The sequence below is a fragment of the Schistocerca nitens genome, chromosome 12 (genome assembly GCF_023898315.1).
Source record: "Schistocerca nitens isolate TAMUIC-IGC-003100 chromosome 12, iqSchNite1.1, whole genome shotgun sequence".
NCBI lineage: Eukaryota > Metazoa > Arthropoda > Insecta > Orthoptera > Acrididae > Schistocerca > Schistocerca nitens.
The window spans coordinates 133,923,826-133,995,914 of record NC_064625.1 but is presented as its reverse complement, the minus strand read 5'-3'; the positions used below and the strand labels follow the sequence as shown (position 1 = coordinate 133,995,914).

Genomic DNA, 72,089 nt, shown 5'->3' with positions numbered 1-72,089 from the left:
TTATTATAAATATGACTGAATAATTACTTGTAATTTTAATTACTCTCCCAATAAGCATTATCTGTGTTAATTATTTCTTTCCGCTGCAAGGAGAGCAGCCATTGAGGATAGCGATTTGTATCGCATTTTTGTCTGTGTTTCTTATGAAAGTATGAAAGGTTTGCTTGATGAGAATTAGTCTAAATAGTGCACAATATAAAAGTAAAAATTAATCGGCATTAATTCAAATACTTACCCTGTTAAAAGGAAATTTGCTCTAACAATAGAAAGTCTCTGTCAATTGTCTGCCGCCATCTTAACAATTAATTGTCTCAGCGGCAAATTCAAAGTACGCAACTCTGCAGACATAAATGCCGAAGGTAATAAAAACGTGTAAAAATAAATGTGTACCGGTGGTCCAGAACTCATTTTAATGAAATAATTCGAATCAGATTGGTTCTTTAAAAACAGTGCTCATAGCATGAGCCATATAACAAACTTTTCTTGCTGATGTATGGAGCTTAAATTAATTACGCACGAGTTGCTAAGAATATTGTTTCAGGTAACATACGTCAGTGTTGTGCGCGGCTGATATTCGGTGGTTTTAATGATCATTTTGCTGAAGATAACTGTTTACATCATAATCAGTAGTTCAAAAATGGTTCAAATGGCTCTGACCACGATGGGACTTAACTTCTGACGTCATCAGTCCCCTAGAACTTAGAACTACTTAAACCTAACCAACCTAAGGAGATCACAGACATCCATGCCCGAGGCAGGATTCGAACCTGCGACCGTAGCGGTCCCGCGGTTCCAGACCGTAGCGAATAGAACAGCTCGGCCACCGCGGTCGGTCATAATCAATAGTTGTATAGAATCTGTTGTATGAACTGTAATTCAGTGACACTTACAAAACTTACAGACAACACTTTAACACAACGTTGACTTGGATTTCTTTATCAACTTGACCAAATCTTTAGCCGGGAGTAAAAATTATTTTGTAATTACTCGTCATCCTTCCTGTAATGATATCTGCGTGTACTGCACGCAGTGTGATTGTCTATTAGCACTGACAACTCTACGCAAACACCGCTGCTCTCGGACATTAAGTGAAGGCCGTCGGCCATTTCGTTCTCTGTGGTGAGAAAAACTAAAACTTTGTGTTCTGCCTTACGGCAGGTCTTGTCATGGGGGAAGCCTCGTCAGACAGGTACACCGCATGAGCGTCTAGGGAAGTGATTCCAGTGGTGGTTTCCCGTTGCCTTCCACTGATGATGATGAAATGATCATGAGGACAACACAAAACCCAGTCCCTGAGCGGAGAAAATCTCCGACCCAGCCGGGTTTCGAACCTGGGCCCCTTGGCGTGACAGACCGCCGCGCTGACCACTCAGCTATCGGGGCATCTACATCTACATCTATATCCATACTCCGCAAGCGACCTGACGGCGTGTGGCGGAGGGTACTTTGAGTACCTCTATCGGTTCTCCCTTCTATTCCAGTCTCGTATTGTTCGTGGAAAGAAAGATTGTCGGTATGCCTCTGTGATTTTATCCTCATGGTCTCTTCGCGAGATATATGTAGGAGGGAGCAATATAGTGCTTGACTCCTCAGTGAAGGTATGTTCTCGGAACTTCAACAAAAGCCCGTACTGAGCGTCTCTCCTGCAGAGTCTTCCACTGGAGTTTATCTATCATCTCCGTAACGCTTTCGCGATTACTAAATGATCCTGCAACGAAGCCCGCTGCTCTCCGTTGGATCTTCTCTATCTCTCCTATCAACCCTATCAGGTACGGATCCCACACTGGTGAGCAGTATTCAAGCAGTGGGCGAACAAGCGTACTGTACCCTACTTCCTTTGTTTTCGGATTGCATTTCCTTAGGATTCTTCCAATGAATCTCAGTCTGGCATCCGCTTTACCGAAGATCACCTTTATATGATCATTCCATTTTAAATCACTCCAAATGCCTACTCCCAGTTAATTTATGAAATTAACTGCTTCCAGTTTCTAACCTGCTATATTGTAGCTAAATGATAAGGGATCTTCCTTTTATGTATTCGCAGCACATTACACTTGTCTACATTGAGATTCAATTGCCATTCCCTGCACCATGCGTCAATTCGCTGCAGATCCTCCTGCATTTCAGTACAATTTTCCATTGTTACAACCTCTCGATATGCCACAGCATCATCCACAAGGTCATTTATGTATATTGTGAATAGCAACGGTCCTACGACACTCCCCTGCGGCACACCTGAAATCACTCTTACTTCTCTCAATCCACACAATTGGTCTGATAGGCCATATGCTCTTACTTTGTTCATTAAACGACTGTGGGGAACTGTATCGAGCGCCTTGCGGAAGTCAAGAAACACGGCATGTACCTGGAAACCCGTGTCTATGGCCCACTGAATCTCGTGGACGAATAGCGCGAGCTGGGTTTCACACGATCGTCTTTTTCGAAACCCATGCTGATTCCTACGGAGTAGATTTCTAGTCTCCAGAAAAGTCGTTATACTCGAACATAATACGTGTTCCAAAATTCTACAACTGATCGACGTTGGAGATATAGGTCTATAGTTCTGCACATCTGTTCGACGTCCCTTCTTGAAAACTGGGATGACCTGTGCCCTTTTCCAATCCTTTGGAACGCTACGCTCTTCTAGAGACCTACGGTACACCGCTGCAGTGTCACCTTCATCGGTATTCCTGTAAGTAACTGAACCTACAGCAGACACTAACTACATTTTGCATCGTACCTTCCATTTAATTCCACACATTAATTTTCTGGTTGGCGTTAGTCCATTGGAACAACGTATGCCGCATTCATGCTTGTTCTAGGGCGTGTAGTATGTAATTTATTTTCTTCCTTCTGCGTCCTGTTATTGTGAATGTGGAGGACGTTTGTGTTTCCTTTAGTACGCTATTCCGCTTCCTTACGCATATTCAGTGGTTTTCAAACCTTTCAGGCGAGAAACTTAATTAACTTTTGTGCTTACTTAACCCTCCACACCAGGTACCAGCAGCCTTTACGTTTGATGTAAATGTCTTATATTTCCTTTTAATTTCATTATGTAAAATAAACGTTCGCTCCAGCTTAAATTAAATTTCACTGTTAATGTTTCATCCCACATACCCCAGTCGCTGTCATAGCTTACATTCTACAGCGTTTTTCCCTTGTGGAATTCATGCAGGCTTATTTATTTAATTCCATGTTAAGTAAAATTTCTATGAACGGATTGAATGTGTGATTGAGAACAGAATGCACACTCCCGTTTGTTTAGAGAAACTTATCCTGTGTGTAATAAATCAAAATCGTCATTTTTTTCTGTTTTCCGTATTTTCCTTAGTTCTTCTAAATTCGTGAAGGTATGTACCGTCGACGGCAGCGGCCTTGCCGCAGTGGATACACCGGTTCCCGTGAGATCACCGAAGTTAAGCGCTCTCGGGCGTGGCCGGCAATTAGATGGGTGACCATCCAGTCGCCCTGCGCTATTGCCTTTTTTCGGGGTGCACTCAGCCTCGTTATGCCAATTGAGGAGCTACTCGACCGAATAGTAGCGGCTCCGGTCGAGAATACCATCATAACGACCGGGAGAGCGGTGTGCTGACCCCACGTCCCTCCTATCCGCATGCTCCACTGAGGATGACACGGCGGTCGGATGGTCCCCGTAGGCCACTCGTGCTTTTGTATGTACCGTCTATGCATCTAATTGAAGGCAGTTTGTTTATTGCTATACGCGTTTCACTTCTTTTATCGGGGAATATCGTCAGTGGCGATTTCCAGTGCTGTTGACTCATGTGTATGGTCCTGGAGATGTATTCGTTAGTTTCCACACTACAGCTGGCCGAAATCTGGAGTTCTTTCACCCGCACTTGTCACACCGCATATATCACTTACACTTTTTATTTTGTGATCAATATATTTTGCTAGAAATCGGCCAGCTGGAGTGTGGAAACTAACGAATACATCTCCAGGACGACACACATGAGTTAACAGCGATGGAAATTGCCACTGATGATGCTTCCCAAATAAAAGAAGCGAAACGCGTGTGGCAATAAGCAAACTACCTTTAATTAGTTGCATAACGCTACATACCTCCACGATAAACTAAAATCATTTGTTCTTGGCTTAGTGTGGTGTAGTAAGACCTTCAGTACACATACCATCAGATTATTTGACTTGTCGCTCTAACGAAGTAGGCGAGTGTCAGCAATATGTCTCGTGGTCTTATCGTGGCGTGTTTATCTTCTGCCGTTAGGTCAGACGATAGAAACGCCACTTGCACGCTTAGAGTAGCAGATTGACGGTGACCAACTTAAAACACAACTTGATTAATTTTCACACACATTTATTAAAATAATAACAAGCATAAAAATTACTTAACTTGGTTCTGGATGCTATTTACAATTGACCATCTGAAGTTCCTTTGGTCTTGGTACGTTAATCTTATTCTCACATATCTCTGATACTTGACAAAAGTGTCTATACATTTATCTTCATGGCTATCTACAGGAATATGGTAATCTTATTAGGCATAGACTGAAACCTGACTATAGACTGGTACAGACTAATGCAGACTCGTACAGACTGATGCAGACAAATGCAAACTGGTACAGACTGGTGCAGACAAATGCAGACTGACTAATTGGAGGTCTGTACACTCGTTATAATACCTCGCGCGTTCAGGTATCACTGCGCGAGTGTGATCTGCGAGGAGAAAAGGTTTACGTTAGCAGCAATCTCATTGGCTGCGTTACATATTACTACGCGGATCGGCGGAAGCAGAATTTGGTCCGTCTCTCAGACAGCGCCATCTCGTAGTGCGGAGGCGAACGAGCGCTGCACCTGCGCTGTTGTGCTTAGCGGGGCGCGCTCTAGTGGGAAAGTTGTGTACGTGCTGACTACGCGGAACAATGTACACAACAATTAGTTAACTTATTATTATTTTAAACTACTGATCAGTCGATTATGCAATTAGCCTTATACATGACGACGATCAGCTTTTAATGGAGACCCAACTGCTTGCTAAGAGAGGCGAGATCTGATTCTACATCTACATCTACATGGATACTCTGCAAATCACGTTTATTTGCCTGGCTGAGAGTTCTTCGAACCACCGTCACAATTCTCTATTATTCCAAACTCGCATAGCGGGCGGAAAGAATGAACACATATATCTTTCCGTACGAGCTCTGATTTCCCTTATTTTATCGCGGTGATCGTTCTTCCCTATGTAGGTCGGTGGCAACAAAATATTTTCGCATTCGGAGGAGAGAGTCGGAGATTGAAATTTCGTGAGAAGATTCCGACATAACGAAAAACGCCTTTCTTTTAACGATTTTCAGCCCAAATCCTGTAGCATTTCTGTGACACTCTCTCCCATATTTCGCGATAATATAAAACGTGCTGCCTTTCTTTGAACTTTTTCGATGTACTCCGTCAGTCCTATCTGGTAAGGATCCCACACCGCACAGCAGTATTCTAAAAGAGGACGGACAAGCGTAGTGTAGACAGTCTCCTTAGTAGGTCTGTTACATTTTCTAAGTGTGCTGCCAATAAAACGCAGTCTTTGGTTACCCTTCCCCACAACATTTTCTATGTGTTCCTTTCAGTTTAAGTTGCTCGTAATTGTAATACCTAGGTATTTAGTTGAATTTACCGCTTTTAGATTAGACCCATTTATCGTGTAACCGAAGTTTAACGAATTCCTTTTAGCACTCATATGGATGACCTCACACTTTTCGTTATTCATGGTCAACTGCCACGTTTCGCACCATTCAGATATTTTTTATAAATGGTTTTGCAGTTTGTTTAGATCTTCTGATGACCTTATTAGTCGATTGTACAAGTAAAAGGTAGCATTATATGTTCAGGTAACTCGAAAGTAGCTTGGGGTCACATATAATCAAAAGCGGGACACGGGACACGGGAAAAAAAGACGTCGTACTTTGTAGTTTAATCTGAAGTCATCTGGTCAGCTTAGTAGTTCGAATGTCTGATCAGTAGATGGCGATGTTAGTCTCGTAATACGCCACAGAACTAATATATGCCGCTGTCTGTAACTCAGTGACGGATGTAGTTTCGTAAATTACGTGAGTAACAGAGTTAAGCACCGAATCGTTATGCTTACGAATACAAACGAACTAACTAGGACATACAGATTTACTGATTTCACTTTGTGTAGTAAAATCTTAGCTACATTGATTTGATTCTTTCTGTAGGTTTTATTTATATTTGACTTCTTTCCTGGGTAGATTTTTTTACCTCAGTGACAGAAGTATTTTGCGAAGTACATGTCAATGGCAGAATTAAATGTCGCAATCTTATCTGTACAAATACACCTTAAGAGTGAATTTACTTGTTTAGGACGTAAGGATTCTACATCTACATCTACATTTATACTCCGCAAGCCACCCAACGGTGTGTGGTGGAGGGCACTTTACGTGCCACTGTCATTACCGCCCTTTTCTGTTCCAGTCGCGTATGGTTCGCGGGAAGAACGACTGTCTGAAAGCCTCCGTGTGCGCTCGAATCTCTCTAATTTTACATTCGTGATCTCCTCGGGAGGTATAAGCAGGGGGAAGCAATATATTCGATACCTCATTCAGAAACGTACCCTCTCGAAACCTGGCGAGCAAGCTACACCGCGATGCAGAGCGCCTCTCTTTCAGTCTGCCACTTGAGTTTGCTAAACATCTCCGTAACGCTATCACGGTTACCAAATAACGCTGTGACGAAACGCGCCGCTCTTCTTTGGATCTTCTCTATCTCCTCCGTCAACCCGATCTGGTACGGATCCCACACTGTTGAGTAATACTCAAGTATAGGTCGAACGAGTGTTTTGAAAGTCACCTCCTTTGTTGATGGACTACATTTTCTAAGGACTCTCCCAATGAATCTCAACCTGGTACCCGCCTTACCAACAATTAATTTTATATGATCATTCCACTTCAAATCATTCCGCACGCATACTCCTAGATGTTTTACAGAAGTAACTGCTACCAGTGTTTGTTCCGCTATCATATAATCGTACAATAAAGGATCCTTCTTTCTATGTATTCGCAATACATTATATTTGTCTATGTTAAGGGACAGTTGCCACTCCCTGCACCAAGTGCCTATCCGCTGCAGATCTTCCTGCATTTCACTACAATTTTCTAATGCTGCAACTTCTCTGTATACTACAGCATCATCCGCGAGAAGCCGCATGGAACTTCCGACACTATCTACTAGGTCATTTATATATATTGTGAAAAGCAATGGTCCCATAACACTCCCCTGTGGCACGCCAGAGGTTACTTTAACGTCTGTAAACCTCTCTCCATTGATAACAACATGCTGTGTTCTGTTTGCTAAAAACTCTTCAATCCAGCAACACAGCTGGTCTGATATTCCGTAGGCTCTTACTTTGTTTATCAGGCGACAGTGCGGAACTGTATCGAACGCCTTCCGGAAGTCAAGGAGGATGGCATCTACGTGGGAGCCTGTATCTAATATTTTCTGGGTCTCACGAACAAATAAAGCGAGTTGGGTCTCACACGATCGCTGTTTCCGGAATCCATGTTGATTCCTACAGAGTAGATTCTGGGTTTCCAAAAACGACATGATACTCTAGCAAAAAACATGTTCTAAAATTCTACAACAGATCGACGTCAGAGATATAGGCCTATAGTTTTGCGCATCTGCTCGACGACCCTTCTTGAAGACTGGGACTACCTGTGCTCTTTTCCAATCATTTGGAACCTTCCGTTCCTCTAGAGACTTGCGGTACACGGCTGTCAGAAGGGGGGCAAGTTCTTTCGCGTACTCTGTGTAGAAACGAATTGGTATCCCGTCAGGTCCAGTGGACGTTCCTGTGTTGAGTGATTCCAGTTGCTTTTCTATTCCTTGGACACTTATTTCGATGTCAGCCATTTTTTCGTTTTCTTTTTTTTTTGCGAGGATTTAGAGAAGGAACTGCAGTGCGGTCTTCCTCTGTGAAACAGCTTTGGAAAAAGGTGTTAGTATTTCACCTTTACGCGTGTCATCCTCTGTTTCAATGCCATCATCATCCCGGAGTGTCTGGATATGCTGTTTCGAGCCACTTACTGATTTAACGTAAGACCAAAACTTCCTAGGATTTTCTGTTAAGTCGGTACATAGAATTTTACTTTCGAATTCACTGAACGTTTCACGCATAGCCCTCCGTACGCTAACTTTGACATCGTTTAGGTTCTGTTTGTCTGAGAGCTTTTGGCTGCGTTTAAACTTGGAGTGAAGCTCTCTTTGCTTTCGCAGTAGCTTCCTAACTTTGTTGTTGAACCACGGTGGGTTTTTCCCGTCCCTCACAGTTTTACTCGGCACGTACCTGTCTAAAACGCATTTTACAATTGCCTTAAACTTTTTCCATAAACACTCAACATTGTCAGTGTCGGAACAGAAATTTTCGTTTTGATCTGTTAGGTAGTCTGAAATCTGCCTTCTATTACTCTTGCTAAACAGATAAACCTTCCTCCCTTCTTTTATATTCCTATTAACTTCCATATTCAGGGATGCTGCAACGGCCTTATGATCACTGATTCCCTGTTCTGCACTTACAGAGTCGAAAAGTTCGGGTCTGTTTGTTATCAGCAGGTCCAAGATGTTATCTCCACGAGTCGGCTCTCTGTGTAATTGCTCGAGGTAATTTTCGGATAGTGCACTCACAAGGGAACCTCCCCATCGCACCCCCCTCAGATTTAGTTATAAGTTGGCACAGTGGATATGCCTTGAGAAACTGAACACACATTAATAGAGAAAACAGGAAGAAGTTGTGTGGAACTATGAAAAAATGAGCAAAATATATAAACTGAGTAGTCCATGCGCAAGATATGCAACATCAAGGATAATACCTGCACCGCAGCGTCGTGGTCAGCTGGTTAGCGTGAGCAGCTGGGAAACGAGAGGTCCTTGGTTCAACTCTTCCATTGAGTGAAAACTTTAATTTTTTATTTTCAGTTTATGTGACAAACTATTATGTTTTCATCAGTTTTTTGGGAGTCATTATCACATCCACAAGAAAACCTAAATCGGGCAAGGTAGAAGAATCTTTTTACCCATTCGCCAAGTGTACAAGTTAGGTGGGTCGACAACAAATTCCTGTCATGTGACGCACATGCCGTCACCAGTGTCTTATATAATATATCAGACATGTTTTTCTGTGGAGGAATCGGTTGACCTATGACCTTGCGATCAAATGTTTTCGGTTCCCATTGGAGAGGCACGTCCTTTCGTCTACTAATCGCACGGTTTTGCGGTGCGGTCGCAAAACACAGACACTAAACTTATTACAGTGAACAGAGATGTCAATGAACGAACGGACAGACCATAAATTCGCGAAAATAAAGAAATTAAAATTTTCACTTGAGGGAAGACTTGAATCAAGGACCTCCCGCTCCGTAGCTGCTCACGCTAACCACGGGACCACGGCGATACTCGACTAACGCTCTCCTTGATGTTATATATGTAGCGCATGGACTACTCAGTTTCTATATTTTGCTTATTTTTTCGTAGTTCCACACTACTTCTTCCTGTTTTATCGACTGATCTTTGTTCAGTTTTTCAAGGCCTATCCACTGTGACAACTTATAACTAAATCTGAGGGGGGTGCGATGTGGAGGTTCCCTTGTCAGTATAATGTCACTCGACGCTCTGTCCCTACCATCTGGTTTAAACTTGTATACTGAAAACTTAACGACTTAACGACGCCTCCACAATGCAGGCGTCTATCAAGTGCCATGTGGCTGCGGCAAAGTGTATATAGGCGAAACGGGAAGAACTGTTAAAGAACGCATTAAGGAACACGAACGGCACATGCGGCTAAAACAAAGTGCAAAATCGGCAGCAGCGGAACATCACGAGAACTGATGCTCTGACATCGATTTTAATAACGTACGTGTACTTTCTAAAGAAACAAATATTTGTAGAAGAAAGGTCCGAGAAGCGGTTGAAATTTCTAAGAATTCATCTAATTTCAATAGAGAGGACGGCTATAGGCTGCGGCTCCCCGCCATCAAGGAAGTAAATACGCGGCCGCTGTGTGTGAGCGGCGTAAACAACGCCCTGCAAGCCACCTCGGCGGACAACAATATTTTGGGTAAACATTCCCCCTCCCTAGCTCTGTCCGTTTCGAATCTAGCCATTTATTAGGACCAGCCGGCCGAAGTGGCCGTGCGGTTAAGGGCCCTGCAGTCTGGAACCGCGAGACCGCTACGGTCGCAGGTTCGAATCCTGCCTCGGGCATGGATGTTTGTGATGTCCTTAGGTTAGTTAGGTTTAACTAGTTCTAAGTTCTAGGGGACTAATGACCTCAGCAGTTGAGTCCCATAGTGCTCAGAGCCATTTGAACTATTTTTATTAGGACCAACCAAAAGCGGTAGCAGGCATTTCGACCAATACCCCCTCTCCAGCATAAGTGTGGAATAGTGCCTGTCTATCCAATGACGATGGGCAGCCAATGGTATCCACAGGAGATGAGCTACTAACGCCCCTTCTTCTGCATCGGAGCGGGAATATTAGCCAATGACAATGGCCCACCAATGGTAGCCATATGAGTTTTAGCCAATACTATCTCTTCTCCAGCACGAAAACTCCCCGTTTATAAGAGGACGCGACACTCGCCTCTGACAGCGTTCTAGCAGTAGTGGACACCAGAAGATCCTGAGGAAGATCCCAGCAGAGGAGTCGAAACGTCGATCATTTTAGAAGAAACATGACGCGTCCTAATAAACCAGAAGATTTTAACGTCATTATTTACACTATTCGCTGGGCAAAAGGAGTACGTTAAGTTTGTTGTGTGGGTTGGCTGCGTATTTATTACAGTTTGGTTTCTTTTTATTTGTCAATAGCAATGCCTTGAAAATACAGTGTCCGCCAGAAAAATGTATACACTCTTTATCAGGCTCTATCGAGATATCGATATTGTCGTTCGATCTGAGCTACGACTGCTTTTAGTATGGTCTTTGGCTCAGCAGATGTTCGTACTTTCATCTCGGTATTGAGGAAACAAGATGGCTCGAGCACGCTTGACATTCGAGCACCGAAAATGTATTTTGAAGTGGTTTTTCAAGTTTGATATTGCCGTTGAAGTGCTACGTCAGTGGAGGCGGGGGTTTGAAACAGAACCGCCAACCCGCCTAACAATTAAACGCACCATTGACCCATTTCAATTGCACAGAACGATTTGTGATATTCACGAAGGAAGATCACAAAGATAGCGTATAGCTACAAGTCCTGATTCGTCGACTTTCTTGTTCAAATGGTTCAAATGGCTCTGAGCGCTATGGGACTTAACTTCTGAGGTCATTAGTCCACTAGAACTTAGAACTAGTTGAACCTAACTAACCTAAGGACATCACACACATCCATGCCCGAGGCAGGATTCGAACCTGCGACCGTAGCGGTCTCGCGGTTCCAAAGTGCAGCGCCTAGAACCGCACGGCCACTTCGGCCGGCGGCTTTCTTGTTGGAAACGTTTGATAATTCTCCACAGACGTCTGCTACGCTATGTCCACGTGAAGTGGGGGTTAGCAGTACAAGTGTACGAACAATTCTGAAAGCTGCAAAGTGGAAAGTTTACATTCCACGACTACTGCACGCGATTGGTGATGACGACCCTGATCTCAGAATTCAATTTTGCGAATAGTATCAGCAAATGTTAACTCATGACACTGTACCACACAAGCGGCTCGTAGTGAAATTGGGTGCTTATGGAATATCGTCTCAGTTATGTGACTGGATCTGTGATTTCCTGTCAGAGAGGTCACAGTTAGTTGTAACTGACGGAAAGTCATCGAGTAAAACAGAAGCGATTTCTGGCGTTCCCCAAGGTAGTGTTATAGGCCCTTTGCTGTTCTTTATCTATAGAAACGATTTGTGTGACAATCTGAGCAGCCGTCTTCGGTTCTTTGCAGATGACGCTGTCGTTTATCGACTAATAAAGTCATCAGAAGATCAAAACTAACTGCAAAACGATTTAGAAGAAATATCGAAGTAGTGCGAAAAGTGGCAGTTGACGTTAAATAACGAAAAGTGTGAGGTCATCCACATGAGTGCTAAAAGGAACTCGTTAAACTTCGGTTACACGATAAATCAGTGTAATCTAAAATCCGTAATATCAACTAAATACCTAGGTATTACAATTACGAACAATTTAAATTGGAAGGAACAAATGGTTCCAGTGGCTCTGAGCACTATGGGTCTTAACATCTCAGGTCATCAGTCCCCTAGAACTTAGAACTACTTAAACCTAACTAACCTAAGGATATCACACACATCCATGCCCGAGACAGGATTCGAACCTGCGACCGTAGCGGTCGCGCGGTTCCAGTCTGAAGCGCCTAGAACCGCTCGGCTACTCAGGTCGGCTGGGAAGGAACACACAGGAAATGTTGTTGGGAAGGGTAACCAAAGACTGCGTTTTATTGGCAGGACACTTAGAAAATGTAACAGTCCTACTAAGGAGGTTGCCTACACTACGCTTGTCCGTCCTGTTTTAGAATACTGCTGCGTGGTGTGGGATCCTTACCGGATGGGACTGACTGAGTACATCGAAAAAGTTCAAAGAAAGGCAGCACGTTTTGTATTATCGCGAAATATGGGAGAGAGTGTCACAAAAATGATACAGGATTTGGGATGGATATCACTAAAAGAAAGGCGTTTTTCGTTGGGACGGAATCTTCTCACGAGATTCCGCTCACCAACTTTCTCCTCCGAATGCGAAATTATTTTGTTGACACCGACTTACATAGGGAGGAACGATCACCAAGATAAGGGAAATCAGAGCTCGTACGGAAAGATATAGGTGTTCATTCTCCCCGCGCGTTAATGAGATTGGAATAATAGAGAATTGTGAAGGTGGTTCGATGAACCCTCTGCCAGGCACTTAAATGTGAATTGCAGGGTATCCACGTAGATGTAGATGACGAACAATTTGTGATGAACGTAGCGTGGAGTGACGAGGCACAAATTAAATTTAATGGAACCGTGAATCGGCCTAACAGTGTGTACAGGGAACCTGAAAACCCGCATGTTTATATGGCTAAAGCGGTCAATCTACCAGGGGTTCATGTGTGGTGTGGACTGTAATCTATGGGCTCACTAGGACCCTTTTTCTTGGACGCTACTTATTGACTTGGTCAATTTGTGTAGCTCCATCTTTAGAATAAATCATCCTGTTTTTCTGAAATTGTAATCATTCATTTGTCTATATACACTCCTGGAAATGGAAAAAAGAACACATTGACACCGGTGTGTCAGACCCACCATACTTGCTCCGGACACTGCGAGTGGGCTGTACAAGCAATGATCACACGCACGGCACAGCGGACACACCAGGACCCGCGGTGTTGGCCGTCGAATGGCGCTAGCTGCGCAGCATTTGTGCACCGCCGCCGTCAGTGTCAGCCAGTTTGCCGTGGCATACGGAGCTCCATCGCAGTCTTTAACACTGGTAGCATGCCGCGACAGCGTGGACGTGAACCGTATGTGCAGTTGACGGACTTTGAGCGAGGGCGTATAGTGGGCATGCGGGAGGCCGGGTGGACGTACCGCCGAATTGCTCAACACGTGGGGCGTGAGGTCTCCACAGTACATCGATGTTGTCGCCAGTGGTCGGCGGAAGGTGCACGTGCCCGTCGACCTGGGACCGGACCGCAGCGACGCACGGATGCACGCCAAGACCGTAGGATCCTACGCAGTGCCGTAGGGGACCGCACCGCCACTTCCCAGCAAATTAGGGACACTGTTGCTCCTGGGGTATCGGCGAGGACCATTCGCAACCGTCTCCATGAAGCTGGGCTACGGTCCCGCACACCGTTAGGCCGTCTTCCGCTCACGCCCCAACATCGTGCAGCCCGCCTCCAGTGGTGTCGCGACAGGCGTGAATGGAGGGACGAATGGAGACGTGTCGTCTTCAGCGATGAGAGTCGCTTCTGCCTTGGTGCCAATGATGGTCGTATGCGTGTTTGGCGCCGTGCAGGTGAGCGCCACAATCAGGACTGCATACGACCGAGGCACACAGGGCCAACACCCGGCATCATGGTGTGGGGAGCGATCTCCTACACTGGCCGTACACCACTGGTGATCGTCGAGGGGACACTGAATAGTGCACGGTACATCCAAACCGTCATCGAACCCATCGTTCTACCATTCCTAGACCGGCAAGGGAACTTGCTGTTCCAACAGGACAATGCACGTCCGCATGTATCCCGTGCCACCCAACGTGCTCTAGAAGGTGTAAGTCAACTACCCTGGCCAGCAAGATCTCCGGATCTGTCCCCCATTGAGCATGTTTGGGACTGGATGAAGCGTCGTCTCACGCGGTCTGCACGTCCGGCACGAACGCTGGTCCAACTGAGGCGCCAGGTGGAAATGGCATGGCAAGCCGTTCCACAGGACTACATCCAGCATCTCTACGATCGTCTCCATGGGAGAATAGCAGCCTGCATTGCTGCGAAAGGTGGATATACACTGTACTAGTGCCGACATTGTGCATGCTCTGTTGCCTGTGTCTATGTGCCTGTGGTTCTGTCAGTGTGATCATGTGATGTATCTGACCCCAGGAATGTGTCAATAAAGTTTCCCCTTCCTGGGACAATGAATTCACGGTGTTCTTATTTCAATTTCCAGGAGTGTATATACACATCTACCGATTTCGGTTCCATTTGGATAATTCCCTTGTGGTGCACATTCTTTTTGTCTTAGAGTGTATGTTCCTGGGTACATGTTCTAGCACGTTAAGTTTTTTAGCTTTAGGCATTTTTATTGTATATTTTCCGTATTTCGCAGTTTTATGATTTTTTGTTTATATGTATAATGTTTTAGTTTTTGTGGTTTTGGTACTCGAAGATCTAAAACTCGTCACTAGAAGGCTAGTGTGATAAAGATGAAGACAAGATATAATCCACAGTGGGACAGAGTTTTGAGATCTAATCTATGCTGAAACACACAATTCTCATCATGCTTACCTGGATCCAACAGTGTTTTGCGAGCTCTTGTTATCTCAGTAAGTGTTTCTCGGGAGAGATAGTGGAACGTTGTTGTGTTTAAAAATTAGTAAAAATGGCGACTGGCAAACGTTGTTATTTAAACTACCCCCATAACTTTTGCTATGTGAGTGGGAAATTCACCCGATAATCTGAAAGAAAAAATCCCTGACTGTATTAAGAAGACGTATAAATTGTATTTTCATTGTCCCGTCGGTGATCGAAATGAAAATTTTGCACCTCATATTGCCTGCATTTCCTGTCACTCGTTCCAGGAAGAGAGGCAGCGGGGTCAAATGGAACGTCGCCGATCGAGGTCATTAAGAGATGGAGTACCAGACCGGATTAGGCAGGGAGGAGGAACGAAATCGCCTTTACTAAGTCACCAAATGGCTTCCACAGAAATTCGACTTAGTGAAGCCACCAAAAACGCAAATCTCGATCTGCAATAGCACAACTGAGCATATTCAATTTTTTTCTGCATCTGCTTCGTAACGGAATGGTTGAGGCGAAATCACCGAACAGTGCCTATCACTGTTTCCAGTGCTGTGGTGTGAGCGTAAAGACCACTTGATAAGAGTGTTTCTTCTGCCTCACAAAAACTGCACGGCCATCAAGCCAAACTAGACATAAAATTCTAAAATGGAGCTTCATTTACAACCTTTGATACCAAACTCACAAATACCGAATTAGCTGGTTGATCTAACTTTTCCAGTTAACTGAGCATCCTAAAATTAGGTAAATACGCCCGTTTACGAAGCAGACGCAGAAAAAAATTGAATATGCTCAGTTGTGCTATTGCAGATCGAGATTTGCGTTTTTGGTGGCTTCACTAAGTCGAATTTCTGTGGAAGCCATTTGGTGACTTAGTAAAGGCGATTTCGTTCCTCCTCCCTGCCTAATCCGGTCTGGTGCTCCATCTCTTAATGACCTTGATCGGCGACGTTCCATTTGACCCCGCTGCCTCTCTTCCTGGAACGAGTGACGCAATCGAAAATGGGGTGGCTCGTTAAGACAGGTTTGCGCAGCGCGAGTCGCGAATCATATCTGTGACGCAGTCTCGCTGCTCCTTCTCCTCTATCTGCCTGCCCCTCTGTCTCTGCCGCCAGTCCTGAACTTTGAGCCGTCTGTGGGGGGGCCCTCGCACCGGAAACTTCTCATTTCCGTCAGGCTGTCGCCTCTTGTGCGAAACTTGCCGGGCGGGGCCGATATTCTGATTTCCGTCACCGCCGTCACCGCCCCCGCAAATTGGCTGTTCTACCTCTCTCTACCTCCCCAACCCCCTCTCTCTGTACTGTAGGCGGTAAGGAGAGGGAGACTTTGGGGGAGGGGGGAGGGGGGGGAATGTCTTTACGTGGACCTGGGGAACTCGAGAGCGGGCGCCCGCTGAAACCACCCTTCGCCAATAGCTCATTTATTACCCGGCTGGCGTGTCGTGAAGTGCATTCCGTTTAGCCGACTCTCCAGGACCAAGTTGCCAGCGGGCCAGACTTTTTAACCTCATTAAAAGTTCTCCTTACACCCCCACCCCCACCCCGTAGCCCCACCACGGTATAGCCAACCGGAGAGCGCTCGAACGGGCTGTGGCGCACCCACCCTCCGCCACCCACCACACTGTTACGGCAGAGCCGGCCTTCGCTGCAGCAGACCAGTCCAGAGGAAAACTGCTGTGTAATTAGGATGGCGCCGCAGAGAACAGCTTCACAAAAAAAAAAAAAAAAAAAAAAAAAAAAAAAAAAAAAAAAAAAAAAAAAAAGCGAGAGCGCACAGTGAACTGCCGAGCACAAGAGGGAAGAGCGAGATGGGGAAGAGCTGGGGAGGGGAGGGGAAGGCGAGAAATAATAAACGTAACAATAACAGAGAAAACAGCCGACTGGAGCGAACAGGAGTAGGGCGTGCGCTTAGTTTTTCACCGAAAGCGTGTTGGCGACTTCTCTGTTCTAGTGGCCCAGTACAGGGATGCGGCTTCAGTCGGCGGTGTGCTGGAACGAGACGGGCAGGGGGAGTCTAGCGGGAACGGACGGGGTGTAGGGGGTGGAATGTTTTGACTGCGGCGAGGAGGAAGGGCTGGAAAAATGTCGGCGCAAAAGTAAGTTTACTTCCCGCGGGCTCCTGGCTATTGTGTGAAGAGCCGCGAAGCGACTGCAGCTACCGGTCGCAGGCGGAGTAATTCGCCGCATGGCGGGCTGTGACCCCGTTTCCGAAACCGTTAGGGCACTTCCTGCCCCAGTGGACGCACGCGCGACTTCAGCACTCTTTCTCCCTCCCGTAGCGACCCCCGTAGCTTGTCACGACGGAGTAAAATACACTACTGGACATTAAAATTGCTACACCAGGAAGAAATGCAGACGATAAACGGGTATTCATTGGACAAATATATTATACTAGAACTGACATGTGATTACCTCCCTTAGCGACCCCACTAGCTTGTCACGACGGAGTAAAATACACCTGGCTATTAAAATTGCTCTCCCAAGAAGAAATGCAGACGATAAGCGGGTATTTATTGGACAAATATACTATAACTGACATGTGATTACATTGTCACGCAGTTTGGGTGCATAGATCCTGAGAAATCAGTACCCAGAACAACCACCTCTGGCCGTAATAACGGCCTTTATACGCCTGGGCATTGAGCCAAACAGAGCTTGGAGGGCGTGTACAGGTACAGCTGCCCATGCAGCTTCAACGCGATACCACAGTTCATAAACAGCAGTGACTGGCGTATTGTGACGAGCCAGTTGCTCGGCCACCATTCACCAGACGTTTTCAGTTGGTGACAGATCTGGAGAATGTGCTGGCCAGGGCAGCAGTCGAACATTTTCTGTATCCAGAAAGGCATGTACAGGACCTGCAACATGCAGTCGTGCATTATCCTGCTGAAATGTAGGGTTTCGCAGGGAACGAATGAAGGGTAGAGCCACGGGTCGTAACACATCTGTAATGCAACGCCCAATGTTCAAAGTGCCGTCAATGCGAACAAGAGGTCACCGAGACGTGTAACCAATGGCGTCCCATACCATCACGCCAGGTGATACGCCAGTATGGCGATGACGAATACACACTTCCAATGTGCGTTCACCGCGATGTCGCCAAACAAGGATGCGACATTGACGATGCTGTACTCAGACCCTGGATTCATCCGACAAAATGACGTTTTGCCATTCGTGCACCGAGGTTCGCCGTCGAGTACAACATCGCAGGAACTCCTGTCTGTGATGCAGCGTCAAGGGTAACCGCAGCCACGGTCTCCGAGCTGATAGTCCGTGCTACTGCAAACGCCGTCGAACTGTTCGTGCAGATGGTTGTTGTCTTGCAAACGTCCCGATTTGTTGACTCAGGGATCGAGACGTGGCTGCACGATCCGTTACGGCCATGTGGATAAGATGCCTGTCATCTTGACTGCTAGTGATACGAGGCCGTTGGGATGCAGCACGGCGTTCCATATTACCCTCCTGAACCCACTGATTCCATATTCTGTTAACAGTCATTGGATCTCGACCAACGTGAGCAGCAATGTCGCTATACGATAAACCGCAATCGCGATAGGCTACAATCCGACCTTTATCAAAGTCGGAAACGTGATGGTGCGCATTTCTCGTCCTTACACGAGGCATCACAACAACGTTTCACCAGGAAAGGCCGGTCACCTGCTGTTTGTGTATGAGAAACCGGTTGGAAACTTTCCTCATGTCAGCATGTTGTAGGTGTCGCCTCCGACGCCAACCTTGTGTGGATGCTCTGAAAAGCTAATCACTTGCATATCACAGCATCTTCTTCCTGTCGGTTAAATTTCGCGTCTGTAACACGTCATCTTCGTGGTGTAGCAATTTTAATGGCCAGTAGTGTAATTGCCACGTCATCATCATCTGACATAAGAGGTCTGTTCAAAAATTTCCGGGTCATTCGTAATTTCGCGCGAACTGTGTGTTAAAACGAAATGGCATCCCCGCACACGGCTTTGTTTACTGTGTAACCTCCGCAAGTTCCATTGTTGTGTGTCTGAACTATTGTTTAGTCAATAGATTGCTGTGTCGCACAGTTTGCAAATTTCGGTATGGCAGAGTTAGAGAATCAACGCATCTGCATTACATTTTGCGTGAAACTCAAGAAAACCGCTAGAGATACGTACCAGATGATACAGGAAGCCTACGGTGATGAGTGCTTTGGCGTACTCGGTGTTACGAATCGTTCACACGGTTAAAAAATGGCCGGACGGAAGTTGAAGATGACCTCCTTTAAGAACGCTTTTCGACGTCTACCGATGACTCTCATGTCAGAAACGTCAATGAAACTGTGCGTGCCAATCGAAAACTGACTGTCCGAGAGATTGCTAAAGTTTAAAAACAGAGAGTCAGTCATAAAATAATGTTTGGCGAAATAAAATTAAAAAAATTATAAAAAAACAAGGCTACGACACCGTAACACCACACACACACACACATAGCACAAGAAATATATATATCACACGAAAACACACACACACACACACACACACACACACACACACACACACACACACACACACACACATACACACACACAAACGCACACACAAATGAACACACGAACAGATCACAGATACTTCATTAATTACACTCGAAAGTTTGGCAATAACATTCGATCTTTGGCAAAAACATTTGATAGTCAGCAACAGAAACCAAAACATTGCATTGAAACAAGAGTTCAGTTCATAGTGCTGTGGAATGTGGGGATAAAACCGCAAATTGGCATTCATAAGAAGAAGAACAACACCAAAAATGCAACAGGTGCGTAATATGTAAGAAATTGTCCACGCAACCTGTAAGTACAGTTCAAAACATTACTACTTAATAGGAAGTACCAACCACCAGAACTGTTTATAACCTATAAGCGCAGTGACGAAAATGTAAATTAAATAGCTGACATGTGTACATATTCCAGGCCACTGATGATGCCTTGCAGAAAATAAAGGCGAAACGCGTATGGCACTAAAATTGTGTTTTATTCAGTTGCTGTCAGACGGTCCATAAGTAAAAATTATCAATATACCGCACAAAGTAAAGATACAATATTTCCTAAAGGTCTTAACAATTTTAAAAACGAAGGACAGACGAGTGAACATTCTAAAGCACATCGTCAAGAGGCTTAAAGAAATGTTTGTCTTTGAATTCAAGTTGCTCATTTAAAACAGGTAACGGTTTACTTTTGTGAAGTGAATAGACTTCAATTTCTTGTAAAGTATTTAGCAGTACTCCTTTTGGCACAGTATGTAATATTTTCAAATTGTTACAAATGCAACCCTCAGAAGGACTGTATCCATCTAGATGTTGACCAAATATTGATTTGATACGTGCAGTACCAGTAGTATGTTCCTGAAACGTGTTAGAAAGTTACGGCCAGTTTGCCCAATATACTGTTTCTCACAGTCATTAGATAGTATTTTGTAAACGCCTGACCTTTGGTATATATTTGATTCCCCAATTGTGTGTTTCAGTTTCATCTGTAGCATTCAAAACCAATAACCACTACAGATGCAAAAGAATGTAATATTTCAGCTGGATCATGTCATGAAATCCTGACACTGCGTCTTGGAATGCATCGCGTTGCTCCCAAGTTCCTCCCACAATTCATGAGTGACGACCAGAAAGGTCTTCGCCTCACAATCTATAAAGAGCTTTAGGATCGCGCAAATGAGAGCGAGACACGCACACACACGTCAGGGACGACTGACAACGCAGAGCACATGGCGAAACACAGAGACCAGAGAGCAAAACCAAATCGAATTCCGAGACGTAGCAACGATGAGTGGATAAAAGATCGCGTGCGGTGTTCAAAATGTTCAAATGGCTCTGAGCACAATGGGACTTAACATCTATGGTCATCAGTCCCCTAGAACTTAGAACTACTTAAACCTAACTAACCTAAGGACATCACACAACACCCAGCCATCACGAGGCAGAGAAAATCCCTGACCCCGCCGGGAATCGAACCCGGGAACCCGGGCGTGGGAAGCGAGAACGCTACCGCACGACTACGAGATGCGGGCGTGCGGTGTCCATAGAGTAAATATCTCTGGAGTGAGCGTTCACATGCGCAGTGCAGATTTTGTGTTGTCAACATACATTGCCGGCCTGGTCACGTGTTCTCGGGACGCCGTGTGTTTGTCCGTATAGCGCCCTGTATACTTAGAATGTCACTAGATACCTAGTACAGACGGATTCTTTTCGTAAGTGTCGTGGATTATTTATACATGTTGTGCAGACATTTTAACAGTATTCATTTGATACCGGGAATAAACCAGCTACGTAACTTTTAAGGGCGAGTGATATTACAACCTGCTTCTTAGCAATAGGTGTTTTCGGTATGATACGGCACTTTATAGTATTACAGAGCCTGACGTACATTTTTGCAGTGATAGTCTTGTAAAACGACTTAACAGACCGCCAGTACTTTTGTAAGTGTCCGAAAAACATCGAATTTGCCACACATTAGCGATTACATACCTGCTAATTCGTCCTTTTTTCTGCTATTTCTGCGTATTTATTTTCTCGTTTTTGTGACCTAAAGCACAATTTATCTGGTGACACTTTGAAGTATTTATTTAACGCATTTTACATACTTGCTCCCAGTTTATTAAATAAATAATAGGCTGAGTAATCTATACATAATCGACGAGTCACTGATAAATGCATGAAGGATAGTATTTGCTGAAACAACTAACCATGCCTTTCCTGTTCCATTAGCAAAGTTACGAGTGGGAGCGATTGTTTTTTAAGCTTTTGTACGAGACGTAATATCTATTATATAGTCATAAAATCGTAGAAAAATAGGTCTACAGAATCAAGCCTTAGTTATAATGCGTCTGGAAATTTTTAAACATACACAGTGTAGAGACTAGATTAGATTAGATTAGATTAATACTAGTTCCATGGATCATGAATACGATATTTCGTAATGATGTGGAACGAGTCGAATTTTCCAATACATGACATAATTAGGTTAATTTAACAACATACGTAAGTTAATATAACATCTTTATTTTATTGCGTTTTTTGTTTTTCTTTATTTTTTATTTTTATTTTTTTAATTTTTTTATATTTTTTGTTTTTTTTCTTAATTTATATCTAAAAATTCCTCTATTGAGTAGAAGGAGTTGTCATTCAGAAATTCTTTTAATTTCTTCTTAAATACTTGTTGGTTATCTGTCAGACTTTTGATACTATTTGGTAAGTGACCAAAGACTTTAGTGCCAGTATAATTCACCCCTTTCTGTGCCAAAGTTAGATTTAATCTTGAATAGTGAAGATCATCCTTTCTCCTAGTATTGTAGTTATGCACTCTGCTATTACTTTTGAATTGGGTTTGGTTGTTAATAACAAATTTCATAAGAGAGTATATATACTGAGAAGCTACTGTGAATATCCCTAGATCCTTAAATAAATGTCTGCAGGATGATCTTGGGTGGACTCCAGCTATTATTCTGATTACACGCTTTTGTGCAATAAATACTTTATTCCTCAGTGATGAATTACCCCAAAATATGATGCCATATGAAAGCAATGAGTGAAAATAGGCATAGTAAGCTAATTTACTAAGATGTTTATCACCAAAATTTGCAATGACCCTTATTGCATAAGAAGCTGAACTCAAACGTTTCAGCAGATCATCAATGTGTTTCTTCCAATTTAATCTCTCATCAATGGACACACCTAAAAATTTGCAATATTCTACCTTAGCTATATGCTTCTGATTAAGGTCTATATTTATTAATGGCGTCATACCATTCACTGTACGGAACTGTATGTACTGTGTCTTATCAAAATTCAGTGAGAGTCCGTTTACAAGGAACCACTTAGTAATTTTCTGAAAGACAGTATTGACAATTTCATCAGTTAAATCTTGTTTGTCAGGTGTGATTACTATACTTGTATCATCAGCAAAGAGAACTAACTTTGCCTCTTCATGAATATAGAATGGCAAGTCATTAATATATAATAAGAACAACAAAGGACCCAAGACTGACCCTTGTGGAACCCCATTCTTGATAGTTCCCCAGTTTGAGGAATGTGCTGATCTTTGCATGTTACGAGAACTACTTATTTCTACTTTCTGCACTCTTCCAGTTAGGTACGAATTAAACCATTTGTGCACTGTCCCACTCATGCCACAATACTTGAGCTTGTCTAGCAGAATTTCATGATTTACACAATCAAAAGCCTTTGAGAGACCACAAAAAATCCCAATGGGTGGTGTTCGGTTATTCAGATCATTCAAAATTTGACTGGTGAAAGCATATATGGCATTTTCTGTTGAAAAACCTTTCTGGAAACCAAACTGACATTTTGTGAGTACTTCATTTTTACAGATATGTGAAGCTACTCTTGAATACATTACTTTCTCAAAAGTCTCTTACTAATATGATAACTACTCGTATAATTAGAGCTACGTGGTATGTGCGCATGAAAAGTTACTATCCCTCCTTTCACACATTTTTCTTTGCATCCGTAGCAACAATAGTAATTCACCATCGCTATTACACTATCAACAAACGGTGAAACTCAACAAAAACTCTTGACATTATAAACTTCAAACTCTGCAGAAAGCACTCACGCACAGCGAAGTCCTGAGAACACGTGACAATCCTGGTTTAATGTTACCAACATGCGCAGAACTCCAGAGATATTTACTCTATGGCGGTGTCGGAGGACGACTGCAATCTGAGCCCCTGCACTGCCGTCTTTGTAGGACCATAGTGCTGTGGCACCAACAGAAGCGCTGGCAGATTGCAGGCGCCCGCATCTCGTGGTCGTGCGGTAGCGTTCTCGCTTCCAACGCCCGGGTTCCCGGGTTCGATTCCCGGCGGGGTCAGGGATTTTCTCTGCCTCGTGATGGCTGGGTGTTGTGTGCTGTCCTTAGGTTAGTTAGGTTTAAGTAGTTCTAAGTTCTAGGGGACTTATGACCACAGTAGTTGAGTCCCATAGTGCTCAGAGCCATTTGAACCATTTTTTAGATTGCAGGCTTTCCGCCTAGTGGCTGTCGTCTGCCTCCGTGCCTTCTGGAGGGCTGACAAAATTGTCGGACTGCGATACTAGATTTCCCCCCCCCTCCCCCCTGTCCGAAACGGGGGCGTAAGACCTGAAGTGCCCTGGACGATGTCTTGGGAGGAGAACGTACAGTGGGTAGAAGGACTTCGGCGCTGCACTGGGTGTGGTGTCACCGCCAACACTTGCTAGGTGGTAGCCTTTAAATCGGCCGCGGTCCAGTAGTATACGTTGGACCCGCGTGTCGCCACTGTCAGTGATTGCAGACCGAGCGCCACCACACGCCAGGTCTAGAGACTTCCTGGCACTAGCCCCAGTTGTACAGCCGACTTTGCCAGAGAAGGTTCACTGACAATTACGCTCTCATTTGCCGAGACGATAGTTAGCATAGCCTTCAGCTACGTCATTTGCTACGACCTAGCAAGGCGCCATAGCATTTGATATTGAGATTATAACATGTACCGTCAAGAGCGATGTACACCAATTGTGGATTAAAGTTAAGTATTATATCAAACACGTACTGTATTTGCTACTATTAATTCCCTTAATGTTCCAGACCTCGCGCCAGCCTGCGTCAGCTTAAGCGCGTGCCTTTCGGCTTCCTCTCATTGTGACTTGGCTGTCTTGCCAAGTCACAACACTGGGAACGACCGCAGAGCAGACGGAGGCTGTGGTGACGTCTTCTCCATACCCCTGACACGGCAGCTGCCGACTGTGTCCCTGAGCGCAAATGGTTCTCGTGAGGTTGGGGACTCCAACTGCTGGAGGTGTAGGCTGGAGGCGGGGACGTAACTACTGTATTTACTCGAATCTAAGCCGCACTCGAGTCTAAGCCGCACCTGAAAAATGAGACTCGAAATCAAGGGAAAAAAAATTTCCCGAATCTAAGCCGCACCTGAAATTTGAGACTCGAAATTCAATGGGAGAGAAAAGTTTTAGGGCGCACCTCCAAATCGAAACAAAGTTGGTCCATTGATATATGAGGCACAATTTAGGTCGAATGAATGACAATACAGCTACAGTAGTTTGGTTCGAGTCGTAAGCTTAGCAGTTAAGCTTTACCAGGTAGCCATTGCTATGCGTCAGGCGCTCTGTCCGTGTTTATACGGGTACCCTTCCTTTTTCACGTCCTTCGTCTGGTTTGAATCGATTGCTTATTTTTCTTTGATCTGATAAGTGCCGTTCTCTTTGTTATACGTGTTTACGTCACTCTAAGCTGAAAATGCATTACTGTACTGTGTCGTGCATTGTTTGTCGCATTCTGATAATGTGTGTTTACGACCTGTAGCCGCTCGCGGCATGGCTTGTTTTTGTGCACGCTACCGCCGCGAGTCGAGGGACATGAAAGGGAAGCAGTGGTTGGGAAGGGAGTAAGACAGGGTTGTAGCCTCTCCCCGATGTTGTTCAATCTGTATATTGAGCAAGTAGTAAAGGAAACAAAAGAAAAATTCGGAGTAGGTATTAAAATCCATGGAGAAGAAATAAAAACTTTGAGGTTCGCCGATGACATTGTAATTCTGTCAGAGACAGCAAAGGACTTGGAACATCAGTTGAATGGAATGGACAGTGTCTTGAAAGGAGGATATAAGATGAACATCAACAAAAGCAAAACGAGGATAATGGAATGTAGTCGAATTGAGCCGGGTGATGCTGAGGGAATTAGATTAGGAAATGAGACACTTAAAGTAGTAAAGGAGTTTTGCTATTTGTGGAGCAAAATAACTGATGATGCTCGGAGAGGATATAAAATGTAGACTGGCAATGGCAAGGAAAGCCTTTCTGAAGAAGAGAAATTTGTTAACATCGAGTATAGATTTAAGTGTGACGAAGTCACTTCTGAAATTATTTGTATGGAGTGTAGCCATGTATGGAAGTGAAACGTGGACGATAAATAGTTTGGACAAGAAGAGAATAGAAGCTTTCGAAATGTGGTGCTACAGAAGAATGCTGAAGATTAGATGGGTAGAACACATAACTAATGAGGAAGTATTGAATAGGATTGGGGAGAAGAGAAGTTTGTGGCATAACTTGACTAGAAGAAGGGATCGGTTGGTAGGACATGTTTTGAGGCATCAAGAGATCACAAATTTAGCATTGGAGGGCAGCGTGGAGGGTAAAAATCGTAGAGGGAGACCAAGAGATGAATACACTAAGCAGATTCAGAAGGATGTAGGTTGCAGTAGGTAGTGGGAGATGAAGAAGCTTGCACAGGATAGAGTAGCATGGAGAGCTGCATCAAACCAGTCTCAGGACTGAAGACCACAACAACAACAACCGCCGCTTACAATAAAATAGGAAGAAATTGTCTCACTAGCGAAACAATACAAACTGGAATACTCTCTTTCAAATTCTGAAGGTGGCAGGGGTAAAATACAGGGAGCGAAAGGCTATTTACAATTTGTACAGAAACCAGATGGCAGTTATAAGAGTCGAGGGGCATGAAAGGGAAGCAGTCGTTGGGAAAGGAGTGAGACAGGGTTGTAGCCTATCCCCGATGTTATTCAATCTGTATATTGAGCAAGCAGTAAAGGAAACAAAAGAAAAATTCGGAGTAGGTATTAAAATTCATGGAGAAGAAGTAAAAACTTTGAGGTTCGCCGATGACATTGTAATTCTGTCAGAGACAGCAAAGGACTTGGAAGAGCAGTTGAACGGAATGGACAGTGTCTTGAAAGGAGGATATAAGATGAACATCAACAAAAGCAAAACGAGGATAATGGAGTGTAGTCAAATTAAATCGGGTGATGCTGAGGGGATTAGATTAGGAAATGAGACACTTAAAGTAGTAAAGGAGTTTTGCTATTTAGGGAGTAAAATAACTGATGATGGTCGAAGTAGAGAGGATATAAAATGTAGACTGGCAATGGCAAGGAAATCGTTTCTGAAGAAGAGAAATTTGTTAACATCGAGTATAGATTTAAGTGTCAGGAAGTCGTTTCTGAAAGTATTTGTATGGAGTGTAGCCATGTATGGAAGTGAAACATGGACGATAACCAGTTTGGACAAGAAGAGAATAGAAGCTTTCGAAATGTGGTGCTACAGAAGAATGCTGAAGATAGGGTGGGTAGATCACGTAACTAATGATGTGGTATTGAATTGGATTGGGGAGAAGAGAAGTTTGTGGCATAACTTGACTAGAAGAAGGGATCGGTTGGTAGGACATGTTTTGAGGCATCAAGAGATCACAAATTTAGCATTGGAGGGCAGTGTGGAGGGTAAAAATCGTAGAGGGAGACCAAGAGATGAATACACTAAGCAGATTCAGAAGGATGTAGGTTGCAGTAGGTACTGGGAGATGAAGAAGCTTGCACAGGATAGAGTAGCATGGAGAGCTGCATCAAAGCAGTCTCAGGACTGAAGACCACAACAACAACAACAACAACAGCGAAACAATGGCAAGAGACTATTTGTTGTTACTTACACTGCTGCTTTCTTTGATAATGATCAACAAGACTGCGAATGATAGATGTTCTGAACGAGAGTTTAGCTAAAATTTTTCTCCGTTTGAAAATCTTTGCATACGCCTCTTTTGTACATTACATTCTGCACAGAAATGAGTCATCTTAGATTTAAAAACCTAGTCTATTGCCGTGCTTCATTTCTGACTGTATCACCATTAGGCATAAGAATAATACGAATATAAACATGACGTGATATGTATATTCTTCCACGTTTGCTGTTGTCTCACACAGTTTCGTAGTTTATTAGGCAGACAGGATTTAAATGAGATAGCAGCAAACACGAAAGTATAAATAGCAAAATGTTCATATTCGTATTATTCTTATGGTGAAGAGAATACAGCATGTGATTCACAATTCATAAAAGTTCCTATTAATAACCATCTCTTCTCACTGGTAGGAAAAAATTCAGAACGTAGAATTGGGCATATTGATAAACATCCCAAACAGTCTTGCCAGTCGGATTTTCGTAGTACATTGAATTGCTGCTATATTCGAAGATGAACAATACGGAATTTGTGTTTACTTCGTTGGATGATGTATGAAAATGCAGTGGTCGAAACTCGGGGCAGAGAAAAAGCTCGTCTTCAACCTTTTTTTTTATTATTTACTGATGCAGAGGTTTTGGCGCCAGTATTTATCTTTGTGCCTGCAAAGCATGCCTGTGTAGCGCTACATATGTTCGACGACAGAAGTTAGTTGTGACGGCACCTACCAACATTTTTCAGAACTTCCACTTACTTTGCACTCGATTCTAAGCCGCAGGCGGTTTTTTGGATTACAAAAACCGAAAAAAAAACTGGGGCTTAGATTCGAGTAAATACGGCAAACCTTCAAAAACTAGCAGCTCCGACCTACCAGTCAGGAATAACTTCTGAGCAAGGAGGTTAACTTCTGAGTTGGTTGTTGAGGAGGTTAACTTCTGTGTTGGCTGTTGACAAGGAAGTTTCTCAATACCTCGCGCTTGATAAGTAGCACAATGAGTGTCGAACTGGGCGTAGCACTCATTCCATTTCCCCTTGTTGTTCATCGAAAACTCATAATGGTGCGATGCATGGAGGTGTGCTGTGAATGCCACCGGCTGTTGTGGTGGATTTGATGCAGCAGTGACTTGTGCATTGACGAGCTGCTGGACTACCGTCATCAACTGCGACGTTTGATGGAAACCGCATCAGATCACAGCCAGCAGCAACCAGAGGCATTGTCGCATGTGGTACAGGAGGCAGGCTCGAGGCCACTTTAATGAGAGGAGCGCCGCAACGAAGATACGAGGGCAGTTCAATAAGTAATGCAACACATTTTTTTTCTGAAACAGGGGTTGCTTTATTCAGCATTGAAATACACCAGGTTATTCCCCAATCTTTTAGCTACACAACACTATTTTTCAACGTAATCTCCATTCAATGCTACGGCCTTACGCCACCTTGAAATGAGGGCCTGTATGCCTGCACGGTACCATTCCACTGGTCGATGTCGGAGCCAACGTCGTACTGCATCAATAACTTCTTCATCATCCGCGTAGTGCGTCCCACGGATTGCGTCCTTCATTAGGCCAAACATATGGAAATCCGACGGTGCGAGATCGGGGCTGCAGGGTGCATGAGGAAGAACAGTCCACTGAAGTTTTGTGAGCTCCTCTCGGGTGCGAAGACTTGTGTGAGGTCTTGCGTTGTCATGAAGAAGGAGAAGTTCGTTCAGATTTTTGTGCCTACGAACACGCTGAAGTCGTTTCTTCAATTTCTGAAGAGTAGCGCAATACACTTCAGAGTTGATCGTTTGACCATGCCGTGCGGTTAAAGGCGCTGCAGTCTGGAACCGCAAGACCGCTACGGTCGCAGGTTCGAATCCTGCCTCGGGCATGGATGTTTGTGATGTCCTTAGGTTAGTTAGGTTTAACTAGTTCTAAGTTCTAGGGGACTAATGACCTCAGCAGTTGAGTCCCATAGTGCTCAGAGCCATTTGAACCATTTTGTTTGACCATGGGGAAGGACATCGAACAGAATAACCCCTTCAGCGTCCCAGAAGACTGTAACCGTGACTTTACTGGCTGAGGGTATGGCTTTAAACTTTTTCTTGGTAGGGGAGTGGGTGTGGCGCCACTCCATTGATTGCCGTTTTGTTTCAGGTTCGAAGTGATGAACCCATGTTTTATCGCCTGTAACAATCTTTGACAAGAAATTGTCACCCTCAGCCACATGACGAGCAAGCAATTCCACACAGATGGTTCTCCTTTGCTCTTTATGGTGTTCGGTTAGACAATGAGGGACCCAGCGGGAACAAACCTTTGAATATCCCAACTGGTGAACAATTGTGACAGCACTACCAACCGAGATGTCAAGTTGAGCACTGAGTTGTTTGATGGTGATCCGTCGATCATCTCGAACGAGTGTGTTCGCACGCTCCGCCATTGCAGGAGTCACAGCTGTGCACGGCCGGCCCGCACGCGGGAGATCAGACAGTCTCGCTTGACCTTGCGGCGATGATGACACACGCTTTGCCCAACGACTCACCGTGCTTTTGTCCACTGCCAGATCACCGTAGACATTCTGCAAGTGCCTATGAATATCTGTGATGCCCCGGTTTTCCGCCAAAAGAAACTCGATCACTGCCCGTTGTTTGCAACGCACATCCGTTACAGACGCCATTTTAACAGCTCCGTACAGCGCTGCCACCTGTCGGAAGTCAATGAAACTATACGAGACGAAGCGGGAATGTTTGAAAATATTCCACAAGAAATTTCCGGTTTTTTCAACCAAAATTGGCCGAGAAAAGAAATGTGTTGCATTACTTATTGAACTACCCTCGTATATAAACTATTCACACTACTGGCCATTAAAACTGCTACACCAAGAAGAAATGCAGACGATAAACGGGTATTCATTCGACAAATATACTAGAACTGACATGTGATTACATTTTCGGCCGGTCGGGTTGGCCGAGCGGTTCTAGGCGCTACAGTCTGGACCCGCGCGACCGCTACGGTCGCAGGTTCGAATCCTGCCTCGGGAATGTATGTATGTGATGTCCTTAGGTTAGTTAGGTTTAAGTAGTTCTAAGTTCTAGGGGACTGATGACCTCAGAAGTTAAGTCCCATAGTGCTCAGAGCCATTTGAACCATTTTTGATTACATTTTCACGCAATTGTGGTGCATAGATCCTGAGAAATCAGTACCCAGAACAACCACCTCTGGCCGTAATAACGGCCTTGATACGCCTTGGCATTGAGTCAAAGAGAGCTTGGATGGCGTGAACAGGTACAGCTGCCCATGCAGCTTCAACACGATACCACAGTTTACGGCGTCAGCCGGCGCGCGCTGGTTTCGCTCGATTCCGATAACTAGGGTTTCCGCCCTCACTATGACGAGGATCAGGTACAGGTTGCTGCAGCTCGTTACATGTTCTTTCGATTGCCGAAAAAGCCAGAACAGACATACCGTAAGTGGGTCACTGAACAGAGGGGTTCTCAATGTAGCTGTTGACAGTACTACAGTGATCCAATTGCGTGCAACGTGCCAGACAGTAGGATTCGTGATCACATTTTCCAACATTCTCATCCTACTCTGAACAGGCATTACAAGTTACTAAAGATCAGGACTCGTGTGATAGTTGTAACATGCCCTTACAAACGACGAATAATAAACAATAACGTAAGCCTTTTCTAACAAACATTCACAAAACGTTAACAACCATTGTCCCCCTATATTTTAATATGTATATTATTTATCAAAAATTATTGTTTCTAATTAATGTAATCATCAAAGAATAAATACACGTTAAAAAAGACGTATCTTAGTATGGTGTTCGTACTGTAAGACGTTCGGTACACACACCATCAGATTATTTGACTTGTCGCTCTAACGAAGTAGGCGAGTGTCAGCAATATGTCTCGTGGTCTTATCGTGGCGTGTTTATCTTCTCCCGTTAGGTCAGACGATAGAAATGCCACTTGCACGCTTAGAGTAGCAGATTGACGGTTACCAACTTTAAACAGTACTTGATTAATTTTCACACATATTTATTAAAATAATAACAAGCATAAAATTACTTAACTTGATTCTGGATGCTATTTACAATTGACAATTTGAAGTTCCTTTGGTCTTGGTATGTTAATCTTATTCTCACATATCTCTGATACTTGACAAAGTGTCTATACATTTATCTTCATGGCTATGTACAGGAATATGATAATCTTCTTAGGTGCAGACTGAAACTTGACTATAGACTGGTGCAGACTAATGCAGACAGGCTAATCGGAGGTCTGTACACTCGTTATAATACTTTGTGCGTTCAAGTATCACTACGAGAGTGTGATCCGCGAGGAGAAACGGTTAGCAGCAATCTCATTGGCTGCGTTACATATTAATACCCGGATTGGCGGAAGCAGAATTTGGTCCGTCTCTAAGGCAGCGCCATCTCGCAGGGCGGAGACGGACGAGCGCTGCGCCTGCGCTGTTGTGCTTAGCGGGGCGCGCTCTAGTGGGAAAAGCAGTGTACACGCTGACTACGTGGAACTATGTACACAACACTTAGAGTTATGTTATAATACACATATCAAAAAAAGTTTTGCATCACCCCGGTTCCCAGAACTCGGGAAGATAGACGTTGACTGTGGGTATTGTATCACATATACAGTCCCTTTGACTGTTCAGAGATGGCACTAAACCCACCCACCCACAGATGTAAACAACCATGCATGAGCAGCGCCAGTTAGACGGAGGGGGCCTGACAGCCGATAAGTTCGAGTCATTCCACCAGCAAGGAGGTACACGGCTCGTGTTGTCTGTAATTCAAACATGCCTAGACAGTGAACACCGCTGTTCGATCGCGTCCGCATTGTTACTTCGTGCCAGGAAGGGCTCTGAACAAGGGCGCGTCCAGGCGTCTCGGAGTGAACCAAAGCGATGTTGTTCGGACATGGAGGAGATACAGAGAGACAGGAACTGTCGATGATATGCCTCGCTCAGGCCGCGCAAGGGCTACTACTGCAGTGGATGACCGCTACCTACGGATTATGTCTCGGAGGAACCCTGACAGCAACGCCACCATGTTGAATAATTCTTTTCGTACAGCCAAAGGACGTCGTGTTACAACTCAAACTGTGCGCAGTAGGCTGCAAGAACCGCAGCTTCACTCCTGACGTCCACGGCGACGTTCATCTTTGCAACCACGACACCATGCGGTACAGATGGACCCAACAACATGCCGAATGGGCCGCTCAGAATTGGCATCACGTTCTCTTCACCGATGAGTGTCTCATAGGCCTTCAACCAGGCAATCGTCGGAGCTGTGTTCAGAGGCAATCTGGTCAGGCTGAACACCTTCTGGCCAGCGACTGCAGCATGATGCAGGTTCCCTGCTGTTTTGAGATGGCATTACGTGCGTCCGACGTACGCCGCTGGTGCTCATGGAAGGCGCCGTAACGGCTGTACGATACGTGAACGCCATCCTCCGACCGATAGTGCAACCATATCGGCAGTATATTGGCGAGGCAGTCTTCTTCATGGACGACAAATCACGCCCCCATCGCACACATATTGTGGTTGACTTCCTTCAGGCCGCGCGGGATTAGCCGAGCGGTCTCAGGTGCTGCAGTTACGGACTGTGCGACTGGTCCCGGCGGAGGTTCGAGTCCTCCCTCGGGCATGGGTGTGTGTGTTTGTCTTTAGGATAATTTAGGTTAAGTAGTGTGTAAGCTTAGGGACTGATAACCTTAGCAGTTAAGTCCCGTAGGATTTCACACACATTTGAACAACTTCCTTCAGATGAAATGATAATTAAATAGACACCCTAGCTGCAAGCAGGCGTTGATACACTTCATTGGGGACATGTTGAAAATGTGTGCCCCGACCGGGACTCGAACCCGGGATCTCCTGCTTACATGGCAGACGCTCTATCCATCTGAGCCACCGCGGGCACAGAGAATAGTGCGTCTGCAGGGAGTTATCCCTTGCACGCTCCCCGTGAGATCCACATTCCCAACATGTCCACAACACTACATTCGTAGTGCGCCTAATAGATGTTTGCCCATCATACTCAGTACTCGTGGCAGATTAATCTACCAAGTCCCGTACGAGTTCGGGCATAGCGTGTGCGTTCGCACAAGAAGGTCAAAGGCCGGGAACCCATATTTTTAACTATATATGACGGTAGTATTTGTTCCCGAAAGAACAGTTACCGGGTTCGAGTCCCGGTCGGGGCACACATTTTCAACATGTCCCCAATGAAGTGTATCAACGCCTGCTTGCAGCTAGGGTGTCTATTAAATTATCATTTCATTTCTAGCAAAGCTGCATGGTCATTGACGGTAACTGTTCTTTCGGGAACAGATACTACCGTCATATATAGTTAAACTTCCTTCAGGATAACCACATAGTTCAACTAGAGTGGCCAGCATGTTCTCCAGACATGAACTCTATCGAACATGCCTGGGATAGATTAAAAAGGGCTGTTTACGAACGACGTGACCCACCAACAACTCTGAGGGATCTTCGCCTAATCGCCGTTGAGGAGTGGGACAATGTGCACCACGAAAAATAATGTATCAACGCAAGAAGACGTGATACTGGGCATTAGAGGTACCGGTGTGTAGGTCAATCTGGAACACCATCTCTGAAGGTGTATGGTGGTACAACATGCAATATGTGGTTTTCAGCCGGCCGGAGTGGCCGAGCGGTTCTAGGCGCTACAGTCTGGAACCGCGCGACCGCCACGGTCGCAGCTTCGAATCCTGCCTGGGGCATGGATGTGTGTGACGTCCATAGGTTAGTTAGGTTTAAGTAGTTCTACGTTCTAGGGGACTGATGACCTCAGAAGTTAAGTCCCATAGTGCTCAAAGCCATTAGAAGCATTAGAACTTAGAGCCCAACTTGAGACATGGCCTGGACTAACGCAGGCACATATAAGATTTTTGCGGAGTGTTCTGATATATAAAGTCAATTACAGCAGTAAGTAATATAACAGTAAAGTACTTCTCTCGTAGTCGATGCTAAATAAATTCTACATAGGGGAATGCGAATCTGTATCTCTTAACGTTACGTAAAAACTGTAATACGTAATATTCTAAACGCGATGTAAGTGAACTTAGCCGGAAAATAATAATATTCCATAATGAAATTTCCATTCTGCAGCGAAGTGTCCGCTGATACGAAAGTTCCTGGCAGGTTAAAACTGTGTGTCGGACAGAGACTCGAACTCGGGATCTTTTCTTTTCACTGGCAAGCGCTCTACCAACTTTTTTTTTTTTTTTCACTGTATCTGGATGTAGCGGACGTCACATGACATCCATTGAAGTTCGTTGTTGATCTTTTCCTCACTTTCTTTACTGCACAGTCCAGCCAGCTCTCTGACCGAACACGCTGAACTTTCTATACTGCAGAGTCATAGCTTTACCACAGCCTGGGGGATGTTACCAGAACGCAATTTTCACTCTGCAGTGGAGCGTGCGCTGATATGATCTGCCAAGAAGTTTCGTATCAGCGTACACTCCACCATAGAGTGAATATTTCATTCTGGAAGTAATGACTGCTATCGACAGGGGATGTCAAATTGATTTCATATTTTTAGATTTCCAGAAGGCTTACGACAGCGTTCTTCACAAGCGCCTTCTATCCAAGCTGCGTGCCTATGGAATACCGCCTCTGGTGTGCGACTGGATTCGTGATTTCCTTTGAGAAAGACCATAGTTCGTAGTAATAGACGGAAAGTCATAGAATAAAACAGAAGTAATATCCGGTGTTCTCCGAGGAAGTGTTATAGACCCTGATCTGCATTAACGACATAGGAGACAATCTGAGTAGCCCTATTAGAAGGTTTGCAGATGAAGCCGTCTTTTAAAGTCTTTAGATGACCAAAACGGATTAGAAAATGGTTTAGATAAGGTATCTGCATGGTTAGAAAACTGGCAATTGACCCTGAATAAAGAGAAGTGTGAAGTTATTCACTTGAGTGCTAAAAGAAATCCGAAAAATTTCGATTACGCGATAGGTCACAGAAATATGAATGCTGTAAATTCAGCTAAGTACTTAGGGATTACAATCACAAATAACCTAAATTGGAACGATCACGTAGATAATGTTGTTGGTAGACCAAACCAAAGACTGCGATTCATTTGCAGAACACTTAGAAGGTGCAACAGGTCTACTATAAAGACTGCTTACACCACGCTTGTCCGCCTCATTCTGAAGTATTGCTGTGCGGTGTGGGATCCGCATCAGGTGGGACTGACGGATGACATCGAAAAAGTACAAAGAAGGGCAGCTCAATTTGTATTATAGCGAAATAGGGCAGATAGTGCCACAGACACGATAGGTGAACTCGAGTGGCAATTATTAAAACAAAGGCGATTTTCGTTGCGACGGAATCTTCTCATGAAATTTCAACCATTAGTTTTCTCCTCCGATTGTGAAAACATTCTGTTGGCACCCACCTACATCGGGAGAAATGATCATCACGATAAAATATGAGAAATCAGGGCTCGCGCAGAAAAATGTAAGTGCTCGTTTTTCTCGCGTGCCGTTCGAGATTGGAACGGTAGAGAGATAACTTGAAAGTGGTTCATTGAACCCTCTGCCAGACACATTATCGTGAATAGCAGGGTAATCACGCAGATGTAGATTTAGATCCCCGAGGCTGTGGCTAAGCCATGTCTCCGCAATATCCTGTCCGTCAGGAGTGCTAGTTCTGCAAGTTTCGCAGGAGAGCTTTTGTAAAGTTTGGGCCGGCCGTGGTGGCCAAGCGGTTAAAGGCGCTACAGTGTGGAACCGTGCGGCCGCTACGGTCGCAGGTTCGAATCCTGCCTAGGGCATGGATGTGTGTGATGTCCTTAGGTTAGTTAGGTTTAAGTAGTTCTAAGTTCTGGGGGACTGATGACCTTAGAAGTTAAGTCCCATAGTGCTCAGAGCCATTTTGTAAAGTTTGGAACGTAGGAGACAAGGTACTGGCGGAAGTAAAGCTGTGAGGAAGGCTCGTGAGTTGTGCTTGGGCTGCCGGCAAGGCAGTTCAGCCTGTTCGGTCAGAGGGTTAGCTACCCTCTGTAATAATAATAAAAAAAGCGACTGACTGAACGGATCAACGAAGAAACTGAACGGGTGTCATCGGACGTCCGCTCCGGGAAAATTCAACGAACAATATAGAACAAAATGAGATAAAAAAAGGGTTCGAAGAACGCTTACCAGTGAAAGGAAAAGGTCTCGGGTTCGAGTCTCGGTCCGGCACACAGTTTTAATGTGCCATAAAGATTAAATTACGATTTTTAAAGACAATCTGCAACAATGAAGTTTTCAAGTCTCACATTACATAAAAAGTAATATATACAGACAGAGACGACATACAGGGTGGTCCATTGATAGTGGCTGGGCCAAATATCTCACGAAATAAGAATCAAACGAAAAAACTACAAAGAACGAAACTCGTCTAGCTTGAAGGGGGAAACCAGATGGCGCTATAGCTGGCCCGCTAGATGGCGCTCCATATGTCAAACGGATATCAACTGCGGTTTTTAAAATAAGAACCCCCATTTTTTATTACATATTCGTGTAGTACGTAAAGAAATATGAATGTTTAAGTTGGACCACTTTTTTCGCTTTGTGATAGATGGCGCTGTAATAGTCACGAACGTATGCGTGGTATCACGTAACATTCCACCAGTGCGGACGGTATTTGGTTCGTGATACATTACCCGTGTTAAAATGGACCGTTTACTAATTGCGGAAAAGGACGATATCGTGTTGATGTATGGCTATTGTGATAAAATGCCCAACGGGCGTTTGCTATCTATGCTGCTCGGTATCCTGGACGACATCATCCAAGTGTCCGGACCGTTCGCCGGATAGTTACGTTATTTAAGGAAACAGGAAGAGTTCAGCCACGCGTGAAACGTCAAGCACGACCTGCAACAAACGATGATGCCCAAGTAGGTGTTTTAGCTGCTATAGCCGCTAATCTGCATATCAGTAGCAGACAAACTGCGCGAGAATCGCGAATATCAAAAACGTCGGTGTTGATAATGCTACATCAACATCGATTGCACCCGTACCATATTTCTATGCACCAGGAATTGCCTGGCGACGACTCTGAAAGTCGTGTACAGTTCAGCCACTGGGCACAAGAGAAATTACGGGACGATGACAGATTTTTTGCCCGCGTTCTATTTAGCGACGAAGCGTTATTCACCAACAGCGGTAACGTAAACCGGCATAATATGCACTATTGTGCAACGGAAAATCCACGATGGCTGCGACAAGTGGAACATCAGCGGCCGTGATGGGTTAATGTATAGTGCGGCATTATAGCAGGAACGATAATTGGCCCCAATTTTCTCGATGGTTCTAGGCGCGCAGTCCGGAACCGCGCGACTGCTACGGTCGCAGGTTCGAATCCTGCCTCGGGCATGGATGTGTGTGATGTCCTTAGTTAGGTTTAAGTAGTTCTAAGTTCTAGGGGACTGATGAGCTCAGAAGTTAAGTCCCATAGTGCTCAGAGCCATTTGAACCATTTTTGATTACATTTTCACGCAATTTGGGTGCACAGATCCTGAGAAATCAGTACCCAGAACAACCACCTCTGGCCGTAATAACGGCCTTGATACGCCTTGGCATTGAGTCAAACAGAGCTTGTATGGCGCGTACAGGTACAGCTGCCCATGCAGCTTCAACAAGATACCACAGTTTACGGCGTCAGCCGGCGCGCGCTGGTTTCGCTCGATTCCGGTAACTAAGAGTTTCCGCCCTCACTATGACGAGGATCAGGCACAGGCTGCTGCAGCTCGTTACATGTTCTTTCGATTGCCGAAAAAGCCAGAACAGACATACCGTAAGTGGGTCATTGAACTGAGGGGTTCTCAATGTATCTGTTGACAGTACTACAGTGATCCAATTACGTGCAGCGTGCCAGACAGTAGGATTCGTGATCAAATTTTCCACCACTCTCATCCTACTCTGAACAGGCATTACAAGTTACTAAAGATCAGGACTCGTGTGATAGTTGTAACATGCCCTTACAAACGACGAATAATAAATAACGTAAGCCTTTTCTAACAAACATTCACAAAACTTTAACAACCATTGTCCCCCTATATTTTAATATGTATATTATTTATCAAAAATTATTGTTTCTAATTAATGTAATCATCACTGGCGGAATGTTTCGCGATACCACGTACTTATACGTTAGTGACTATTACAGCACCAACTACCTTAAAGCGAAAAAAGTGGTCCATCTAAAACATTCATCTTTCTTTACGTACTACACGAATACGTAATAAAAATGGGGGTTCCTATTTTAGAAAAACGCAGTTAATATCCGTTTGACGTATGGCAGCGCCATCTAACGGGCCAACCATAGCGCCATCTGGTTTCCCCCTTCAAGGTAGACAAGTTTCCGGCTTTGTATTTTTTTCTTTTGGCACTTATTTCGTGAGATATTTGCCCGCTCACGAGCAGTGGACCACCCTGTATAATGCCGTGGAAAATTTTGTGGTAGCTGCCGCCTGCCGTATAACACAGTGACAAACACATACGGCCTAGCGACCGACCACCTCGGATAAGCAAGCCATCACACCTTGGCCAGAGTAAACTAGTGTCTACTGTGAAATCATGTCCCCTTTACTTTTCCACGAATAACATTGCCTTTCTTCGAACGCGGCTTGCTATGCTTGTGGAAATCCAGGTCGTGTACAGTCCGTGTGATTGCAACAGAAAAAGAACTCTACTCGCTTGTCCTTTTGTAAGCGTGGAGCACCTTCTCGTTGAGTGAACGTAGTTTCTTCTAAACTGGCTACCAGTACTGGTAATGACCAGATTCAGGATGTGCCTGCACTCAGCCCAAGTTCTGTGCAATGCCAGTCAATCCAAGTGTTTGCTAACTTAGTCATTGCCGGACACGACTTACGAAACCAGATCTCAGTGGCGCTTCCGTTACATTGCTTAATCGTTCCACTTATGAACAGCTGGGCTCGCTGCAGTTGACAAATCTTGCACACAATTTACTGCGCATAACGGTCAGGACATTCCACTGCATGGTACATGTAGTTTGCCAGCCACATTCGAGTCTCACACCAGAACAGAGACATTTACCATTTTGCGATCGTGCGATTGTGAAAATATTGTTGGGTTGCAATCTTTTGATTTGTTTGGTCCTCGTATTTAACCCAGAAGACAGTGCTACTCATTTCATTCAGGAGTTTGCTGATTTATTTTCTGAAGGACTTGTCAGAACAAATAATGTTGGTCTATGCATTACAAAGAGGACAAAGCACAACCTAAGTGTTTTGGGGCCTCTACTTTCCGTCATGCACTTAAAAACAAAGTTGCAAGTGAATTTAAAAGAATGACAAGATAATGGTGTTATTGTTCCTATCTAGTCTAGTCAATAGCTTTTCCCTGTAATGCCGCTTCCTCGGACGAGAAATGAAAATCAAAAATTGGCTCAAAAATTACCAAAGATTTACCCAAAACGAGTTCCAAATTCCATGAAAAATGAACAAGCAAACAAATTTCGAGTTAACACTATTATTTGCATATTAACTTCTAATTGAATCAGGAATCTAATACTTAGTAATTTATTAACATACGAAAGAAAGATAGGATTCCAGTAAAATCATCTCAAGATACAAAATCATAGTAAATCGCAAAATCATTATAATTAAAATTCGCAAAGGAGAACCAACGTTCCCAAAGAATACTCCGTGTCAGTACCCTTTGAGATTCGTGAGTGATGCCTAAGGATAATTCAATCCATTGTCACTACGTTACGAGAGTTAGCCGAAACAGGTCATACTTTTGATACTTTTGAATGCTCGTATATGTAGACGCAATTAGATTATTTTTTCAGAATTAATTATTGCGATCTACTATGACGCAGTGAAACGCTACTTTGACTTCAAATATTACCTTATTTAGAATTCAGGCAGAGGAATCGCATATATTAGACAGAAGTGACTTTTAATTAGATAATCTGAAGTTAACTGTAGTGGACTGACAAGGCAGCCAGTCCACAGTGACGGGTAGCCGAAAGGGCACACGTACACACACGCCGACTGGCGCGAAGTCTGGAACAGGATTCGTAATGAATGTGATAAAGAAAAGAACGTAGCTACTAGAACACTTAACTTTTATAACGTCCTTTGGTATACAGCATTCTTGATGATACAAGTGAAACTATCTTGAGATACATGCAATGGTACAAATGGCGCCTTGCTAGGTCGTAGCCATTAACTTAGCTGAAGGCTATTCTAACTGTCTCTCGGCAAATGAGAGAAAGGCTTCGTCAGTGTAGTCGCTAGCAACGTCGTCGTACAACTGGGGCGAGTGCTAGTACGTCTCTCGAGACCTGCCTTGTGGTGGCGCTCGGTCTGCGATCCTGACAGTGGCGACACGCGGGTCCGACATGTACTAATGGACCGCGGCCGATTTAAGCTACCACGTAGCAAGTGTGGTGTCTGGCGGTGACACCACAATTTATTTATTCATTAATATTCACGTTGTCTATGAAGATAGTGTAGTGGACTGTTAAGGCAGCCAGTCCACAGTGACGGGTAGCCGAGAGGGCACGCGTACACACACGCCGACTGGCGCGAAGTCTGGAACAGGATTCGTAATGAATGTGATAAAGAAAAGAACGTAGCTACTAGAACACTTAACTTTTATATCGTCCTTTGGTATACAGCATTCTTGATGATACAAGTGAGACTATCTTGAGATACATGCAATGGTACAAATGGCGCCTTGCTAGGTCGTAGCCATGGACTTAGCTGAAGGCTATTCTAACTGTCTCTCGGCAAATGAGAGAAAGGCTTCGTCAGTGTAGTCGCTAGCAACGTCGTCGTACAACTGGGGCGAGTGCTAGTACGTCTCTCGAGACCTGCCTTGTGGTGGCGCTCGGTCTGCGATCCTGACAGTGGCGACACGCGGGTCCGACATGTACTAATGGACCGCGGCCGATTTAAGCTACCACCTAGCAAGTGTGGTGTCTGGCGGTGACACCACATTAACACTATTTAGGAAGTGAACGCAGATAGACAATTTCATTCGTAATAACTAATGGACTATGGAACTTGGCGGTAGTTGCGAAGCTTATAATTTATAATAACACCTGGGAAAGCTTCTTCCTACGGTTCTGTTAGGAAGTGACTAATATTGTGTAATAAACCAGTATATCGTGTTAATTAACGCATTTATCATTAAGTTTTTACAATATTACTTATAGAGATAACGTGCTGCGATATTATTTGACTGAAGCACACGGATACGTGATGAATGTTAACTCCTTGACGTTAGGAATTAATAACACTGTTACGACTGATTATAGATTTGAGATTACAGCCAGTCTATAGGGGATTTGGTGTCGCTGGAACTAATTTGAACTTATCTTTAATATTTAAATAGCAACTGATAAACCATCGATCATAAACGATTTAATTACGACATTTGGTGAAGTAAATGTCTCGCATAAGTCACGAGTTCAGTTCTTCAATGTTCTGTTTGTAACGTCGATACCGATACATACGAAATAAGAATCTCATTGCTCTACCGCTGAATGTTAGCCAAGACCGAAGATCCGAAGGACGTGCCCTTAGTCATCTTACCAAAGCCTTATGGAAGGGCCCCTCCCGCCAGAGGTTCGAGTCCTCCGTCGGGCACGGGTGTGTGTGTTGTTCTTTGCATAAGATAGTGTAAGTTGTGTGTAAGTCTAGGGACCGATCACTTCAGCAGTTTGGTGCCTTCGGAATTGACACACATTTGAACATTTTTTGAATCTTATGGAAGACTTCCTCTTTGTGTTGACTTTATATCCACTGTGAATCCAGAAACAATAATTGATTCTTAACCATAAGACTCGCCCTGAGGCGTTAATGGACTGGCTTGGTGCAGGCCGGCATCTTTCAAAAATTGACTTTCGCGTTGCGCATTTGCAAATTCCCCTAGATGAGAAGTCTCAGAAAGCGTGTTTTAGGGTTATTGAAATGTTTGTGCTTACCCTTTGGCAGAACTTCCGTGCCTGCCATATTCCAAAGCTACATAGAACAGCTAGGAGCAAAAGTTCCATTCCGTTCAAATTACTTGTACGATACTGTGGTGTCAGGACGTACACTGGTTGAACATATCAGTAACCTTCGCACGGTTTTTCAAGTACTTTCAGTTGCAGGTTTGAAATGTCACCTGGACAAATGTGCCTTTTTCTGGCCGAAATTCCGTACTTACGCCATGTTCTTAATAGCCAAGGTGTATATCCCCTTCAGTCACATTTGCTGGACATCCGGGATCTCCCTTCCCCGCGAAACGTGGCGTAATTGCACTCATTTCTCGGAATGTTGACATACTGTATCTGAAAATTTTAAACATGGCTGAGGAAGCAACTGTTGAAAATCTTCACGGTAAATGATAACAGCCGAACAGTTGCAGGATAAAGATTTATTGAAATTCTTGACCTCGGTTTCGGTATATCTAAATACGCAGTTCAAAAATGGCTCTGAGCACTATGGGACTTCTGAGGTCATCAGTCATCTAGAACTTAGAACTACTTAAACCTAACTAATCTAAGGACATCATACACATCCATGCCCGAGGCAGGATTCGAACCTGCGACCGTAGCGGTCTCGCCGTTCCAGACTGCAGCGCCTAGAACCGCTCGGCCACCCAGGCCGGCTAATACGCAGTTCATCGTGTTAGAACACGATTACTTAGAAAAATAAATATCTTTAGTAAAATCGATAGGTATTAACAATGGGTATGACCCTATGTTAATTGACCAAACTGTTAGAAAAAAAAACAGCTGTAAAATATGAAACTTCCTGGCAGATTAAAACTGCCAGGAAGTTTCATATCAGCGCACACTCCGCTGCAGAGTGAAAATCTCATTCTGGAAACATTCCCCAGGCTGTGGCTAAGCCATGTCTCCGCTGTATCCTTTCTTTCAGGAGTGCTAGTTCTGTAAGTTTCGCAGGAGAGCTTCTGTAAAGTTTGGAAGGTAGGAGACGAGATACTGGCAGAAGTAAAGCTGTGAGGACCGGGCGTGAGTCGTGCTTCGGTAGCTCAGAGCTGGCACGGTAGCTCAGCGTTTTCGGTCAGAGGGTTAGCCGCCCTCTGTAATAAAAAAACTGAGTTAATCGATCAACAACGAACCTAAACGGCTGTCTTACTACGTCCGCCCCGAGCAGATGCAACGAACAAAACCGTACAAAATGAGATAAAAAAAAAGTGGTAGAGCACTTGCCCGCGAAAGGCAAAGGTCCCGAGTTCGAGTTTCGGTCGGGCACACAGTTTTAATCTGCCAGGATGTTTCATGTCAGCGCACACTCCGCTGCAGAGCGAAAATCTCATTCTGGAAGCTGTAAAATATTTTACCTTAGGAGATAACAGGGCGATAAAGAGTGACGGTAAGAACTTTATTTCTGTTCTAATTCTGGGGAACTTATCATACAAGATAAGTAGACTTCTGCAGAAACAATACGGTTACAGGTTGCCTTTTCCGTAAACAATAGGTTGAAACAAAGAGTGATTCATACTGTTGGGGCACGGGAAGAACTTGGCATTAAATCCGGAGTTTACAAAATTACCTGTAATGACTGCCCCAAATATTACATTGGACAGACCATTGAAGTAAGATGTAAAGAACACATGCAAGGTAAAAATAGGGAAAACGTGTACAATCCCACGTTTGCTGAACAATTGTTGCTCTTATAACATACGCCACGAAAACTGGATGACTTAGAATTGCTACACGAAGTGAACAAGGGTTACAAACTGGACCTGTTCGAGGAATTAGAAATTTTCAAACATCTGTCTCTAAAAGATGAATTTATTCTTAACGAACAGGTGCAACTTAGAAATAAAATTTTTTGGATACTTTCAAACCACTCCTAGCTCAAACGTAATACAGTCTGGATGACTAGAAGTTAGTTTTCTTGTCTGTTGAAGCTGGTGAGATGCTCCTTTCCTGTCTAGCTGGGATTTTACGTATTTTTGATGATTATTGTTCCCTGTTTTTTATATTTATGTGACGTTTAAATGGTTGTGTTATGTTTTTTTATCCATGATGGCAGATGGATCAGATTTACTACAACATTTTGTTCGTTTTCACTAGTATGTATCCTAGCCTTTAATTTGCTGCCACGGTGGCAGGTTCTAATCCTGCCCCTCGGGCATGGACGTGTGTTTTGTCCTTAGGTTGGTTAGGTTTACGTGGTTCTAAGTCTGGGGGACTGATGACCTCAGATGTTAAGTCCCGTTTTTTTTTGTTCGTTTTTTTTTTTTTTTTCTTTATTGAGTTTCGATTCTCCCCGAATGGGGTGGGCTGGCAGCAGCGTAGTATGCCGCTCTTCAGCCTACAGACTTTGTTTTAAAAAGATGAAAATAATAAACAATAAAAACAGGCGATTAAATCGGAGACTTAAATGGTAACATGGCGAAAAATTGTGGAACTTAAAACACCGAACAAAGGGTTGATGATGCTAATAAAATATATATGAAGCAGACAGGTAAAATAATAGACTGACAACACGGCTACAGTGTGGTTTCTGTTCGCAAAAGATATAAAATTCACACCCAGCGACAGCATTATTTCTGTTCGCAACACTTTGGAAAGACGAACAACACTGAACATTCACTTGAACACTGCACTAAAAAGTTGGCACAATGTTTTAATTTTATCTACTGATGACGCCTTTGGCACGATTGTTTTATGCCCATCCACTATAGGATTTGATTTTCGTAAGTGACTAAACGTTTTTGAGCTTTTAATACTTTGGTAATTTTCGTGGTATTTAAAGCTATAAGTGTTTGTATTTTTTTCATATATCTCAGTTATGTTGCTAAGTTTTTTGGTAATGAAGGTGTCTTCCTGTTCAGGTGTATTTTTGCTTCTGATGAAGGTATATTTAGATATACCGAAACCGTGGTCAAGGATTTCAATAAATCTTTGTGCTGTAACTGTTTGCCTGTTATCATTTACCGCGAATATTATACACTCCTGGAAATTGAAATAAGAACACCGTGAATTCATTGTCCCAGGAAGGGGAAACTTTATTGACACATTCCTGGGGTCAGATACATCACATGATCACACTGACAGAACCACAGGCACATAGACACAGGCAACAGAGCATGCACAATGTCGGCACTAGTACAGTGTATATCCACCTTTCGCAGCAATGCAGGCTGCTATTCTCCCATGGAGACGATCGTAGAGATGCTGGATGTAGTCCTGTGGAACGGCTTGCCATGCCATTTCCACCTGGCGCCTCAGTTGGACCAGCGTTCGTGCTGGACGTGCAGACCGCGTGAGACGACGCTTCATCCAGTCCCAAACATGCTCAATGGGGGACAGATCCGGAGATCTTGCTGGCCAGGGTAGTTGACTTACACCTTCTAGAGCACGTTGGGTGGCACGGGATACATGCGGACGTGCATTGTCCTGTTGGAACAGCAAGTTCCCTTGCCGGTCTAGGAATGGTAGAACGATGGGTTCGATGACGGTTTGGATGTACCGTGCACTATTCAGTATCCCCTCGACGATCATCAGTGGTGTACGGCCAGTGTAGGAGATCGCTCCCCACACCATGATGCCGGGTGTTGGCCCTGTGTGCCTCGGTCGTATGCAGTCCTGATTGTGGCGCTCACCTGCACGGCGCCAAAAACGCATACGACCATCATTGGCACCAAGGCAGAAGCGACTCTCATCGCTGAAGACGACACGTCTCCATTCGTCCCTCCATTCACGCCTGTCGCGACACCACTGGAGGCGGGCTGCACGATGTTGGGGCGTGAGCGGAAGACGGCCTAACGGTGTGCGGGACCGTAGCCCAGCTTCATGGAGACGGTTGCGAATGGTCCTCGCCGATACCCCAGGAGCAACAGTGTCCCTAATTTGCTGGGAAGTGGCGGTACGGTCCCCTACGGCACTGCGTAGGATCCTACGGTCTTGGCGTGCATCCGTGCGTCGCTGCGGTCCGGTCCCAGGTCGACGGGCACGTGCACCTTCCGCCGACCACTGGCGACAACATCGATGTACTGTGGAGACGTCACGCCCCACGTGTTGAGCAATTCGGCGGTACGTCCACCCGGCCTCCCGCATGCCCACTATACGCCCTCGCTCAAAGTCCGTCAACTGCACATACTGTTCACGGCCACGCTGTCGCGGCATGCTACCAGTGTTAAAGACTGCGATGGAGCTCCGTATGCCACGGCAAACTGGCTGACACTGACGGCGGCGGTGCACAAATGCTGCGCAGCTAGCGCCATTCGACGGCCAACACCGCGGTTCCTGGTGTGTCCGCTGTGCCGTGCGTGTGATCATTGCTTGTACAGCCCTCCCGCAGTGTCCGGAGCAAGTATGGTGGGTCTGACACACCGGTGTCAATGTGTTCTTTTTTCCATTTCCAGGAGTGTATTTTGTTTACATCCAGCGCCGCCCAGAGCGCGGCTCCGTTGCATCCTTTCCGCTGGAAAAAATGTGTCTATAGTTTGGACCAAAAGTGTTAAGTTGCTTAAAATGAGCGACAGATGCCCTGTTCATTTCGAACCCGCTAAGCCCGTGGTTTTGGCAGTGGAAGTTTCTTAGTACGGAATCATAGCTGTGCTCTTGTCGGACAGATTCGGATCACAGGACAGGCCGATTGCTTTTGCTCCCAAGTCATTGACCGAGCCTCAGTGTAACTACTCCCAAATCGAGAAGGAAGCGCTCGCATTTACCTATGGCGTGACGAAGTTTCATCATTACGTATTTGGTCGGAAGTTTTACCTAGTCATGGACCAGAAGCTACTTGAGTCTTAGTTTGAACCGTCCAAATCTGTTCCTCCGCGCACGGCTCAGAAGCTGCAACTGTGGGCTTTGTTATTGTCGCAGTATCAAAAAAAAAAAAAAAAAATGGCTCTGAGCACTATGGAACTTAACATCTATGGTCATCAGTCCCCTAGAACTTAGAACTACTTAAACCTAACTAACCTAAGAACAGCACACAACACCCAGTCATCACGAGGCAGAGAAAATCCCTGACCCCGTCGCAGTATCACTATGAAATATTGTACCAGCCCACTAGAAGCGTGCAAATGGTGACCTCCTTTCTCGCCTTCTTGTTGGCCCTCATTCTGAATTCGATGCCACTGCCGTATCTTGTTGTCAGTTCGCTGTGCAGGACACTGAAATTCTACAGATTTCTCCACTCCACTATAGGAAGATTGGACAGGCCACAGAAGTAGATCCTGACTTCAACCGTTGGTTGCACTACATAAGTACTGCTTGGCCTCATTCAGAGAAAAAAATTTAGAATTATTCTGTGCATCTATAATTTACTCGTCAGCGTAGATTCTCCGTCCTGCATGGTCTGAATTTATTGCAAAATGGCTCTGGACAATCGCGTGTGCTTATTCCCAAAGTTTTGGAAAAAGATATGTTGAGACTGCTCCACTGAGGACATTGGGCGATTGTACACACAAAACAGCTAGCACGTTGGTACTGTACCTTGGATGGGCACGGACACCCCCCCCACCCCCCACCCCCCGATCCGCGCCCCAGCAATTGTTTTCAGCTTGACTGAAGTCTCATTCACCTTGCCAACAGGTGCACATTGAATTTGCTGGTTTCTTTTTGGAACATTCCTTGGCTAATTGTTGTGGAGTGATTTAGCAAATATCCGTTTGCAGTGACCACGAACTCGGCTATGTCACGAAGTACAATTCAGGCTTTTCCATCTATTTTTTGCTTTGAAGGTTTGCCTGAAGTGTTGGTTACAGACTGTTGTGTACATAGTTCCGCGTAGTCAGCGCGTACACAACTTTCCCACTAGAGCGCGCCCCGCTAAGCACAACAGCGCAGGCGCTGCACTTGTCCGTCTCCGCACTACGAGATGGCGCTGCCTTAGAGATGGACCAAATTCTGCTTCCACCGATCCGCGTATTAATATGTAACGCAGCCAATTAGATTGCTGCTAACGTAAACCTTTTCTCCTCGCGGATCACACTCACGCAGTGATACCTGAACGCACGAGGTATTATAACGAGTGTACAGACCTCCAGTTAGTCTGTCTGCATTTGTCTGCACCAGTCTGCATTAGTCTGTACCAGTCTATAGTCAAGTTTCAGTCTGCGCCTAATAAGATTATCATATTCCTGTACATAGCCATGAAGATAAATGTATAGACACTTTGTCAAGTATCAGAGATATGTGAGAATAAGATTTATGTACCAAGGCCAAAGGAACTTCAGACTGTCAATTGTAAATAGCGTCCAGAATCAAGATATGTAATGTTTATACTTGTTATTATTTTAATAAATGTGTGTGAAAATTAATCAAGTTCTGTTTAAAGTTGGTCACCGTCAATCTGCTACTCTTAGCATGCTAGTGGCATTTCTATCGTCTGACCTAACGGCAGAAGCTAAACACGCCACGATAAGACCACGAAACATATTGCTGATACTCGCCTACTTAGTTAGAGCGACAGGTCAAATAATCTTATGGTGTGTGTACCGCTTAGAGTACGCACACCACTCAGACAGAACCATAGTTTACAACTCAGGACATTGAACAGTTTTGTACAGCCAATGGTATCACTAACATTACCAGTGCGCCATTTCTTCCACAGTCGAATGGAGAAGCTGAACGACCGGCTGCTGGGGTCGAGCGGACCTAGGCGCTTCAGTCCGGAGCCGCGCGACCGCTACGGTCGCAGGTTCGGATCCTGCGTCGGGCATGGATGTGTGTGTTAGGTTAGTTAGGTTTAAGTAGTTCTAAGTTCTAGGGGACTGATGACCTCATAAGTTAAGTCCCATAGTGCTCAGAGCCATTTGAACCAGTTTGAAACTGAACGATTTGTGTGTATGTTGAGTCGGCAGATGAGCGAACTGCTTGCCTCCCACACACGACAGCAAGTGCTACTGCTCCTCCTTGCAATGTACCACTCCCAGCCCGGCGACGGTCCATCGCTGGTGGAGCTTCTGCATGGCCAGCGCCACCACAGACTGCTTCAGTTGCTGCACCTACTGCAGCGCATGGCTCCTTCCCATACTCTGGAAGCACGCCAACCAGCGCAGCTCCGTGAAACAGCGTCGAGAAGGCGCTGACCCGGGCGCCAATGGAAAGACTGAGCAGCGCCACACCCCTCAGGGATACTCAACTGCACACCGACCAGCGCAGCGCCGCAAAACGGCATCGAGAAGGCTGTGACCTGGCCGCCAGTGGAAAGAGTGGGCAGTGCCACACCTCCAACAAGACGAGAGTTCTGTGTCCCGTGTTAACACTAATTTAAGCAACCGCCCATCATTGGTCGGGGCCCAGTTCTGTCACAGACTTTGAGAGCATCAGTACTCAGTAATATTTCTTTATTAGAACCTTAAGGAGTGTGTGTAATACTGTATTTTAAATACGACAGTATGCCATCTTAGGCACCGTATAACATTAAAACACTTGATAACGCCACTTTAAAGCTGAGATCATTATCGTGTAAATGTAACACTGGAAATAAAAAAACAGTGTAATGACGGTACTGACTTTAAAGAAATATACGAGGTGTGGCTAGAAAAAAACCGGACTAGTACTGGTGAAACAATAAAACGAATGCAATAAGGCTGAAAGTCGCGTGGCCTGTCACGTGACTCTCGCTCCGCCTACTGCTCGAGTTTCATCTGCCTCCTGCACTCAGTCTGCCCGTGGCGGCTGTTTTAAGTAGTTGACGTCTTGTCTGTGCGTCGGAAAATGTTGAGTGTACAGAAAGAACAGCGTGTTAACATCAAATTTTGTTTCAAACTAGGAAAATCTGCAAGTGAAACGTTTGTAATGTTACAACAAGTGTACGGCGATGATTGTTTATCGCGAACACAAGTGTTTGAGTGGTTTAAACGATTTAAAGATGGCCGCGAAGACACCAGTGATGACACTCGCACTGGCAGACCATTGTCAGCAAAAACTGATGCAGACAATGAAAAAATCGGTAAACTTGTTCGACAAGATCGCCGTTTAACAATCAGAGCAGTGTCTGAGTTAACAGGAGTTGACAAGGAAAGTGTCGAACAAGTTTACCGATTTTTTCAATGTTTGCATCAGTTTTTGCTGACAACGGTCTGCCAGTGCGAGTGTCATCACTGGTGTCTTCGCGGCCATCTTTAAATCGTTTAAACCACTCAAACACTTGTGTTCGCGATAAACAATCATCGCCGTACACTTGTTGTAACATTACAAACGTTTCACTTGCAGATTTTCCTAGTTTGAAACAAAACTTGATGTTAACACGCTGTTCCTTCTGTACACTCAACATTTTCCGACGCACAGACAAAACGTCAACTACTTAAAACAGACGCCACGGGCAGACTGAGTGCAGGAGGCAGATGAAACTCGAGCAGTAGGCGGAGCGAGAGTCACGTGACAGGCCACGCGACTTTCAGCCTTATTGCATTCGTTTTATTGTTTCACCAGTACTAGTCCGGTTTTTTTCTAGCCACACCTCGTATTATGACTGTGGCCCCACATTATGGGCCAGTCGGGTTGGCCGTGCGGTTCTAGGCGCTACAGTCTGGAACCGCGTGACCGCTACAGTCGCAGGTTCGAATCCTGCCTCGGGCATGGATGTGTGTGATGTCCTTAGGTTAGTTAGGTTTAAGTAGTTCTAGGTTCTAGGGGACTGATGACCTCAGAATTTAAGTCCCATAGTGCTCAGAGCCATTTGAACCATTTCTATTTCTATCCGCGGCAGCGCTACGATCGCAGGTCCGAGCATGCGCGGCAGTTACTCTGACTCAACGAGGAGACATGTACGCCATTATCAGATCGCTGCTGCCGACGCGTGCTTTGTACTGCTTCTTTGTAATGTCAGGCGTAATTGAAAACGCCGCCGCGTGTGAAATCAAATCTGTCATTCGTTTACTAAATGCGAAGAAAGTTAAACCAAAGGAAATTCATCGCCAAATCTGCGAGGTTTACGGACAAAATGCTATGAGTGATTCAATCGCTAGAAGATGTGTCAGACTGTTCAATGAAGGATATGATCAAGTGCGCGATGAAGAACCAAGTGGACGCCGGTCTGTGGTTACTGATCAACTGGCTCACACAACTGAAGAGGAGATTAAGCACAACCGCAAATTTACACTTAGTGCCCTTGCTGTGAAAGTTCCGTAAATCTCACGGTCACTAATTCGTGAGATTGTTACTGAAAAACTGAAATTTCGAAAACTTAGCTCACGTTGCGTACCCAAAACTCTTACCGAACAACACAAAAAACAACGGATGGGCAGTGCAGTTTTTGGCACGCTACACTGTCGAAGGCGATGGTTCTCTTTCTCCGATAGTCACGGGGGATGAACCTTGGGTATCGTACGGCAGCCCTGAAACAAAACGGCAATAAATGGAATGGAGGCACACTTCATCCCCAACGAAGGTTAAGCCTAAGCAACAATCGACACCTCGAAAAGTCATGTGCATTGTTTTTTGGGACAGAAAAGGGATTTTGATGATTGATTTCTTACCACAAGGCCAAACAATCAATGCACATGGTTACTGCGAGACCATTAAGAAATTGCGCCGCGCAATACAGAACAAGCGCCTAGGATTGGTCAAAAGGTGTTGTTTTTTTTCTACGATAATGCCCGACCGCACACGGCGAATGTGACCAAACAATTCTTACGGGAGTTTCACTGGGACGCGTTTGATCATACTCCGTACAGCCCGGACCTCGCTCCTAGCGGCTTTCATCTCTTCTTACACCTAAAATCTGTCCTTGGTGGCCAACAGTTCAACGATGATGACGAGCTGAAAGAGCATGTAGCCACATGGTTGAATACACAGGCGGCAACCTTCTATCAAGAAGGCATACAAAAACCTGTGCCACGCTATGACAAGTGCCTACAAAATTTCGGAAGCTATGTAGAAAAGTACACTCCTGGAAATGAAAAAAAGAACACATTGACACCGGTGTGTCAGACCCACCATACTTGCTCCGGACACTGCGAGAGGGCTGTACAAGCAATGATCACACGCACGGCACAGCGGACACACCAGGAACCGCGGTGTTGGCCGTCGACTGGCGCTAGCTGCGCAGCATTTGTGCACCGCCGCCGTCAGTGTCAGCCAGTTTGCCGTGGCATACGGAGCTCCATCGCAGTCTTTAACACTGGTAGCATGCCGCGACAGCGTGGACGTGAACCGTATGTGCAGTTGACGGACTTTGAGCGAGGGCGTATAGTGGGCATGCGGGAGGCCGGGTGGGCGTACCGCCGAATTGCTCAACACGTGGGGCATGAGGTCTCCACAGTACATCGATGTTGTCGCCAGTGGTCGGCGGAAGGTGCACGTGCCCGTCGACCTGGGACCGGACCGCAGCGACGCACGGATGCACGCCAAGACCGTAGGATCCTACGCAGTGCCGTAGGGGACCGCACCGCCACTTCCCAGCAAATTAGGGACACTGTTGCTCCTGGGGTATCGGCGAGGACCATTCGCAACCGTCTCCATGAAGCTGGGCTACGGTCCCGCACACCGTTAGGCCGTCTTCCGCTCACGCCCCAACATCGTGCAGCCCGCCTCCAGTGGTGTCGCGACAGGCGTGAATGGAGGGACGAATGGAGACGTGTCGTCTTCAGCGATGAGAGTCGCTTCTGCCTTGGTGCCAGTGATGGTCGTATGCGTGTTTGGCGCCGTGCAGGTGAGCGCCACAATCAGGACTGCATACGACCGAGGCACACAGGGCCAACACCCGGCATCATGGTGTGGGGAGCGATCTCCTACACTGGCCGTACACCACTGGTGATCGTCGAGGGGACACTGAATAGTGCACGGTACATCCAAACCGTCATCGAACCCATCGTTCTACCATTCCTAGACCGGCAAGGGAACTTGCTGTTCCAACAGGACAATGCACGTCCGCATGTATCCCGTGCCACCCAACGTGCTCTAGAAGGTGTAAGTCAACTACCCTGGCCAGCAAGATCTCCGGATCTGTCCCCCATTGAGCATGTTTGGGACTGGATGAAGCGTCGTCTCACGCGGTCTGCACGTCCAGCACGAACGCTGGTCCAACTGAGGCGCCAGGTGGAAATGGCATGGCAAGCCGTTTCACAGGACTACATCCAGCATCTCTACGATCGTCTCCATGGGAGAATAGCAGCCTGCATTGCTGCGAAAGGTGGATATACAGTGTACTAGTGCCGACATTGTGCATGCTCTGTTGCCTGTGTCTATGTGCCTGTGGTACTGTCAGTGTGATCATGTGATGTATCTGAGCCCAGGAATGTGTCAATAAAGTTTCCCCTTCCTGGGACAATGAATTCACGGTGTTGTTATTTCAATTTCCAGGAGTGTAGTTTAACAGTTGTAGTTTTTTGTACAATAAATATTTTTTCTGTATCTGTACACGTTTGTTTTACATAACCAAACGGAACTTACTTTGTGGACGACCCTCGTAATATAGGTACCCCAGTTGTTATTACTTTTTTTAAAAAATAAAGAATATAATATATAAAAATCTCTCTAAGGTTACAGAAAATGCTTAACAATTGTTGAAGTGGTTCTATATATTTTGTTTCTGCTTGGTCGAAGACTATATAAATCATGTTATGCAAACGTGAAATAAAAAAAAAGTAATACAATAAGTCTGAAGAAAATAAGTTTCAATATGGGAAGTGCTATGCTACAATTGGATGTGGAATATAGTCTAACTAACTTGTTCGCTGATAATACCCTATTTCTATTTGAGGTGAGTTGGTCTCGGTAGTACCTCAAGTTATTCTCGTCTGAAATGGTTTGTGTTTATATTTGTTGCGTTTGTGTGTCCGCCCTGATAGGTGAGTGGTGAGTGTGACGGATTGTCGTTCCAGGGGCCTGGGTTCGGTTCCCGGCTGGGTCGGGGATTTTCTCCGCTCAGGGACTGGGTGTTGTGCTGTCTTGATCATCATTTCATCCCCATCCGGCGCGCAGGTCACCCAGTGTGGCGTCGAATGTAGTAAGACCTGCACCAAGGCGGCAGGACCTGCCCCGTAAGAGGCCTCCCGGCCAATGACGCCAAACGCTCATTTCCATTGTGTTTGTGTGTACTGATACATTACTTGCAGTGTTGCATGTCAGGATATTGCATTAAAAGAAGGGCGTTTTACGTTGCGACGGAATATTCTCACGAAATTCCAATCACCAACTTTCTCCTCTGAATGTGAAAATATTTTGTTGACACCAACATACATAGCGAGGAACGGTCACCACGATAAAATAAGGGAAATCAGAGCTCGTACGGAAAGACATAAGTGTTCATTCTTCCCGCGCGCTATACGAGATTGGAATAATAGAGAATTGTGAAAGTGGTTCGATGAACCCTCTGCCAGCCACTTAAATGTGATTTGCAAAGTATCCATGAAAAAAAAAATCAGTAGTAGTTTGTTTGTCAAATGGTTCTAAGCACTATGGGACTTAACTTCATAGGCCATCAGTCCCCTAGAACTTACAAGGGAACCTCCCCATCGCACCCCCCTCAGATTTAGTTATAATTTGGCACAGTGGATAGGCCTTGAGAAACTGAACACAGATCAATCGAGAAAACAGGAAGAAGTTGTGTGGAACTATGAAAAAATAAGCAAAATATACTGAGTAGTCCATGGGCAACATAGGCAACATCAAGGACGATATCAGTACAGGCGCGCACTGGTCCTGTCGTTAGTGTGAACAGCTGCGGAGCGAGAGGTCTTTGGTTCAAGTCCTCCCTCGAGCGAAAATTTTACTTACTTTGTTTTAGAAAAGTTATGATTTGTCCGTTCGTTCATTGACGTCTCTGTTCACTGTAATAAGTTCCGTGTCTGTGTGTTGCGACCGCACCGCAAAACCGTGCGATTAGTAGACGAAAGGACGTGCATCTCCAGTGGGAACCGAAAACATTTGATCGCAAGGTCATAGGTCAACCGATTCCTCCACAGGAAAACACGCCTGATACATTCTACACGACACTGGTGACGGCATGTGCGTCACATGACAGGAATATGTTGTCGACCCACCTAACTTGCACACTCGGCGAATGGGTAAAACGATTCTTCTACCTTGCCCGATTTAGGTTTTCTTGTGGATGTGATAATCACACTTATGTTTTCATCACTTTTTTGGAAGTGTGTCACATAAACTGCAACAAATGAATGCAACAGTTTCACAGTCGCACAGTTTTCTCTGTGCTCTGCCAAAACGTATGTTTTTAACGTTTTCAAATTTTTCCGTGTGTAGACCGTCAAATCCTGCATATGTCCAAGCAAATTTGAATTTGTCCTGGAATTTTGGAGAGCGAAGTTGATTATGTGTGAGTGCCTGAACTCTGATAATTGTCTGAAAATAAAATATTTTCAGTCAAGGGAAGACTTGAACCAAGGATCTCTCGTTCCACAGCTGCTCACTCTAACCACGGGACCACGGCACTCTTGTGCTCACATCGTCCTTGGTGTTGCCTATGTTACCCATGGACTGCTGCGTTTGTATATTTTGCTTATTTTTTCGTAGTTCCACACAACTTCTTCCTGTTTTCTCGATTGATCTGTGTTCAGTTTTTCAAGGCCTATCCACTGTGCCAACTTATAACTGAATCTGAGGGGGGTGCGATGGGGAGGTTCCCTTGTTAGAACTACTTAAATCTAACTAACCTAAGGACATCACACACATCCATGCCCGAGGCAGGATTCGAACCTGCGACCGTGGCAATCGTGCGGTTCGAGACTGAAGCGCCCAGAACCGCTCGGCCACTCCGGCCGGCGTTTGTTTGTCTTACATATATGTACTTGTCATATATTCTATGTGATGCCTTAGAGATATACAGCTGCTGTTATACAGATGTTAATATTGAGGTGACAATTTGATGCATGAAATAATGAATTTTAGCTTTACATGAGGAATACATTTATCGTTGTAAATTTCTTAATAGAAATAGAATCTACTTCATTGCTACTTGAATGGGGTATATCTTAAATAACTTAATACTGAAAGGGTACAGTACCGCCCAACATTGAAAATAGGTACGAAATTCTTGTCAGAACAACACATTTTTTGTGTAAAAGTAACTCAATTTCAATTAATACAGCGAAGCCGGATACCAGTGTGGGAAAGAATGACAATTTATTTATTTAATTGATCACATGTGCACTCCCTCAAAATAAATCCCTACATCCAGTTTGGTGAGATCTGTGAAATGAATGAATGTATGGTCGTCTGCTAACCACAGATAGTGAATCGGAATATATGATCATCTTTGAGTCGATCCTTTGGCTACCTTTGGTGAGATCAAAGAGATGGAAGTTACCAGAGCTTTTGAGCGTCTGAAATGTGGCTGACCAATAAGGTAGCAAGGTGCTTCTCCCACTTCGACAGAGGTGCGAGAGAACCGGAATACGGCCATGTTTCGGCACTCTGGCGCTGAACCTTCTGCTGTAAAGACCTGTTTTTTTGTTGTGCTCCGTAATGAAAGTGTGGAGGCATGGTATGGATGTGGAATATTTAAGAGTAGTTAGAACTAATCATTTCTCTTTCCCAGGAACTTTTGTGGGGAAAATTACAAAGTGAGGCAGGTAATTTTAAGGGGATTGTAGTAAACCAACGGTCACAATGAGCCCACGTGTAGTTATAAGTTGAGATACTAGCGTGTGTACAATAAGCTGAAATATTTAAGAATTAATAGCGTCTGTACAATAAGCTGAAATATTTAAGAAATAGCGTGTGTATCATAAGTTGAAGTATTTAAGAAATATCATTCCGTGTGACGCTAAATTTAAACTCTGAGAGAGAATCAAGGTGAGTCGGCCGTTTTTCCAGCAACGCCACTTGGCTTGCATTGCACAGGAAGACGTGCGTTTATCTCCAGAGTTCACAGTAGGAAAGTAGAATTACAAAGTGGGACAGTGTCGTGTAAAACTGGGATAGATATTGATTGAAGTGGGAAAGCGGAAAGTGATGATGTTGTAACAGTTCTGTGTGTTGTATTTCATATTGTTGTGTTGTATATGTCATGTAATTTGGGTATGTGTGTTTTGCATGGGGGTTGCAAGGTTGTTTCGAAAGATTTGTGGGTATGCCTGTTCCTTCTGTATCGCTCGATCTGGAGGAAAGTCTCGTGAGGATGATTGTGAGAGGCGAAGTGTGAGGTATAATAAAAGATCCACCATCCGATCCAGGGAGTGCACTGTTGCGGTAAATAGATTACGAGACCATAGTATAGAGATTCACTAACGTAAAGCCATGCCCACTGGGCGGAATTTCTCATGTGATTTTGTTGTAGGTTGTAGAATTTGTGTGTTTAGGAATAAATCAAATAGTGAAAAGAAAGAGATTGGTGGCGTTTTTCATTAAATTGTATGTTATCGTAATGTCCCGAATTTATATAAAAGCCGTTAAATCAAAGACAAAAAGTAAATGTGGTATTGCCAGTGCGTAGTGTGCAGTCAGAGTTCTATAAATCACTGATAGTCAGATGCGTGTTTCCGTTGCGTATTATTCATGCAGGAGGATAATTTGTAACTAAATAGTAAGATACGAGAATTCATGTTGCTCGATAAATTAAGAAAGAATCCACTCGCTTGGCAAACCACACATCTTGCAGGCCTGACTGCTTGATGCCACAGTATGAGAAAGGCTAGTGGGTGCCTCTCAATACATGACATTTACTTCACACAGAAAATACATTTTGTATATAAAATTTATTGATAGTTGCTTTATATAGAGAAGAGAATGTACATCTGTCTACACATAATGAGACTAATAATATATTTGTGCTTCAGTGCAGTATACTTTAAACAATATGCTATGTCTCATAGGGGAGAAGGAGCCTCAGAATAAAAGTACTTCGAGCCTTCCCGTCCCAAGCGGAGATACCTTTTTAGTAGTCTTAGTATGTGTTCTCAGTGTTAGTTTGTGTTATGATAGTTACTACCTGTTATTTTGTTTGTGACAGTATTATGGCATGCCGTGTCATGTGTTGTTCATTTGGGTCCCTTACATGTTGATCCGTTCTACGACATGTTCACGTAGTGTGTTGGTTCCTTCCTCCGCTTCGGAATCTGTGCTCGTGCTTGTGTCCTCCCATGTGGTTTGATGGTCTCTACGCGAACTTCGATATGGGTTTTGGCGTTTGTTTTCTTGATGCAGTGTGTTCGATACAATATCTGCTATGCTATTTATTGTGTTCGAATCATAGGGATTACGTATCATTCTGGCGATGCCACTGTCGTTCGATATAGGTCTTAACTAGTGCTAGCCTGTAGCATATCCGTGACCCAATTTGTTTTCAAATGCATATTTCGTCGTTAGTTAGTCCCATGCGGCTTAAGCCGAGACGGAAGGCAATTTTTATCCCTATTCTGCCAAGGCTTTTTTACCCTTTGAATAGGTGTCCTTTTCAAAAGAACTATAAGCGACAGAACGATGAAATTTTTGCTGCATATATATATATATATATATATATATATATATATATATATATATATATATATATATAGGGTGTTTCAAAAATGACCGGTATATTTGAAACGGCGATAAAAACTAAACGAGCAGCGATAGAAATACACCGTTTGTTGCAATATGCTTGGGACAACAGTACATTTTCAGGCAGACAAACTTTCGAAATTACAGTAGTTGCAATTTTCAACAACAGATGGCGCTGCGGTCTGGGAAACTCTATAGTACGATATTTGCCACATATCCACCATGCGTAGCAATAATATGGCGTAGTCTCTGAATGAAATTACCCGAAACCTTTGACAACGTGTCTGGCGGAATGGCTTCACATGCAGATGAGATGTACTGCTTCAGCTGTTCAATTATTTCTGGATTCTGGCGGTACACCTGGTCCTTCACGTGTCCCCACAGAAAGAAGTCACAGGGGTTCATGTCTGGCGAATAGGGAGGCCAATCCACGCCGCCTCCTGTATGTTTCGGATAGCCCAAAGCAATCACACGATCATCGAAATATTCATTCAGGAAATTAAAGACGTCGGCCGTGCGATGTGGCCGGGCACCATCTTGCATAAACCACGAGGTGTTCGCAGTGTCGTCTAAGGCAGTTTGTACCGCCACAAATTCACGAAGAATGTCCAGATAGCGTGATGCAGTAATCGTTTCGGATCTGAAAAACGGACCAATGATTCCTTTGGTAGACATGGCGGCCCAGACCAGTACTTTTTGAGGATGCAGGGACGATGGGACTGCAACATGGGCTTTTCGGTTCCCCATATGCGCCAGTTCTGTTTATTGACGAAGCCGTCCAGGTAAAAATAAGCTTCGTCAGTAAACCAAATGCTGCCCACATGCATATCGCCGTCATCAATCCTGTGCACTATATCGTTAGCGAATGTCTCTCGTGCAGCAATGGTAGCGGCGCTGAGGGGTTGCCGCGTTTGAATTTTGTATGGATAGAGGTGTAAACTCTGGCGCATGAGACGATACGTGGACGTTGGCGTCATTTGGACCGCAGCTGCAACACGGCGAACGGAAACCCGAGGCTGCTGTTGGATCACCTGCTGCACTAGCTGCGCGTTGCCCTCTGTGGTTGCCGTACGCGGTCGCCCTACCTTTCCAGCACGTTCATCCGTCACGTTCCCAGTCCGTTGAAATTGTTCAAACAGATCCTTTATTGTATCGCTTTTCGGTCCTTTGGTTACATTAAACCTCCGTTGAAAACTTCGTCTTGTTGCAACAACACTGTGTTCTAGGCGGTGGAATTCCAACACCAGAAAAATCCTCTGTTCTAAGGAATAAACCATGTTGTCTACAGCACACTTGCACGTTGTGAACAGCACACGCTTACAGCAGAAAGACGACGTACAGAATGCCGCACCCACAGACTGCGTTGTCTTCTATATCTTTCACATCACTTGCAGCGCCATCTGTTGTTGAAAATTGTAACTACTGTAATTTCGAAAGTTTGTCCGCCTCCAAATGTAATGTTGTCCCAAGCATATTGCAACAAATGGTGTATTTCTATCGCTGCTCGTTTAGTTTTTATTGCCGTTTCAAATATACCGGTCATTTCTGAAACGCCCTGTACACACATACACACACACACACACACACACACACACATATATATATATATATATATATATATATATATATATATATATATACCTCAATTTACAAATAAAATGAACATAATAACTCTTTTGGTTTTGAAGAAAAAAATTATTTTTCACTAGTAAAATTTAACATTTTTTTGTACATTAATTATAATAAAACAGTTTCTGATTGTTTGGTGGTTCTCAATTTACTTTTAAAAACTTATTACCATCTGCAGTAAAAATTGACCAAATTTCACGTTCCTAACCCTATTAGTTTATCAAATAATGGTACCTGAAAGTAAAAAAAAAAAGTATTTTGAGAAAAATGTATTCAAAGTTAAATATTGCAATTCTAGTATAGTTATTGATGAGAATTATTTACCTCTAATATTTTCCGGAACCATGCGGAGCATCATCTGAATCATACTGATCTTCTTTTCTTCTCTTGGTCCCTCTTCTGTCCTGTCTGGCTTCTTTTGTGCATTTTAAATTAGCAATATCTACTTTGCGGACTCCGTCTTTATCTATTTGCACCAAGAATTTTGCAGTATTCCCACTAGATTTTATGCCCAATAATTCCAAAATATCCGGTTTTCTAACTATGCCATGATTGAAGCATAAAATAGCACCATAAACACGAAGTTCGAGAGTTGTAAGCTGAACAAATACAGTTTTCGGTAACCTGTTCCAAATGACTGAATTCACTCTTTCATTTAAATTTTGGGTTTTCTCATGAAGACATTTCTTCAACAGGGTATCTTTACAAAGGTCTCTAAATATGGGTTTAATTTCATTCATTACTGATGCAGGCAAACAATGTCTGTGGTCATATCTGATACTTCTCCTGTACTTGCACCAAGTGTCAGGATCATTTGGGCAAAGGCCATGCACTGGATTTTCGTTTGTGGAAAGCTTATGGAAAAAAATAGCCCATACAGCTTTTTTCATGTTTTCTAAATTCCCTGCATTTCTTCTTATGGCCAAGCCATAATAATTCTATAATCTATTTATTTTAACATTTGTCAGACGACCTTTACCATCTATCTTCTTATCATCTTCCAATACTATTTTTGACTTTTCTTTCAATAATCTTCTCAACCTGGACACCGTTCTTTTCTGGACATGCCGAATGCACTGTAATTTAGAAATTGTGACATTAGGACCACAGGGTTATTCAGCATATACCTGGTCATAACCCTTGCTGTCACCATCACCATATTGCACAGAGTGTCAGGACAACCATCAAATCTCGCGAAAAAATTGTCGTATTTATATAAAACAAAAACTGTTTCACGCAGGAGAGACCAGGCATTTCAAATATGCTACAATCTAAAATTCGAATTTTTGAAGCCCACATGCCTTCCGTCTCCCCTTAAGTGTACTGGGTACAGCCCGTGGCCTGTCAGGAAATGGACCATTCCCCGGCTTGGGTCGACGTGTTTCAGTTGCAGTCTTCTACGTATGCCAGGACAGAGAGAGTGTACTCGGCGACCCCTGTCAGATGCATCCCACTCTCTCTGCCATGTTTCAGACCGCCATTGTTTCATTTTTGTTTTGTTTATAATGTTGGTTTCCGTAATTCTGGTGACTTCATCGAGCCTGCCTCTCTCAAGCCAGTAAACTGCAGCTGTCTAATGTAATGACATGTCTGTAGGACAGATTCCCATCACAACGCAGAATGCCTCTGCTAGTAATATGGTGTTGAAGGCTCCGCTCATTCTCAGGAATACACTACGTTGACCTCGTCTTGCAATTGTCTTGTTAGTCTACATGTTCAGTCTGTGGGCACAAGCACTTGCGGCGCAGCATGCGATGGATTCAAATATCTCAATGTGGTAGGCCCTTACCGTCTTGATACGTAATTTGTACTGAGTTGTGTTCAGTCTTGCTAGTTCGTGCATAATTTGGGAGGCTTTGTCAATTGTCAGTTTCATGTAATAGTTAAAAGTCCGGTTTTCGTCAACATGCGGTCCTAGATGACATGTCGCTTGCTTCCTCTGTATGCTTGTATTGTCTAATTTTAGAACTTATAACACTGCAACAGCGTATTTACGTAGCTTATACTATGAAATACCAAATTTGGTTTATTACGTATTATGCCCCAACAGAACAAATTAGTCCTGTCACGGAAAAGCCACGTATAACACTCCCTGTCTGCTACTGCCACACCATAACCTTAAAGTAGGAGTCAGTTCGCAAAACAGAATTATTTTGTTATAGCAATTATGGTATAAAGCAGCAGAGCAGTGTTACCCTCTGAGAGGAATTTTGTTGTTTGACCGTGTTGTACCTAACGGAGGTGGCTTATCGGAAGTGAAAGTCAGAATTACGTAAATATTCGAAAAGTAACAAACATTACTTTTGCCTATCTGCACTGTTTAATTGATAAAGAAAACGGTCGCCAGCCTAACTAGGCAAGAGAATGAGTAACATTCTCATTCAAGAAAATAGTTATTAGTAACTCTAATGGGTAAACACAACCTATACTTGACCACAAGCGATTGCAATGAACTCTGACACACTCATATGTTTACGGTAAGAGTGAAACTAACAGTTGGAGTAGCACAAACTATTTGCAACATTATAACAGGTACAGAAAAACACTGTCGATTTCAGGGCTTACACAAACTGAGTGGTCTTTATACTGTTAATATGCACACAAGAGAAACAAACACTTGGTAATCATGACCATATAATTTCCTACTATGCAGTTTTCCACTTTTACTACCGTGAGACATAAAATTACCATTTATGCAAGATACTGACTCTTTTTCTGCGATTTACAACAGGCAGTAATGTGATCATTTACTAAGCAAAACTTTATAAGCCTGAGTCTTAAGAACTTTTAATTTGAAGTTGGCAACAACACATTAATAAGCAGTTTTACTAGGAAAATTATTTTCAGCAAGCATCATTAATTTTAACTTACTCTCTAGACACATTAACTTTAGCTTTCTCTTTACTATGTTCAAGAGGCATTAAATAGAAAACTGGGTTTTAACGTACATTCAGTAAGGACACTCGGAAATCACTTTAGTTCAAACGGAGAGGAACCGAAGAGGTGTTATGATGAGGAGAAAAATCAATGTAGTTACATAAATTCCGATATAAATTACCTTATATTTCAGCACATTAGCACATCCATTAAGCTGATCCTTCACTGTACATCAAAATAGTATTACGTTGCAATGATTGCGCAATGTGGTGGCAACTGCATGCTGATAGGTGGAATTGCAGGCAGAATTGCTGGATTCGGTCATTTCTTGGTGCCGATGATAGATACAAATTCCAGAATATTTCCAGCTATTTATCCATCCATCCGAGGCCTTAGAAAGAAACAGGAAAAGCCTCTCTCGGAATCAGCACAACACGCATCTTTTACATGGCGATGCACGGACTCGTAACTCGTGTCCGACCGCTGGCTCGTCCCCGACTGACTATCAGTTCCACCTTTTCCACCTAGGCCAACCACAATTTGCGCGCGCTACACAGTTCCGTTCCCGAGGGGAACCACTACACCTCTTATACACAGAATACTAAGAGCCCTAAGTGAGGATCAGCAATTTACATAACAGCAACCAATCATTTTAAACAAAACAGAACATTTGCACATATAGATATTTCTACAAAAAATTATTCACACAAAATTACAATTATATACAGTAAGTTTTGTTCCCTCCAAATGGGTCAAAGCATTTAAACGAGAGATATGCTACACAGCATACAATCAAATCATGACATCAAAGTTTTAACAAAGAAAGGAGTATTCAGTTTTGTGTTACCTATTCAAACAAACACCTTTACAGAAGCACAGCAATGTAACATTAAATGAAACAAAAGCAAAATAAATCAGTACAGTATTAGAGCTATGGTGTTACAAACTGGGTTCTTCCGTAGTGTCCCCCGGAGCAGTAAGTATACAGTTTTGTTGGCTGCTGTTTTTAGTTTATTTTCTTTGCACCAATTTTTCATTTTCTGAATGAACTAAGTAATACGAAGACGATACTTCTCCTGCATTCTGCGAGTAGTAAAGGTGTATACGAGGTGCGACAATAAAGTAATGAGACTGATTTTCTTTGGAAGATGTGGCAATCCTGCAGGCTTGCGTAGGCACAATATCTTTGACCTTGGTCTGTAAGCTGCTTCTAGTCCAAGCAGCACATCGATGCAACTGCTCAGTCGTGAGTTGTGCTGTAATAAGTTAACAAGTGTTTGTGTCTCTCGTCACGGAAATGGAACCCTATCTTATTGCGCAACGGTATGCCATTTCGTTTTGCGTTAAATTGGGTGAAAAAGCGACGACAACTTACAGCAAGCTTCAGAAGGCTTTTGGAGAGGAGATTATGTCAAGAGCTCAAGTTTTTCAATGGCATATAATGTTCAGTGAAAGCAGAACGAATGTTGAAGTTGAAGACTGCAGTGGACGACCTCACGGACGGATGTCAACTTGGTCAGGGTGCGTGAACTCGTACGATTTGATCGAAGATTATCCGTGTAAATGACTGCAGAAGAACTGAGCATCAATCGATGCCCGTGCCAACATTCCTGATAATTGGATTCAGCATTACGATAATGCGCCATCCCATACTGCTCTGTCAGAACAGGAATTTTTAACCTCAAAACAAATTTGAGTACTACCACAGCCACCTTATTCGCCAGATATCACTCCATGCGACTTTTTTCTATTTCCAAGAGTCAAAACGGCTGTCAAGGGACACCATTTTCTAACAACATAAGATGTCCAAAAAGCTGTGACGAGGGTCTTGGAGGATATTACAGAAGATGAGTTCCAGAAATGTTACCATCAATGGCAGAAGCGCTGGAAAAGTGTGTGCAATCAGAAAGCAACTGCTTTCAAGGCGACAACACTAAACTTGCTTAAAACGGTAAGCAACATTTTTTTTTACACATCAGTCTCATTAGTTTATTGTCGCACCTCGTAAATGTAATTGTACGTAGGAGGCACAAGAAGCACCTCAAACCACCTCTTGACAAAAAGTTAAGGTACACGGTTTTTAATTTTTAGAAGTAAATTCTTCTAATAATTTTGAAAGTATTATGTACAGATCATTTTGAATTCCCGTCACCATCCATCACAACTTCTCTCCTTCCTTATTCGCATCGGTGCTGCCTCCCGAGCAGCCGACACAATATGAACACATCTTTAAGGTCAGGGAATTCTTTATAACGGCATCTACTCGCAGATGTATAGCAAATTAAGTGCAGTGCGTCTATCTTTCGTAGGATCTTCATTCCTTACATTAGACATCAATACGTTGTTAAAATAATTTTGTGATTTACTATTTAGGCAATAATAATAATAATAAGCACTCCGTCTTCAGGCCACGAGTGGCCTACCGGAACCATCCGACCGCCGTGTCATCCTCAGTGGAGGATGCGGATAGGAGGGGCGTGGTGTCAGCACACCGCTCTCCCGGTCGTTATGATGGGTTTTTTGACCGAATCCGCTACTATTCGGTTGAGTAGCTCCTCAATTGGCATCACGAGGCCGACTGCACCCCGAAAAATGGCAACAGCTCATGGCGGCTGAATGGTCACCCATCCAAGTGCCGGCCATGCCCAACAGCGCTTAACTTCCGTGATCTCAAGGGAACCGGTGTATGCACTGCGGCAATGCCGTTGCCACCATTTAGGCGATAGTAAAGGAAATCTCGATAGTGGTACAATTTTACACCGCTCTCGTCTGATACAATCAGAGTTTGGTTTTGTGCGTAATGTTTCAGTGTTCAGCATATCGTAATATACAAATGCAGAAATCCAGAGGTGTTCATATTCACATCCTCCGCTTTTTCACGATCAAAAATTATATGGCCGATACTAAAACTGTTTCATACAGTCATTAATTTTGCAGTTTATAACGATCTATGCCCTCAGAGGATCCTGCCATTGCTTTTCTTAATACCATTCCATAACTAGCAAAGAGCACGTCACAGTGTTCAAGAGATTCATCGTTCATTAACTACACGGTTTAGGAACTTCTTCTCCGCACCCACTCGCATTGTAACTCAGTACTGCAGACTGCAACGAAGTTCCAGTATGCTGGAATACTTGTACGTCAGCAACTTTTGCCAGTAAGTGCAACAAAAATCCAGCCAAAGTTGCAAATTTCATTCTTTTATCCACTCTACGACTAGTTTCGGGCCGGGACGCATTTTCAAATCAGAGAAACAGCTACAGTGCATACAGATAAGTATCTGTGCGCTGTAGCTCTTCGTATGCACGTTTTTGACACGGTTTTTGCATTTTCGGAAATACCTTTTCAACTATATTTCGACGATCTGTAAATGGGTCCCATCCCAAAACAAGTTATGCAGTGAATAAAAAAAACTGTAATTTGCAACTTTGGCGGATTTCTCGTTGTAGTGACTGCTAAATGGCGTACAAACTTTTTGAAGCTCAATAATATGTTTCGACCAGCACAAATTTTCGTCAGTAAGACACGAAAGAATTTGAAGAGTTGAACCATATTACAAAATTGTTCAGGATTTCGTGGCCAGTTGTTGACAAACTGCCTATTTGCTTCTGTCGCGGGTTCTTCGGCACAAGGGACGGCGAATACGTGGGACATAGCGTGTACCGAAAACCGACACACACGGACCGATACCTGCACAAACAATCAAACCACCACCCAAGCCAGAAAAGAGGCGTGATTCATACACTCGTAACACGAGCACGACGAATATGTGAGCCGCAGCACCTCAAACGCGAAAGTGTTCTGAGGAGCAAAGAGTCTCCACAAATTATATTAGACGTGTAACAGAGCCAAACACTCGGCGAAGTAAGAAATCAGGAAAAGGAATGTCGGGTACGGCTTTTCTGCCATACATTCCCAGAGTGACGGACAGACTCGGCCGTATATTGCGCAAACACGGCGAGAAGACGATTTTCAAACCGACAAGGGAGATCAGAGAATGCCTTAGATCGGCAAAGGAGAAAAGGGCCCCACTTGCAATGTCGGGAATATACGGCTTACCATGCACATGCGGAAAAGCATGTCGAAATGACTGGACGATCAATCAGCACCAGGATCAAAGAACATAAGCGACATTGCAGGTTGGGGCAGGTGGAGAAATCGGCCGTGGCAGAGCACGCACTGAATGAGACCGACCACGTAATAAAATTCGCCGACACGGAAGTTCTGGCTGTAGAGAAGCACTATCACACGCGCTTGTTCAGAGAAGCTGTAGAAATACACAAACACGGGAACAGCTTCAACAAGAAAGAGGAAAGCCTTAAGGTAACGGATCCTGGTTTCCCGTACTGCAGCGAACGACCGTCGCAGGTAGCAAGAGGAGAACCGCACCGGAAATGACGGCGGAGAAGCCCTCGGACGTTGGCGCGCCAGGTACATATAGTCTGTGGCCGCGAGCTCGGCTCCAGTTCACCACCGACAATGGAGGGTGAAGCTTTGACAATGCCAGTCACTCGTGCTGGCAAAACGTCAGTAAAATCAGCAGACGAACGTCGGCCGAAGAACCTGAGACAGAAGCAAATAGGCAGTTTGTACCGTATTCATTCATACATTTTCATGTGTCGCATTAATCGGAGAGGCATACTATTTTTATTTTAGTGAAACGAATTCAATTACTTTCCCCGAAGGTGAGAATGGGAGTATATATGCAGAAAACCTCTTATTAATTACGTTCATCATGTAGATAAGAGCAAACGGTATCTAACTTTCACAATTCAATGTTTCTTTTGTTTGTAACCAAGTATGTTTCACCTTTTTATACCAGGCACTGGTGTACAAAATAAATAAAACTTGAGTTTAGACTTTTTTTTGTGATTAAATAATTTTCTTTTTTGTAGACCAGTGAGCATGCTTCGCACAAATAGGTGAGACACCTTTGATTAAGTGAAACAAATTTAATTAAAAACAAAATATACGTGAATTGTGAAAGATGTAGAGCATTTGTTCTTATATACGTGATAAACATTAGAAAGTAACAACTCCGGAAGTTGTTGCTGTTGTTGCTGTTGTCTTCAGTCCAATGACCGGTTTGATGCAGCTCTTCAAGCTACCGGTACTGTGTGCAAGCCTGTTCATTTCTGCGTAGCTATTGCAAGTTATCTACGATAATGGTAGAAGCTGAAGAAATCAGATCAATATTGGAACTTACATCCATTTGAAACTGCTTTCTGTATTCATGCTTAGGTGTCCCTGCCCCCCCTTCCATCCACCCCTCCCCCCCTCGCGGTCCCCCACAAACACACACTCCCCTCCCTTACCAGACTGATCATACTTTGAGGCCTCAGGACTTGACCTACTAACTGATTCCTTCTTTTAGCGAAATTTTAGCATTACATTCGTTTCTCCCCAGTTCCACTGAGGACCTTCACACTACTTATTCGATGTATCAGTCTCGTGTTCAGCATTATTCTATTACGGAATATTTTGAAAGCTGCTATTCCCGTATTGTAATAACTGTTTGTTGTTCACTTTTCACCTCCTTAAGAGGCAACACTACACGCAAACAACTTCAGAGAAGAACTTCTGACACTTAAATTTACATTATATATTAACAAACCCCACTTTTTCAGAAGTGCTTTCCTTGCAATTGCCAGTCAGCATTTTAAAACTTCTCCATTCCGTTTCTCGTCTGTTATTTTGGTGCCCAAATAGCTAAACTCGTCTGCTATTTTTATTTTTTATTGTCTCAAAAATGACTCAAATGGCTCTAAGCACTGTGGGACTTAACATCTGAAATCATCAGTCCCCTTGACTTAGAACTACTTCAACCTAAATAACCTAAGGACATCACACACATCCATGCCCGAGGCAGGATTCGAACCTGCGACCCTAACAGCAGCGCGCTCGGCCACAGCGGCCGGCTTTATTGTCTCATTTACTAAATTAATCGCATTAATGAGGAAGAACGTCTTCAAATACGTACAATATTGTGCGTTTATTAATTGTTTGATAACTATAAGTACAAGTTCATCTCTTGTTGTCTCTCTCTCTGATATGATAAACTGTCACATGTGTGTCGTAAAATACCAACTCCGCTGTACGTACCGTGTGATAAAAAGTCAGTATAAATTTGAAAACCTAATAAACCGTGGAATAATGTAGATAGAGAGGTACAAATTGACACACATGCTTGGAATTACATAGGGTTTTATTAGAACAAAAAAAACATATTCGCAAAATGTCCGACAGATGGTGCTGGACAGCAAAATGTCAGTGACTGCGCATGACAATCGAGTATAAAAGGAGCTGTAATGAGAGAGAGAATCAGCCCTCCAAAACCCAGGCGATCATTGTAGGCAAAACCACCCCTTCCTTCCGCCTCCTTGATTTCTACATCACCATCTATGGCCGTCCTATCGCCCTCACTCCCACCCTTAAGTACCTTGGCGTCACCCTCGACCGTCGCCTCTCCTGGACTCCCCACCTCCGGACAATCCAAGCCAAGGCACGCTCCCGACTCAATCTCCTAAAGCTCCTCTCTGGCCGTACGTGGGGTCTGGACCCCTCCACCATCCTCCACACCTATAAATCCCTCATCCGCCCTATCCTTTGTTATGCCCATCCGGCTTGGATCTCCGCCCCCCCTCCCTTTTATAAATCCCTCCAAATCCTTGAACGCCATGCTCTCCGCCTCGCCTATCGCATCCGTCTCCCCTCCCCCACGCGGATCCTGTATGATCTCATCCCCTTCCCCCACCTCCTGCTTTTCCTTGAAAGGATACGGATCCTGTACACCTCCCGTAAACTCGACCCTCCTCACCCGCTCGTCTCCCCGATCCTCTCCCACCCCCGCCCGCTGCCGCGCCTGTATGCTCACGTCCCACCTGGTCTCCATCTCTCCACCCTCCTTACCCTCTCCCAAGATGGCTTCCGCCAGCTCCCCCTCCCTGATGATGTCCTCCTCCCCTCCATCTACCCCTCCTATCAACTTTGACCCTGCCCCCCCCACTTCCTGTGTCCTTTCCTTTAGGCACCCTCCCTCCCATCTCTTCCCTTCCCTTCCCTTCCCTTCCCTTCCCTTCTCTTTCCTTTTTCCCCGTCACCTCCCTCCACCGCTCTTCCCCCGGGCTTCCCCTCCCCCTTCCTCCCTCCCCCCTTTCTCCCCTGCCCGTGGCATCTCTGCTCTCCCCTCTCGCTCTCCCACTCCCCTTCCTCCTCCTCCTCTCTTGGCAGGTCCCCGGACTCGCACACGCATAGTGAACATTCGCGCGCCGGAGGTCATCGCCATTAGTGTCTCGTGTGTGTGTCTTCGTTTGTGTCTAGTGTTTGTTCGCCGGAACGCCGCCACTGTTCACGTGTACCATCGCCATCGTCCCTGTTTTGTGCGCCGTGTCCACGAGTGTCAGTGCTGTTTTCTCATCAGGCGTGAACGGCTCCGTGTTTTTTGTTTTTTGGTGTCTACATTGTTTTGCCCGCCATTTTTGATTGTATTCTCTGTGTCCCCTCTATTTCTTACTTATTGTAAATCTCAAGGCTGAAGAGCGGCGTACTCAGCTGCTGCCAGCCCGCCTTATGTAAGGTGATAAAAATTACAATAAAGGAAAAAAAAAAAAAAAAAAAGAGAATCAGATGCGTCAGCAGTCGCAGCATGTTGACGTTACCTGAAAAGGCGCTTTTAGTGGAGCTGTATTACCAGAATGGGGAATGTGCTAGTTCAGCGTTACGATCCTATCGCCACAGGAAGGGGATTCGAACGGGTATAGGTCCGTTGGGAAATGCAGCTGTGGCGAGAATGACTTCGAAGTTCGAAGCCCCGGGTTGTTTAGACGATAGACCCCGTAGTGGCCGACCGAGCACAAGGCGTAATGCTGCTTAGACAGGTCAAGAAGAAATTGAGACTGTAGCGGGTTCGTCTATGCACGGGGAAGTCAGCGCTCGTGCAGTCGCACGTCGCACCAGGATTTCCATACACTACTGTTTGGTTGGCACTGAGGCGTACCCTCCGATGCTATCCGTACAAAATCCATCGGCATCATGAACTGTTATCTGGCGATTTAGTGAAGCGGAGGGCATTTGCATGGCGGGAGATGACGATTGGTTGAGTAACGTATTGTGGACCGACGAAGCTCGTTTCACGCTCCGAGGGTCTGTCAACGTCCACAACTGCAGAATTTGGGCTACCGAAAATCCTAGAACTGTCGTGGAAACTCCATTGCACGACGAGAAAGTCACGGTATGGGTTGGATTTACCACATCTACCATTATCGGGCCTTTTTTCTTCGAGGAAATGCGTAATTGTGGTTTTGTAACTGCTACCGTGACAGGTGAGAGGTACGCCGATATGTTACAGAATCTCATCATCCCCAGCCTGGCTGATAAACACCTCTTGGAACGTATGATGTTTATGCAGAATGGCGCTCCACCCCATATTGCTAGACGCGTGAAAGATCTCTTGCGCGCGTCGTTTGATGATGATCGTGTGCTCAGCCGCCACTTTCGTCATGTTTGGCCTCCCAGATCCCAAGACCTCAGTCCATGCGATTATTGGCTTCTGGGTTACCTGAAGTCGCAAGCGTATCGTGATCGACCGACATCTCTAGGTATGCTGAAAGACAACATCCGACGCCGATGGCTCGCCATAACTCCGGACATGCTTTACAGTGCTGTTCACAACATTATTCCTCGACTACAACTATTATTGAGGAATGA

General features: G+C 44.4%; 1 non-coding gene across 1 annotated transcript; it reads right to left on the bottom strand.

Annotated features, from left to right (window-relative positions):
* Nucleotides 1-33,306: 33,306 nt before the first annotated feature.
* Trnat-ugu (transfer RNA threonine (anticodon UGU)) lies at nucleotides 33,307-33,381 on the bottom strand. The gene has a single exon. It is a non-coding gene; the product is annotated as a tRNA-Thr (tRNA).
* Between the last annotated feature and the right edge of the window lie 38,708 nt (nucleotides 33,382-72,089).